Genomic DNA, 53,510 nt, shown 5'->3' with positions numbered 1-53,510 from the left:
CACACACACACACACACACACACACACACACACACACACACACACACGCACGCATGTATGCAGTATGCATGCATACATACACTAACATAAAACACAAGTACTTGTTGATTGAATAATCGAGAACAATCAAAACCGTTTTTTAAATTTTTTCTTCTTTGGGTTAGGATCAGGGTCGTTTTAATTAATAAATATATATATTTATATATATATATATGTTGATAAATAATGTTATAATAATCTAATAATTAATATTTTATTATTATATATACAAGTAACGTATCGTCGATAGATTGCATTGTATAATTGTTGTCGCTGAATTCGGTTAACAGAAGTTAAGTGTTCATACATACATATATATTATATAATATTATATAATGGCACTGCTATTTGAGAAGTAACGTAATAATCTTTGTTTCAATGTTGTGATAATGGAGCCAATATTTTATTAAAAATGAATTAAAAGTTTTATAATTATTTTTACTCTATTTATTTTTACTCTTTTTTTTATTTTATAATTCGCCATACAGCTTTTTATTTCCATTAAAGCTCAATGTAATTAGTGTTAACTATTTTTAAATTTATCTCTTTTTCTCGCTCTTTATTATCTCACTATATTCTTAAAGTATTTAAAACATATTTACTCGTCAACTTTAATAAATATCTTTAATGATTTTCAATGTCATCATTATGTATGAGGTAGCGTGTAGGTATACTTTAAAATACTGTAACTTATAATGTAAGTCAAATAATTATATTCAATGAATTTTTTTATCAAAACCGTCATCGTTTAATGTTTAGGTCTTCATTTCTAATCTATTTAATATCTATTTATAAACATATAGGTATTGATGTGTTAATGTATTTTTTTTTTAAATTATTTATTTATTAATATTATTACATCTATTGTATGATTATTTCTCTAAAATAATTATCGTCTACGTTTTAATGTGTTAACAAAATATTGTAAGTAGTTACTAGTAACTTGTATTGTACTAATACGTATGTATGATTTGTTTTCATGTAATATTAAGTATCCTCTAAAAATCATTATTATTAAGATTGTTAAACCTATAAGAAGTTAAATCAATCAAATTTATGATGTTTTGTTGCATTTTATCATTAAAATTTTTAATTTTAATATTATGTACTTTAAAATAACGTATTAATTTAAGTAGGGCTTGTTAATCAAATGCTGAGTTACTCGTTTAAACAATTTTAATACATCATGTACCTAATATATTCTAGTTATATTTATAACAAGTAGAAAAAAATATTTAAAAAATATTAAATAATATATTATCTGTACGAGTATATTATCCAATTTTTCAATCATTATTAAAAAGTTATATTGGTTTTTATTAATAGTGTAGATTGTGAACAAATGTTGTTATTTTCCAAAAACTGCATACCATTGTAAAATTTAATTATTTTTCAAAATTTAATTACACCGCTAAATTGGTACGTAATACATATACATATTAATTTATAGTAGGTACATGGTATCAAAATATATTATTTTTAAGTCTACCTATTACTTTCAAAGTTTATTACAAGACTTAAAAAAATAATTGTGTACATTATATCAATAATATATTTAGGTAGGTATTTTAAGAACCGCGCGTGAACAACCTTTTAACGCTATTGAATGTATACTTATATTATTATGGTAAATGTTTATTTGCGTTTGGCAGGTATTTTATAATTGAATTCAATTTTAATTATTGTTAAAAATATGTTGAATGGAATTACACGTTCAATGTTAGATACATATGACGTGTTTTTGAAACGTTGTGTATTCATGTGGTGTACAAGATTAATAATTATTGTTTAACATTTTCGTATATACTAACGTGTACCAAAATTTTCTTGTTTATCATTGTTTTTAATAGCAAATCCCTTTTAAATAATTTATAATGTATTAAAAAAATTTTTATTGTGTTATTACAGTTTTTTTTTTTTTTTTTTTGTTATTATTTTTAAACCAATCTCAATTCTCAAATGAATGTATGTAAAGCACTAAAGCTTGAGTAAATTTAAAAGTGTACTACTATTATGCCAAATTATATGCAGTTTTTTTTATTTATTGTAATACGGTTGACACTGCATCATCCAAGTAAAAAGGATCATAATTCTTGAAAGTCTCGACTCTGATTATACTAGTTTTCAATCACCCATGCATGAGTGAGTACATATTTATCTAAGTTCAGACGCGTGTGACTTTTCACTTATAAAAGCATTACAATATTCGTACAATATAAATATATCTCATATTAGCATTATCTATTTAAAATGAAACCACCCGGATATGCGTCGACAAACTTTTTATGATTTATAAATGATATATCGAAATACGTGTACTATACACATTTATGTTGAGCTTCACGATAGATTACCATACTGCACCTTCGCATTTGTAGTAAATAATTATATAACACATTGAAAAAATTGTAATTTTCCTACTATAGTAACATTATATGGTGTGTATAATAGCTTCCTTCGTTTGTGTAGCAAGTCAAACACCGTGGTAATAGTTCGAGGACATGTATAGTTATTAGACCAGGAAAGATAATAAAAAAAATTGTTTGCATGTATATAAGATAATATATATTGTCTTTACTAGCTTTTTCGAATTAAACTCTTTTTAGTAAAATTCGACAACCTACCGGACGAAATTAAATTATTACTGTTATCGTATAATTTTAAACGACAAACATTCGATTAAACTACAAAACAATACAATATATTCAATATTGGGTACCTATATTATATACCCGAGTTCACGCAACGTGATAAATAACATGCCGTTTTACCAGTCGATCAGATTCTCGCGGAGAGGGTTGTACTCAAAGAAAAGTAATACAATTTCTAAAGAGCGATTTCTTTTAAACGTATTTATTTTAAACGCTGTATTTTACCAGCTATTTCTGAATTGCTGCAGTGCGCAAGATATAAATGTGTCCCAAGACAAGTGACAATCTATTATCGGTGGTCATGCTAGTGATAAACCGTGATGTAAAAAAATTAAGTTCAATTCGAATCGGCATCATAATATTACATTATATTATTATTGTACTGAAAAGTGAAAAAATAATTTATCATTTTGTTTTTAGACGACGGTCATCGCCTACTACGTCGTCTGCAAAAGCATTCAAGTAAGTAGATTACCTAACCTATGTTACCTACTTAAATCGTATACAGTTGCCAATTTCAATAGTATATATTACTCCCAAGGTAGACAAGTTAATGAAATGAATGAACTAAAGTTAGGTTAAATGAACAAAAAACTGTTAAGTTAGAATTTAATAGTTAACAAATCATAAATTTAACTCGCAAAGTTAAAGTTAATGTAGAAAAAACATTAACAACTTAGTTTAAAAAAAGTTAATTTACTTTTTTAGTTAGTACGTAGTTTACACAAAGAGTATTTTGCGTCTACTTATGTAATAATACTTTATCAAGAAACAGAACAAAAATTTAGTATTATCTATAACCTATTGGCTATTAATATTATAGTATTAGATTATTTGTATTTAAAATCACATACACTCATACTAGTTTAAAAAACCAACAAAATTGAAACCAAGTGTTATAAAAATATTTTTAATTTCAACTTGATACAGATTATATTTAAATCAACTGAAAAACTCTAAATTATTTCAATAGTCAATTAAACTAATTAATTTCTTAAATCAAATAAAAAAATTAATTAACTAGTTAATACCCATCTTTACATATTAGCTTATACGCATATTTATCCATGATATATACCTTATCTACCTAATATTGTATGTTTATAGAATAATCTAGCCTTTGACTTATTTTCATATCCACGCATCCCGGAGCCCGGAGGAACACTATAGCCTTATTTACAATGCGATATCGCGTATTATCCGTGTATGTGTAGGTAATAATATATAGTATGTAGATCCTTTTTCGCGGTGAAATCGACCTATATACATTGCCGGTGAAGTATATTATAATATTTGATGGTAAAAGGGTGTAAGCTGTCCAAGCATTTAAATTCAAAACGCATTCCTATTCATAATATCAAAAATGTGTACATACCACATACATATACATATACAATTTAGTCAACATTTTCCTCGTATGCGGAATACCTACAACAGCCATCAATACCTAAATGCAAATAAAACAAGCAACCAAAAGTATATTGACTATTTTTATTTATTTTTTTTTTTTAACTAATATTAGTTTGATAGTTAAATAGTTGATAAAAAAATCATTTGTATAAAAAAAAAAGATATATGTTAAGGTATAGAATATTTATACAATAAAGTTTTAAATGAATACCTTTTGCTCTAAATCAACTATATCCGTGCTTGTCACCTATATTAGAAATATATAATATTATAATGGATGGCTTTTATATTAATTTAATTTACGTTAACGGCTAAAACTTTATGACAGATATTCTAAATAGAAAATACACCTAAAATCACAAAACTTACTCTGCGTTTTTGCCGTCGAGTGCCTATCTGATTAATTTACAAGAAAAACAAAAACCACTTGAGTACATTAATATGTATGAATATGTTATACGTATAGGTTAACCTAACTTACTCATTACATAGACAGATTCAGAAATAAATTACAGTAGATCTCATTAATTTCTCTGCACGCGTTATTATTGTTTAATAATACACACAAATGTCCAATCAGAGAGCCGAAAAAAAAAGATCTGCTATTTTTACACTTTAACTATCGATTATACTGCATGTATATAATTATCGATTGGTTAAATTTTGTCTATTAATTATTATATTATTACTCACGCATTTAATATAATTGCATCATATAAATATACCTATAACCTATGCGAGAAACTGTTGGAAGTCATTGGAAAAGATGACAACGTGATATAAATCAATAGGTTTCGTAACGGTAAAATATCAGATCGAAAAACGATATAAACAGAATATTTATTAATAGGATGTTAATTCAATTTAAAAAATTGACTTGCAATTTATTTTTTATACGCTCATAAATCCAAGGTTGTATGCGATGTGCCATTTTCAATTTACCAATTCATTGCTTCAGAATGTTTACTCCTTAAAATCAAGTTTTGTATACTTTATTTTTATGATTTTTGTGTCGACTCATTAAACTATTTTCCAGCTAAAGGTTAACTTTCCTTTTATGATAACGTTTGGAGTTGTGGGCTCTTTGTCCCATTACGTGTTCAATTTGAAGATTGGTAGGATTTATAGAATTTATAGTAATAGCATTTTTTTCTTCTAAAAAATCAACCGTAACCGCTGTAATAAAATAGAATATTATATGATATATATCTTTCTCTCTCTAAATCCATTATACTTAGGTATTCCAATTTTTGGTATTGAAAATATTCTTGGTGAGTACTGAAAGAAAATAAAATGATAAGCTATTTTATTATATAATAATCGCTATTGGATATGTCGTGCTATGTACTTATATTAAACTTCAACAAATGGTTATTCTTATTATGATGCCATGTTTAACAACTGTAGATAAAAACTTTTAAAATTAAACATGTTCATATAATTAGTTTAAGAAATAAAATCAATGAAGAAAAAAATATTAATAAATTAGTTTAAAAAAAAAAGTACATATATTGCATTATATATTATCAAGAAAATAATGAATATTAAAAATTTGTTTTAAAATATAACTAAGAAAATATATGATTACAAAACTTTAAAATCATAATACCAATATTCATTTTTTGAAAGTAGAATACACCTCCATAATAATATTACCCATTTAGGTAATCATTTTTACTTTGCAATTAATACGCGTGTATTCTACCCGCATATCGACCACTATAAAATAGTTCACTTCCTCTTATACATAATAATACAACAAAGATAATAATAATTATAAAATATGATAATAAAGTAGGTACCTATAATAAAATGTTGTTTATGTATTAGCAGCGTTGCATTCACACATTAGCTATTGCGTGACTGCGTGAGATGTGTTTTTTAAATAACGGTATAGCTAAATTGTAAGTCTTAGTCTTAAGTCTCAACAAAATTACTTTAGCGGTAACTATTATGAATTCTTTATAGATTCTAATGTCCCGTATGATCGATAATGAAAATTATACCACAGAATGGAATACAATAGCTGATTTTTCAAAATTAAAAATTAACTATTTGCTTCTAATAATTTACTAACAGTTTTTCAACCTGTCTCGATATTCTTAAAAACTTTGTTTCAAGTTGATTTATGTCTAAATTCTGAATACATAGTGCATGTTGATATTATTTACATCTACCGCAAGGTTGGATTAAAAGTTTAAGTAACACTTTATTTTTCAGTATCAATCAAAATTTCACTCAAAATGAATATTTTTACATTAATTAATATTAAAATTGTGTCGGTAAAATTTTATATCACATATTTTTTTTAATTTAATTAAAAAAACTAGAGCCTTAATATTACTCCTTGAGCTATAGCCCCATTAGCACTAAGTGTTGATACGGAATAGATATATCTATAATTATATTACTTCATGACATGCTAGTATACTACTTTACACTACATTTAATTATACATATATTTTACAGGCTTTGGGTACTATACAGTCACGACTGCCTTGTACAGTTGTAATACTTCGTTTTACATTTATAAACATGGAAATTTTGGGCGCTACGGAATAATATACCATTTATGTATTCATTGTGTTTCCACCCGTAATCCCTAATGGTTTATTTGCAGTGTTGTATTCAAATATATTTATTCTAAGTGAGCTATTATGCGTGTGCCATTGATGCTGATTTAAAACATAAATTATCATCATACTGTATATTATTATACTCATGTAGGTATTACTCACGAGTGTACGGCACAAAACCAAACAGTAAACGGTTTTAGATTTTGAACGCAATTTGTTTATTATTATAAATAACATTCAGTACAAATATACAATTTATTTACCTGCATACTATAGAATATAGATTGTTTAAATAATAAATAAGTGTTCAACTTTGGCTTATTTACATGTTGTTTAAATTATGTATTTTTACATAGAGTTTGGATCATTTACTTATATATTATATATTTGTATGATATGCATCCTATAAACTCAAAACTAAGCATAAAAATATAATTTTAAAAAAGTGTGTGGTTCAAAATCACACTTTCTATATTACATAATATAGTTATAGGTACAGGAAATTATAGAATGTCGATAGTTTAAAGTCACTCAAGTTTGGTTGATAGTTCATGATTAAATAGTATGTATCATTATTATTCAAAATGTATATATATACATATATTTTAACTTTAAACTTTATAACTATAATTTTAAACTTTTTTAAATAATGTAATATTTGTGTTGTTTTGTTAATTTAAAAGTATAACAACTTTTGATAAATTAAAATAGTTTATTTGTGATTAAAAGATATGCATTTATACAATAAATATTAATGGTATAATTTTTTGATACAATTTATTATTAAGTAATATTATTTGCGTATAATATTGTAATTTATTGGAATAAAATTAAATCCTATAAAGTTTAAAATAATTTCATTATTTATTAAGTGATTATGATCTGTACTCGTTCGAAGTATGTATAACTTTTATAATCGCTTAAATTAAAATTTTTGTTAATTTTCTTAGATATATTAATATATTATTTATGATATTTAATTTTAATTGATATTAGGTATAAAATATTTAAAATATATCAATAACAACGGTAACATATAGTTTATTTACAATCACCAAAAAAATTATTTGTTTATTAAATATCTATTAGTTTTTGTAAATCGTGTTATAAATTGTTGTATATTTTGTGTCATATTAATATTAAATTTGGATTTATTCAGTCTATCAATAAAGCTAAAAAATTATACTTTAAAAATTGCATTGATCTGCCATACACAGTGGTTCAGCTGATGATATCTATAGCTCTGGAGTAGTCCGTGTTTTTTTATATTTGTACTCTCCGTCTTTCCCTGTGAAGGCCATCCCATTTTGTTACAATAAAAATGCTTCATCTGTTGTATGAATTAATTTTATTTTACCTACTCCAGTTTTAACTGTAAAAAGTGCGTTGGTGGTTCAAGCAATTTTATTTTAAGTTGACTGGCACAACGTCCATTTTCAACTAACATAATAATATTTAATATAAAATCAACATTTTACTCATAGTTTCCAACCGTAATTAAGTTATATCTATTTCCGCTAAAACTATGTTTTCAGTTTAAAACCATGTTAAAATGATAAAAGTTTAGTAGGACTTTCGAACTTAAATTTTTATTTACTCACGCAATTGTTTTTGTTTAACGTCGCTATAAAGCTCTAATGTATGATGACGTACTCAAACAATAAATATGTAGGTATATAGTAATGTTGTTCACTATTTGAAGACTGAAGTAAAATACTAATGACCAATACGTAAAACTAAACAAAACAAAACTTTAAAGATGACCTCCTAAAGTACATTCTGATGCATAGTTTAAATTGCATTATTTACGATAATATAGATTTCCGTTGCAGAAGCAGCGTGGCACACATTAAACGGGAACGGTTATGGGTGAAAGTTATGGGGTATGTAATCTCAAATTTATTGAGGTTCCGCAATCCAAAATATGAAAATCAATTATAGTCATCACTCCATTGTTGTGTTATGTAAGCACTAGACACCAATAATAATAATAATACATCGCAGTATATTGTGTATGATTTATAGGTCTTTATAGAATTTTCCATGTACAACGATTTATTAAGTCGGTACTTACAACTTATTATTATTGTAATATATGCTATGCGACTCGGACAATTCAATAAAGTAAAGCTACTTATTATAATATATTAAACACTACAAGAATTGAATGACCAAAAAAAACATATGTACTTACTTCGTATTATAGTCGTATAATAACGAACTTTTGAGATAGGCACACAGTCATTCTTTTTATCGAGCAAATTTTAAATTTTAAGCGAAGTGATGAATGTAGCAGATTTACAATATGTGTGTACATAATAAATGTAAAAAAAAAATGTATTTTAAATTTAAAATGTTTACATAAATTATTATGTTTTATAAGACAATGACATTTTCAAAATATTTATATTGATGTTAATCTAAATACACTATACCAAGAACGGCGAACTCATCATCTCGTTTTAAAATAAGCTGGTATTGGCTCAAAAATTCCAAAGTTAATAACAATAAAAAAAATAATACACTATTATAATAATATTATATTTAATATTCTATAAATACGATGCTTACAGAATTAAAAAATAAATAAACAAAATCAACATTCCCTATTACTAATCATAAAATAAATTATTATTTTGATAACAATATCGAAAAACAGTAATAGGCTGACAGAACACTTTTGTGCAGTATCGTTTTTTGTATGCATTTATTTATCATTGAATTAAAATTTAACACACATTACAGTATCTTACTCAATGATAAGATTCTAAGATTCGCTGTGTACTCGACACCTGCTGTATAACAGAGCCGTTACCTACTTTTTCATTTTTTTAAAATATATAGGTAGGTACCGACTACTCAAAATACTTACATTGGAAAGAATTCAAACTTTATTTTATCGCTATACATATTACATGGGTAGTAACTTTAATACTATGGTTAGTATAATACGTATAAGCATCCGGTCCGTAATCAACTACCATCTCAATCATTTCCAGGTGAAACCTTTGCATCCTTTTCATATACACACACCACTAACCTTCTAACCTTAATTCTTAAGGCTAAGTCATGTTAGATTAAAAACGTTTTTAAGGTTAAATAAAAGTCGTGAGGGGTCACTTTTACATTAAATTCCATTATATTTCCTATACGTTAAATATATGCAAAAAATGGACACATATTAAACGTGTTATAAAAGCTCAATATGACTTCAATGAGGTCTCAAGACTATAGTTTTGTATGATAATATACATATACACAATTTTACCACTTATTATTCATTGTTTTCCATGGTCAAGGCATATGCAATCATAAACAATGATGACGAGTGATTCGAGTGCGGTATTAGAAACGTTGACGCCTATATTATAAAGTTGTAGAAGTTATCAAGCACAGCGTTATATTACCTTTTATTTTTATGTTTATATTATATATATAATATATATATTGTATCTAATAAAACTTCTTTTTGAATTATACACGACGATTGCACTAGATAGAAATAAACGCAAAAACGAGAAACCTAATTAAATTCTAGGTAGGTACGTAAATCTAATGTACAATATACATAAATATTTTTTTTTTTTATGCAAACGTCTTACTGTTGTAAATATTTTTAACGTTATGACGAACCCTAAGCCCTAAGGGGTACTTCATAGTTTATATTCCCACGGGCATTCCTTTTTTTAAATCACTGCCACAGCCTTAGTCAGTGAACGCATTTGAGTGATCTTATTTTTCTTTCTACTCATTTTATTATAAAATTTGTTACAAAGATGAATATTATTTTTCCTTTTATTTCATCATTTCATTTTAAAATTTGTAACGAACTTACCATAATACCAGTACAAATATATATATATATATTTATTCTTTATTTTTATTTTTTTTTTTTGGCTAAATTTATTTACCTATATAATAGCTTAATTAAATTACAGACAAAAACACATACAAAAGTGATAAATCAACTTCAAAACATATACCTACCTTCTATTCTATACACTCCATGTCTACCTATACAAAATATTTTGCCCTAATGAGTTTGTTGTAAGTATTTAAATTAAAAAGCATAAATTTATATGAATATATTAATAATCGGTGTAAAAAAAAAAAAAAATAATTTTTAGAAACTAACGTCAAAATGTGATGAGAAAAAGTTTTTATTTGTAGTCATTATACTTGTTCATATTAATATTACACAATATTTTATGTTTAATATAATAAAAATTGTGTAAGATTAAATTAAAATTGCCAAGTAACTTATTGATAACTATTTTCTATTATATATTATTAGCTATTAGTAAAATAATTAGTTATGGGTAGATACAAAAATATTTTTAGAAGAAAAGCTGCAAAATAATATATACATTTTTTGATTTGGCTATTTTAATTTATAATATCTTTATTTTATACAGTTAGATAAATACTTTAAATACCTATAATAAAAAATGTATAAAAGCATTTCATATAGACATTATATAACTCTTTATAGCTATACTTATTGTTATTATTTTCATTTTATATTTGAAAGAAGAAATGGAATTTCCTGAATGCACACTCGTTTCTTGTTAAAATATTATACATAATATTATAAAATGTTACAGCCCCTGCCATTTCGCGTCTGTCGCATCCACCTCATTGGCTCATTCAATATAATATCGATTTATTATATTGTAAAACAATTTTATCGACTATAAACAAACCCTTTAAACATCAATCACCCGATGATAGGTATGTATATATTTATGCAAGCTATACATGCCTGTATGCACTCGTAAACAATAGTATAAATGGATTATAGTCTATAGGTATCTACACACATCGATAAAAAACAACATAAATAACTTATATATATATATATATATATGGGTCTCATAAATACATGTTACACGTAAAGAGACAATTAAATAAATTTAAAAGAATTGGATCCAATAATTCAATTACATGTTAAATAAAATTGATTTATACTTTAATATCAATAAGTGTTAAAGTATAATATGTGTGAGGTATATGACTTTGTATTAATTATATATACCTATCTAAATAATAAAAGGTTAGATTAATAAGTTTAATATAGAAAAATACTTAGGTACAAATTATAATATTAAAACATAATTCGGTATTAATCGTGTGTAAAAAAATAAATGTTTGTCCGTTCGTATTTTATGGACTCTTCACAACCATTGAATAATAATTTATCTTTACATTTATTTAAATTTAGCAATCGTTATACATAGACAAGGCGACAAGCAAAATAGACTAGAAATATCTGTGTATTCTATGTATGTTGACATTTCATACTTTCTGTGTCCGAGTTGGATTTTTTTTTCTTTTCATTAACGTATATAAATGATAAATTTAAGTTGGATGCTTTGAATAATTTAATTCACCGTCTAAATTGTCAGTCATTGTCTCTGTAAAATCAGTTGATTCAAAGTAGGTACCTTGGCAAAATATTTGCCAATACAATTTTTCAGAAATGCATGCATTTCAAGTAACATCATTTGGAGCCAACAAAATCGTCCACGGCCAATACATGTCAACTTTTAAAATTTAAAGATAAATCTATCATTATAATCACTTTTATCGATTCCTGACGCTAAATACAAATCTTTAAATCTCCTTTAAAAGTGACGAAGATGCACAAATATACGAGTATCAGCGATTTGATGAAATTCAAGTCACCAAACGCAATATTATTACAAGTTTAAAATTTTTTTTAATTAACTTAACTCCTTGGTAAAATTGTTTAAAATAGTCTAACACATTTCAGTACAAGAAAATATTTTTTTTAAATAATAACAAAATAATAAAAATTTGATCAGAATAAAAAGTTATTATACAATTATATATCAAAATCAACATTTTATATACTTTAATCATTCATAAAAAATGTATGTGACATAGCGCTGAACTTTTTTTTTATTTTCAATACATAAATTTAGAGTTAAATTATATCAAATTTTTAAACCTCAGGTGATTAAAATACACTACAAAATAATTTATACATTTTCATAATTGAATGCTTAAAAAAAATGCGGCTGGAATGCTGGATTCTTATTTTCTTCAAGTTCAGCTTACAAGAAAACTTGTATTACATTTTCAAAGTTTTATATTTATAAAATCACAAATAAACATTTTATCCTATCACACATTTATCAAAATAAAACTAAAAAGTAGAAAAATTTAAACGTTTAAAAAGCAAAAATATTCATAAATTTATATTATGTCTATAAAATAATTTTATACTTTTATTTTATAGTAATTCATACTGAAACCATAAAATCTAAAAAATGCATAAAGACAATTATTTTGTTAAAATTTAAAAACTTTATTTGTAGGCACTTAAACTTTTATTTATTTCATATTATTATGAATTTTACAATACGCAATAAAACTTTTGATTTATTTTTAAATATTATCTATTCATAGGTACTATGAATCTATTTTTAAACTTTTACGGTATTCACAGAAATAAATTTTAAATTTTGAGCTATATAATTAATAACTATTGTGATATAAATTTATATTATTATAATAATTAAATACAAAATTATTAGTATTATATTAATAATAAATGCAATGCATTCAAAAAAAAAATGTTATCAACCTATTCATAGGCGCAAATAGTGTTTGAAGTTTGGGGCTAAAGTCAAAATCCATCTCGAACACCTGAAAACATTTTTTATTACAATATTGACTGACAAACGATAAGACTATAGTCATTAATATTTGGAGGGAGGCTATACAGAATTTAGGGGGGCTTAGCCCCCTAGCCCTCTTGCTATTTATGCCTATGAACCTATTACAATTCTAAAAGAAAAATTAATTATTTTAATAGCTATAACAAAAAATATTATTACTTGATGGCATAAGCTAATAGATCGTTCCCACTAAGAATCCTTTTTCGCAGACAAAAATATATCATTAAGTTCAAGTTTAACAAACCTATAATAGTGACCCACTCTATACCTTAAGTATAACAGAACAGTACTCATTTACCCACATTTTTTTTTTAATTATATTATTTTTTAGCTTATATTTTAAATTTTTGGATTTCTTACAATATTTTATCTAAGTAGTTAATTATAATAGAAGTATACATAACATTTTTTAACCCCTTGTTGGTAAAAATGTTAAAGTCTTTAGTGAATTATACCCAAATGAGATTTTAGTTTAACATATTGTTTAACTAACTCGCACTGACCATGTATTTTAATTATTAACAATGAATCTTTTAGGATAAAATAATGGTTTTTAAATGTTATTAAAAAAATTCATGCACTCATTTTTAAATCTTTGAATGATGATTTCACACTAAAATTAAAAATAATTAAAAAATAAAATCTATCAAAACATATTTTATACTTTATATTATAATAATATGTATATTATCATAAGAATGTTTCATTGGGTACATTGTATGTTTAAATTATTCAAAAAAAAAAAAAATTCAAGTGTACCCTTTAAAACCTACCTTTTCACTGCTTTTATTAGATTTAAAATTTCCATTTTTAAAAATAAATATAAGGATAAAAAACTGTTTGTAACACATTGGTAACTGTCGAAAAACTAAATTTTATCCAATTGAATAATAACATATAACACATTAAAATAATTACTTAGTGAATAATGAAAAGCTTTATACATGGAATTTCTAACAATAGAACTTGTTTTACTCTATATTATACAAAATGTTATATTTTATTAAAATAAAATAAAATCATTGCAACATTTTTAAATAAAATAATATTCCAAATTTCAATGTTTTTTTAAAAATTATATTGAATAGATACTAATAGATATATAATATTAACTATAAAAAATATAAATATTAAATAACTTTTTTTCATTTTTATTCTTTTTTTGTATTCTTTAAATCCTTAATCTTTTCTTTGTAATTCCCTTTTAAGATGTACATAGGTAATTGAATAATATGCAATATTGTCACTTATTACTGACTACTGTTCATCAGTGCCGAATCAAGAGAGGAGAATCGAGAAAGTTTTTTGAAACTAAATTTTCAAAAATCAAATTACGAAAAAAAAAACTTTTATTGGGAAAAATTGCAGAAAATGAGTTTTATAATACTAGAGAAAGATTTTTTTTTAATAATAATTAAAAATATTATTGACAATAGCTTAATAGGACTACGTCAAGGATTTAAATCAATAAAAAATATCGCTGAGATTTTTCATTTTTAAATCTAACAATAATTTATTTTATTCTGACCTATGAAAAACTTGAAAAGATCCGGAGTCGATTTATGCAATAAATATGAAAATGATATTGACACATTTGAATTCATTTAGAAAATTAGAGCTTTAAAAAGCATATTTACAACGTACCTAAATGAAATTTTAAAAAAGCAAATTTTTTGAAATATTGAATTTTATTTTTTTAAATAAACTTCAAGATACTATGATGCATATCCAAATATCAGTTGCTTACCAAATGTATCTCATAATACCAGTTACTTTTGTTTCATATAAATAAAAGCTTAACAAATTAAAATTAATTAGTGCATACCTACGATTTACTACAGAGCAAATACCTATACTGTTTAATCACTTATCTATTACATCTATAGAAAATACAAATGCAAGACAATTAAATTATAAAAATATTATAATCAATGATTTTGTTAAAAAAAAGGCTAGAAAAATTTCCAATTTTTCTGAAATAAAACTTTAAGTATTACTTAATTTCAATAAAGAGTTTTTTAATTAATGTTTATGTTTTTATATTTTTCAATGGTTTAAGCATAATATTGACATGTTCTATACTATTCATATGTATATATGTATAAAGATGATAAATGACATTTTTATTAGCCTCGAGTGTTAAATTTCCTAGGTATTACGGCACTGGGCAGTGGGCACTGTCAGTACTGTCTTAATGATACCTAAGTATAATATATATATATATATATATTCAGATGCTAAGTTAACGGACTTAATATTTTCTCTGTGGTACCATCGCTATAGAAAATGTCAATTCAGTCCATTTAAATAATATTATTTATATGTTACCATACAGTTAGCGTTATTAAGAGCACAAGTGAATCTGTGATTGGACCGTTACTGTTAATCGTTATCTCTTAAATATTAGTGCATTTTTCGCCGCAGTGGCGTTATATGGATCGCACTAGTTGAACATTAGCGTAGATACTAAAAATCCAATATAATTTTAATTTAGCCTGAAAAATGTATAAATTCCAGACAAAATTTGTGGTGTGCACTAAGTTATGCGTAAAAAAGAAATTTTCATATTTTTAACGCCACTGTTATCAAGTTTATGCCTCCCAAACATAAATATTAGGTAATATTATCTATATGCACACATTAATCTTTTTTTCTAAAGCAGGGCTGACGCGGCTACGTCGCACACCGTATTGTGCTTTACAAAGAAATTTTCGTTATCACTTATCGCCTCGACGATTCATGTATTTGAGCTTTTCAGTGATCAGTTACTGATTTTACAATTATTTGCCGACAGCCATTGATCGTTTGAAAATCGGATTCCCGAAGCCTCCCAGTCTATCAGTAAATTGTCGCCACCATCAAAGTATGATTTACAATCGATTTATTATCAAAACATCAGATCACGTTTATGCATAGAGCGGTGTGCAACAAGTCCTATTGCAGTAGTAGTTAAATACTAACCACTATTCACTAGGTAAGTGAAAATATTTTTGTGCTATTATAGTACGATAGTAATATGATATAAAACAATTATAATATAGTCGAGTAGTAAGTACTATAAAAAAATATATAAAATAAAAAATAACATGTATACATTCAATTCTTGATTATCTGTTAACCAGAATTGTTTTAAGAAATATATACAAATTATATAAGAGCATACACGATAACAATTATATATATAATGTTCCTATGTAAAAGAAATCATTTAAATTCAACAAATTGGCTTAATTGGTTTAATAAAACATGTAAAAATCTTATTTTTTCATGTTTTTGAATTATCTGTGAAATTTGATTGTTTGAGATTGTTGCGTCACCCAATTACACAGAATCAGGATTTTAATGATACGTATTTAAATGATATAACAGTAAATATCCTGTATTTTCAACAGATGAAAACTTGTCGTTTCTCCTCACTTTAACAAGAAACAACTAGACCATCAATTTACCATCAGTTACTTTAGAACGAGGACAAGTAATTTCCATCAGTCTTAAATGAGAAGTAGTACTATGTTCTCACTAAACAGACTATAGGTATTTGATTTTCATCAAATATTTTTTTAAATCATAATAAGCCTCTGTAATCTCAAATGTTGTACTAAATGTGTCTACATTTTTCAATTATTTTTGTGCAAAAAAAAATAAATATTTTTTGTAAATATTATCAATTTTTCCAGTACAGTTTTATCAACATGAATTATTTTACTGACTATTTCAATCACTTTTCTAGTTTCCAACAAAATCGGTACATAGATATTTATCAATAGAATTTAGAGTAACAAGCTTAATTCATTATTTTTAAATTTTAAATGATCTATCTCAAAGTTTTAAACTCATTACACATTTAACTGTCAATAAATCACATTTTGATAATATAAAAAAAGTTATAGTAAAGTTTTTTAAGTTTTCGTTTACTATAGAAATAATAAAATAAAATATTGTTTTATAAATTTTAGATTTTAAGCTTAACTTAATTAAAAGCCATCAAATTTTCTTTCAATTAAATGAAGTTTAACATTTTAGCATTAAGACAAGAAGTAGTATGAATTAATAAATTCATTCTGGAAATTTTATTGTTTATTGATATTATTCAGCATTGGTTTAAATTTTAAGTAATTACATTATATAACATATACTTTTAAACTTTATCGATTTGATTTTTCATCAAATTAAGAATTGTTTTAAAATATTTTTTTAATTAATACTATGTAAGTCCTTTTAAAATCTAGAATTTAAAGACTTTATTAAAAATAACTACTTTTTCTCGATTAACTTAAAATATTTAAAATTGTATAAAGTAAATTGAAATTTGTTTTTTTTTATTACTGATTTTATAGTCTTTGATTGTGTATTAATCATATTAATTTCATCTATAATTTAGGTTGACATTTTAGTTAAATTGACTAGTTTTAATCTATTTTTTTCCAAGTTTAGTAATCAATTTAGATATATTCCAGTTTCCAAAACTTGCATCTAATTATTGGTCAGCCAAAATATTTTTATTTTTAATACAAAATCTGAATCAAAAAAAAAAAAAAAACTTCTTGAAAACATTTTAAATGCTTTATTTGTATGTTCACAATAAAAGTCTATTGCATCTAACCTTGTCCCTCTTCAAGTAATTATAGGTTCAGGTAGTAAGTTTACCTCAGGAGTTTTGTTTTCAAAAATTTGTACTCAATATGAAGCTTTTAAAAAATATTTTTAACATTAAAAATTAGTTTGTCTACTTTTGATTACTTGTTACACACTTCTGCAATTCTGTAATAACTATGAGCTAAACACATAATGTGAACCATTTTTGAGTAAAAAAAAATTTATTGCGAATGCCATTTTAACCATAAAAAGTATTGCTTCACTTAACAAAAAGGAATACATTGTCAAGCTGAACTCCGTTGAGCCATAGTAAAGTCATTAACTTATCAAATAATTTTGCTATTGTTGAGTGATTAACTTTTTCCAATACCTTGAATGTTAACAATACATTTCTTCAGGTTAATCAATTTCTAGTGTACCAATTATTACATTAGCTACATACCTTTCATTGTTGTTATCAGTAGTTAGTGAATACCTATATTTTATTCTCTTGAACAGAAAAACCTTATTTTATCCGTTATTTGTTTTTAACAATTGTTTATATAATATTTTTTAATTGTTAATTTGTCAGATACATCTTTTTGCATATATTTTTCTAAACAATTCTAAAATAAGTGTTTTTTTATTTATAAACTGATATACTTGTAGATTACAAAATTTTACATAAACTTGAATTGAATTTCATTAGTTTTGGGTTAGAGTTTGTAATTAATTGTTGTGCATTATTTGTTTTTTGTTTTTAAATGTGCTGTGTTTGAATATTTCTAATGATTTTTGTCATTCTTTAGGTGTTTTATGATACTAAAATATTTTTCACTTGTTACTTTCATGTTACAGATTTTACAAAATTAAATTAAATAATCCGTTGGAAACAAATTTAACTATAAAACTATGCAAACCATAAGCTTTTGTTGATTATTTTTTTTTTTTTTTTTGGCATATTGGTATTGTTTATACAAAAATTAAACACATAATAAAACATAATACAAATATGGCATAAATTTTAAAATTATATAGTTATTGAGCTATGTACTATTCATTATACTAGAATACAAAAATAAACGTCATATATAATTTGATTTAGCTTTATTGTAATCTAATCTACTCACTGACCATTAAGATTAAAATTAGTCTATTGTTTTTATGGAAATTTCACAGTTTATATAATAATTGTTGACCTTGATTCATGAAAAATATTCACCAAAGTGCTTGATTTTAGTTAAACTATCTAAACATGCAATAAAACTTTTAATATATTCTTATAATCAAAAATATGTCCTTTAAACCTAGAAATGTCAAAAAATGCAAAATTTTGATTATTTGATCATAAATATTGTGAAATATATTATGTACTTATTAAGCGTATGATAAAGTTAACCAGAAAAATATGCAAATGCATCAAAATCCTTGCCCTACTTATAAGTTTGCAAGTTAATACTGTGTACTATAGAACGGTGCAAATAAATTTATAGTATAAAAAGCTTAAAATTAGTCTAAAAATTTTATTTTTTGTAAGAAAAGTATCATACACAGAGATGAAGTTCCAAGACCCTATAATTATTTTTTTGTAAAAAAAGGTATAAGTCTATAAAATAATAAACAAAATTGTTAATATTTGCTTAAATATTAAATTTGATCAAAATAAAAACTTCAGATATTTGTGTTTGTGTATTTTCAATATTTTTAAAATGCTGTAATATTAATTTCTAAACAACTTGTTTTATAACCATTTGTTATTCAAATTTTAACAAAATTACAAAAATTTGCAAATTATTTTATATTTACAAATCTATAAAGCTTTAATTTTTTTATAAATAAGGCTTGAAAAATTAATGTTAAGTTTTTTATTAATTATCTTGCAGCAACTTATAATCACCAAGTATGTTTATATATTATGTACATTTTTTTTTTTTTTTTTTTATATAGATATTTTCAGATCAAATTACAAAAATATCTGTTGTTAGACAGTTTAAGTGTACTTCATAGTAAACTAGGTATGTACTATAATTATTTTTAAATTTCATAATATATATAATCTGTTAATTTTACTAATTAAAATAAAAATCTTTCTAGTGATCAATATTTTAACTGAACAATATGGAACATTTAAATTCAAAGTAAGTATATTTAATAAAAGTATTATATCTAAAAATATTTCTATGAATTTTTCATTTTTGCAATTTATATCTGCTTGTTCATAATATAAATACAATTTTATGAACTCTAATATATCAATTTATCAGTGAAACAAAATAAAAATATTTTCCCCTCTCTTATAGCTTAAAAAGTTATCATTTCTACTTAAAAAAAAAAAGCTTAAAATAAAATTAACATTATACAATATATTAATAAAATACCACCACTTCATTTAGATTGATTTTCTATATTTAACTCTTTTCTATTGTCTGCTTTCTTTTTCATTTGGAAGTATGATATCTATTGTTAGGCTTTTATTAATCATTTAATGTTTTCTAGTCTTTATTTTCTTTTATGAGTTTTTTGTTCTATTATCAATTTTAATCAGTTATAATACTTTTTAATGTTTTATGTTACCTTTCTATGATTCTCGTCTTTTAACTATATTTTTCCATAAAAACCTTTAGGCTCATATTTTTCTCTTTACTTCATTATTAGTATATAGTTGTTACTCTAGCTATCCAACTTATCTCTAACATTCTCTTATAATTCCATAGGTCAAACACTTCTATTCGTTTTTATTCTTCTATTGTTACTATTGTCAAGGTTTTATGCCAATATAAGATTATATTCCATTTATGTGTTATTTATATAATCTTCTAATAATAAATATTTTTGCAAGTATAGTATTTAAAACTAATTAAGAAATATCAATTCATTTACTTCATATGATTTAGAAAATTAAAATAACAGTTATAAAACTTAAACAATTATCATATATTATCTTTGTTTTTTTCAGTTTCTTTGTCTACTGTCTATGTATTTGTATAATTTATATTGTGCATTACCAAGCTAGAAATTTACTAGGTTTTTTACTTATTAAAGTAACTTTAAATATTAACATATTACTTTAAAAGAGTTTCTAAATGTTAAAATGTTTTTATTATACATATCATTTTCAATATAAATGAAATCCTCCTTTTAATAAAAATTATATTTAATGGTAAATTTTTATTTTTGTTTAGAAATGTCAATATTAATAAATGTAATAAAATATTAAAAGTATCACTTGAAAGATGTGATAATCAATTATTTCATAACCAACAAGATATCAAAGAAGAAATTTTTGAATTTGAAGACTCAGATATTACTATTGAAGAAGATGATTTTCTGTAAGTATCTCATTAATAAGATCTTGAATTATAATCATTTTTATAATGTGTATACTATATTGTTTAGCTATCATAGAGTTGGTAAAATAATTTAAATCATAAACATTTTACTGATTTTTTCTAAAAGCTATTTTTATAAATATGTAGAATATATTACTTAAACTTGTTAAATAATAGGTGTAGTTCTACCTCACTTTTTGAATAACTTTGACCGAGATGTATTACAGTAAAATCTGTTCTGAGCGGAATTACACGGAACCAATAAAAATTTCCGTTTTAAACAGGTTTCCATGTAACTGAATAAAAAGAAAAATTCCATACTACAGAGTTACAATATTCTGCATGATTAAATTAAGATTTAAGGTTATAACATTTTCCGGCTAATAATAAGAATTAATATGTTGAAAATTAATAAATATCATAGGCTATATACGATTAATTTTAATTTTTAGTAAATAATTATATAATATGTATTGATTAGATTTTTCAAAATAATGATAAATTTCAATTCCAAAATTTGTAAAACATAATATTTAGTAGGTATTAATCAAATAATATTATATTAAAATAAAGTAAGCAGATTAAAATACAATTAAAAATTCCGAAATTCGTGTAAAGTTTTGTTTAGTTTTTTCTTTAACAATTAACAACTTTCTTCTATAACTTTCATTTTTTCATTTAAACTCAAACAAATCTTTAAAGACATTGTGAGAACAAGACGAGACGAAAGACAGGAAAACTACGACTATACGGTGTGACAATAATGAACACTAATGATATAGATTCAAGATAAAATGAAGTTATCTATCGACACATATTAATATTGCTGACCTTAATAATTGTTTAATAACAAAATAAATGTGGGTATCAAAAATATTTTTATTCAGTTTATGATATGTTTTTCCGTTTGTCAAAGGTGTATATTATGATTTATGAGACTAAAAAAGCTTTCTATTTTACGTTAGACAGGTTCCGTTTTATCAAAGGTTTAATCCTATGTTAAATTATAGATATCTGCCAGGATTATAATAAATTTCCGCACAGAATAGGATTCCGTCTCAACAAGGGTCCGTATAAGACAGGTCTTACTGTATCTATCTATGATATTTTTGATTTAAATGTAATAACTTCTTGAGCAAATTAGTTTAATAAGTATATCTCTACCTAGGAAAAAATATTAACAGATATAAATAATACAGATTTTCAATACGGTCAAGTGAGTGGTTCCATAGAATTTATTTTTAAATATAGTTTAAAAATCAGATCTGACATCATGGTTATTCCTTTTAATTTTTATTCAATTTTTTAAGAATAGAAGTTAGGTAAAATAAAATCATGCCTAAAATTTTGCTGGAAGACTATTATTTCATTAGAAAAAACCTAATTCAAATCCATTTATTGGTATTTAAGTAAAAGAGTAACAAAACAAAAAGCAAATGTCATTTATGAATAGTAGAGATTATTTTATTATTCTATATGAATGTTTTGGTGCAGTCCTTGAAAGCATCTTAAAAAAAATTAAAAATACAAATAAATATAAATTTTATTATAAAATCATACATTATTTGATTGGATCAGAATTTAAAATAAACTGTGTCATTTAAATTATATTTTTTAGCAAAAATATCAAACAGGAAAACAATGATGTAATGATTAAACCTATTCAGCAAATAGAACAACAAAATGTTCATGCAAATAATGAGGAAGGATTTATTCTCTCAAAGTAAGTTGATATTTAAAACAAAATATTTCATATTTTGTTATTATTATAGTGTTAATACCTAATAAATCATTGATCACTTACAAATAAAAAAACTTGATAGAGGATTAACATAGTTTCCCTTCCTCCCATGTTAGTTATTCATAAGGAAAAATGCAAAATGAAAGAAAAATGTTTACATAGATATTAAATTACCTATGAAAAAATATTAAGACTACAAACGCTTTTTCTCCGGTAAATTTGTACATCTATTACATGTGAATTAAGAATTAAGTTAGTCTTATGTGAATGATGTTGTAAACGTTTTATAATTAATACTCACTGTTGCTGCAGATTAAGGACGTACCTCGTTTAGTACCTATGTATCTTTTAATTTTTAATTGATCAAATAGAAACTTAAGATTTTTTAAAATATTGGGGAGGGGTTATAGTCCTTTCAGCCTTTCTCTTTGATAAGCCACTGTGTTGTATACATATATTTTTTGACTTTACAACATTTTCGTATCTGTGAGCATTTAAAATTGTAAGTATTTAAAATATTATATTTAGTAAAGAAATGCTTAAACATTTTTTAAATGTTATATGATAAATACATCAGACATTTTAAGTGAAAATTTTAGTTACTTTATCATCTTATGGATTAAACTGATTTATTATTATAGCTGGTTAATCTTACTATTTTTCTATAACCATTAGATTTCTAAAATTCTAAATATTACCTCAGTGTTAAATTTGTGTTATACTATGTTACATGAATTGTATGGTGCAATTCCTGAAGATACTTAAAAATTTGATGTATACATGACTAAAAAATAGGCATCTCATTGTAAAATTCAAAATTTTATAAATTTTCTGCTATTTTTAGAATAAAATATTTATTATATATATAATAGTTTCAAAACCTAATACATTTTTGATAATAATTATAGTAGTTAAATATGTAATTGAATCATTAAATGTGATATAAACATTTGTAAATTTAAGAATTCGAAATATAAAATTTTTTCTTTGAAAAATATTAAAGAAATCACATAAATAAATCCCTACATAAGATTGTTTCATTCCAAATAATAATAAAATTTACTGCTTTAATTTTTCATAATATTCTTGTTAAATATTTATCAATGTTGATAGAATGTTGTGTAGTTATTGCATTGTTTGATAGTCTTCAGACTTATCTAAATTTATTGATCTATTTTATAACAACTATGTAATAAATACTTATATTTTTTGTTTTAGTTCATTTAATTCTAAAGAAAATGATGACTCTGCTATCTGTAATGATGTAAAATATGAAGTTGACTGCATTGATAATATGGTATATAGTAGCATTATTGAAATTGAACCTGTAAATTTGCAGTTAATGTTAAATGATAGCGAGTCTGAAGAAAAAAAATCTTACAAATGTCAACTCTGTAAAGAATCATTTTCAACAAGAAGAGATTTAAATAAACACCAGAAAATTCCTAAGAAAATTCTTAACATGTATTACAAATCTAAAAATTCTCAAAAATTTAATGAAGAATCAAACTTAAAAAGCCATAATAAAACACCTGACCAGAAAATGACTTTTAACTGTGATTACTGCAATAAGGTTTTTACTGTTAAATCAAATTTAACGGTACATATAAGGACACATACTGGAGTAAAACCATACATATGCAATCTATGTCAAAGACCTTTTGCTCAAAAACAAAATTTAATGTGTCATATGAGAACACATACTGGGTATAAACCTCATACGTGTCGCATTTGTAAAATGACATTTGGTCACAAGTCATTATTAAATTACCATGAATGGACGCACACTGGTGTTAAACCATTTAAATGTGAAATTTGTGCTATAGAATTTTCACGAAAATCGAGTTTAGTTTTTCACCAAAAACACAGTCATACAGGAGAAAAACTTTTTAAATGTCATGATTGTGATGAAACTTTTTATCGAAAAACTTTTTTGAAGAATCATATGCGAGTCCATAATACTGTACAATTAGAAGAATGCCATATTTGCGAGAAAAAGTATTCTCACAAATCAAGTTTAAAAAGACATTTATTGACCCATGCAGGGGAAAAGATGTTTGAATGTGAAATGTGTAAAAAGTCCTTTTATCGGAAATTTAGTTTACTTGCTCACATAAAAGTTCATATGACAGAAAGACCTTATGAATGCCATCTCTGCAGATCAAAATTTCCTACAGCATCAGAACTAGAAAGTCATGAAAAATCTCACACTATTGATGAACCATTTCAATGTCAACTTTGCGATTCAAGTTTTACACTACAATCACTTTTAGATATGCATATGAGATCTCATGCTGGAGATAGACCATATCAGTGTCCTCATTGTTTAGTGACATACGCACAAAAGAAAAGTTACTCTTACCACTTAAAAACTCACAGAGATCATAAATTGTATAGATGTGATATATGTAATGCAACATTTTTTCAAAAAAATAAGTTAATTGATCATATGAGATTACATACTGGTACAAAACCTTATAAATGTCCTGTTTGTAACAATAGATTTACACAAAAAGATGTTTTACACTCACATATGAGAACTCACAGTGTTGAAGATAAATATAAATGCGATATATGTGGAGTTTTTTTTACACAAAAATCAAATTTGATTAAACACATTAAAGAACATCCTGCCTTCAAATCAAATTTTAATTGTAGATTTTGTAAAACAAAATTTGTACAAAAATCTACTTTCATGTGTCACATGAAAATTCACTCTGAAAATAATTCATATAAATGTAGTATTTGTGGTATTTCATTTCTATTAAAAACAGACATGAAAAAGCACGAAAAGACACATAATAAGATTGAAAAGGCATTACGGAAATGTAATATTTGTAATCAATTTTTTCCTTCAAAATTAGCACGTATAAATCATGAAAGAAAATATCACACGGATGAAGTTTATCAATGTTTTATTTGTTATAAATTGTTTTTTCATAAAACTCAATTAACGCGTCATATTAAATTGCACATGAGCAATATGTCAGCTGAATGTCTACGATGTAAAGAACCGTTACTAAAAGTACCTATTTCAGTTAAGGAACTAAGAGCCATAACTGGAAATAAAAAAAATGTATGTAACGTATGTTCTATCATCTTCTAATCTACTTGAGACACAATTTGGTGAAGTTTATTGATCACAGTACTCGACTGTTTGGAGACCATATTCTGCCATCATGATTAGCATATGAATATTTCTTATGGATACCGTATTCTTTATGTCTAGTTAGCTACTCACTGGCTACTCACTGGTTACATTCACTGGCAATGATTAATTTTTTAAATTGGCAAAAATTATATAAATTATATTAATGTACATTTTTTATATATTCTTATCTATTTATTTTTTTTTTTTAATTCTTGTATTTCTATAATTTAGTTTGTTCAATTAAAATTTTTCAAATTAAATTAATTAATTTATAAATGGCTTATATCCATGTTACTAAACGTGTTTATAATTAATTTAATCTATTAATTGTTTTTAAATTTTAATTAAACAGCAATATAAAAGATAAAAAATTTGCTATAAGTACAAAATTAATATTATTCATGATCAACATTAAAAACTATTCTTGATTAATTTTGCTTTTGTATTAAAAATAAATAGTATTTAACCATCAGAATATTTTTAAAATTTTATTAATTAATATTAATAATCAAGGCTGAGATTTTAATGTATTGAGAAATGTACAAAAAGTTTAATAGGTTAACTGCCACGGCATATTTTAATGCTTATGACATGTTGCTAAGTGTACCAATTATAATTCACAGCTGAACATTTTTATCATGCTAAATGTACCATTTAATGTACACTTCAGACATTAGCATTAGCAATAGTATGCATCATAATGGATACACATAAATGTGATTTTCTCGTAAGAAATATTTGTATGATCTCCTATATTTTAATGAAAATAGCAAAACAAATTTATAATTTTCAACTGTTAAATCAGCATTTTCATTAATGATGTAATAGTAAAATTCTGTGCTTTAGCGTAATGTACAATCATAATAATAAATGGTATGCATTACTTGGCAATATTACAGTACCATGCATGGTACACATGGATGTAAAAAACTGCAAAATTTAAACAATCACTATTCTCAGCTAAAATACATTTTCCACTTTTAAATTTGCATTTTAAAACAAAATTAATTACATTGCATAAAAATCCCTCTTCTATAAATAATGATGATCCAAATTTTATTATTTTTAATGTCACGAATTCATGATATTTATTATCTTTATTTTAATTTTAGTTAATTAAGCATTGTAAACCTTAGCCTAGTAAATTAAAATGACTTTACTACTGACAATATTAGTTTTATAATGTTAAAATAATATATATCCTGGGATAGCAGTATTTTTAAATAAAAGCGTAAAAATGAAAGCTGGAATAAAAAAATCAAAACAATGATTAAGTACATTAAAAAGAATATTACAAAAAGAACAAAAGATAAGATTGTTCAAATGAACTAGCAGAGAAGTTTAAATATGAAAAAAGAGAACCCTGAATATTGTGTATTGATTAAATATTACTCAAAGATCAACACCATCCAATTTTTGAAAATGATCAAAAAATTATTATTATTGCTACCAGTTAGAAGTTATCAAGGCCTAAGGTATTAAAGCCAGCAAATAATTTTGCTTAGAAGGGAACAATTTTCCTGTGTATCATCAAATAAGCCAATTAGCTCAATGATCAATTGCCCAAAGACTGCTTTTAGATACACTATTTGCCAACTAAATGACAATTTTTCTATTGAAATGTATAGTTGAAATACTTTTTTAGTATTCTTAGCTAGATGGAAAATGTATTTAAAATGGTACATCTATCATTTTTAGAGGTTTCTCTAGAGTTTTAATGAGTGATTTGAGAAACGATGCCGATTCTATATTTGAAGCCATAATATATCAAACATTGCCGTGTGCTTAAAATAATTTCTGCGAAATGTATAAGTAAATTTCATGGCGATTTTAGAATGTTGTGTAACTTTTTTTCTTCAGAATCACAGACTATAATATATTTATTAAAAAGTACAGTATACCAAGTTTTAACTATGAAATCGTTTAGAAGGATTCCAACTGATAACTAACTAATTGTTGTATAACTCAATAAATTATAAAAATTATCTAATCTTACTACTATTTGACTCGAGAGCATTCAGACTTTTTCACATGTCAGACATTAATTTCTTATAATCCAGCAAAGGTGGTACTTGTTAGATTTTACTCTGACTTCTTAGAGATAACCCATAGTAGTTAATATAAAATATCATTGTATAGGATCTGATATTTTGACATGGTCTTGTAAAACTTAAGCATTTTATTGAGTGTTTTAACAGTGCCCACAGTTAGTACCATTGTCGCTTTAAATTTTTTTATTTAATCTCCTTCTGACTATAAACCATTGAAAAGTGCAGCAAGAAAAATTTTCAAGTCACTTACTAGTTCCAAATGCATTGCTTTAATTGCCTTACAAACAAAGACTGCAATATTATAACTTTTAAAGATTTTCAATTGAGAGGTTGGCGACGTTGGCGTGTGTACTATACCACACTAACATGGGTATCTAGGTTGTTCAATTGAATAGATTTGAAGAAGTTACTTAAGCATTAGGTACTTTACACATTGTCACATTGACGATCAATGAGATGTTGGTTTTGTCTTAAAACAAGTTACAGACAATTGCACAATTTTTCTTACACAACTTCTCCCACTTAATGGCCAATATCTTTATTTCATTATTGACAGTAATGTTTAATGGGTAAATATGAAAAAAAAGTGGCAAATAACTTTGTGACATGACATAATTATTTCAAAAAGTAAAATGAAATGTTTCTTGTCTATAAAAATCTTTGCATGTCTGAGTCTTCTTCCTACTCTTAATAATCTATATTTGTTAATAAAGGTTGCTAAATATTATATCTTACTTGTTTTGGGAAATTGTTTGTGTTCTGTGCAATAAATTATTTCATTAGAAAAATGCTTTGATTGTACTTTTTTACTTATACAGTTAGGTACACTGTGTCCATTCTTGTTCATTGAACTCAGTCGTTGTTCAATGTTCTAATAATCTAATGTTCAAAGAAGCATAACAAGATTTATCCGAGGCTTCGACACCATTTCTGTCTATGTGAATGCGCAAAACATCACCTTCACCTTTAGATCTTAAATCATAAGATACAATGGAACTACTATCAAAATATTTGGGACCACTGTCTTCTAAGATTGTGTTCGATCTAGTGGTGTATTTAGGTTTTTTTTAACTATATATCTAAATCTACACTTTTACCTTCCTTTTTATTCTATAAAAATTATTTATAAAAGATATTGAAATATGCAATTATCTTAAATAAGTACAAAAAAGATACATTATTTATGAAGATTAAACTGTACGTAATATCTTTTTATGCAATTTACAAATTTAATTATACTTAAAATATTTTTACTTCTACTTTTTTCCTCAGAAAATTTATCAATTTAAAATTAAATCATTATTCAATGTTAAAAATAAATTCGCTTAGATATTCATTACTGTTGAACTATTCCAACCATTTTTTTTAATATATCCATATACTGGCCCATATCGGGCTTCACGTACTGTATGTGTACAATAATATGCAAGTATAACTATTTAACTTGTAATTCTAAATTAAATAAATTGTATAATATACACTTTATATAAAAATTATTTTTTTACTTAAAAAAATTGGTAAAATTTGATTTTAACAAATGAAAAATAATTTTTATAATTTTGAAAAAAAAAAGGATGATACAATTTTTAAAAATATACATGAATATCAAAAATTGTGGCTAACAGCATGTGGCATTTGTGAAGAGAATATTAATCAAAATCAAAGACTAGCTTTGTTATTTTCATTTTGAAGAAACATAATAAAAATAATTAAATATATTTTGAAGATGCTTGAAATCTAATTCAATATCAAGCTAGTATTAAAGTAAATAAAAATTTTTTTTTAATCTGGGTATGTTAATATTTTAAATTAAAAATTAAACGATAATATTATTTAACAGTAGGTAACACATATTTTCTTGAGATCGATTTGTAAATTATTGTCAAGTTAGAATTCTATGGAGATAGAACTTGTTGATCAAGTCACTACAATATCAGTTAATGAATATGATAATTAATTTACCATATAGAAGTATCCAGATTTGAATTTTTCATCAATGAAAACTTCTGTCTTCTTATGTACCTACTTATTTGATAAATAAAAGTCTTATTACAGAAGAACATGATTGACTTATGATAATTAAATAAAAAAATTATATTAATATTTAGTGTACTTATTGTTTTATTAACAATATTATATAAATAAATTTTCCATTTTTAGGTATATTCTAACAGTTTTACAAAATAAATATATAAATGGCATAAATTAAATAATAAATAAAAAATTTTAATTTTACAGTTGTGTTTTATGCATTTTTAATTCATGTATTTGTGCTACTCTGAGCATCTGTATTATAATAACAATTAAATATTTATCTCTGTTTCGACTGTTTCAGTGTTAGTTTATAAATGGTGTGGCTATTATTAAATACTAAAATATTTTTAATTATAAGATCAAGTTTTATGCTTATATTTCAATTTCATATTTTAGAATACAACAAATGATTCAATTAAAGAAACATTGAGTCAAAGTTTGACTATCATACCTATAAATGCAAAATAACCTCTGTCTCTTCAGAAATAAAGCAGACATTACTAAACATACTACTGGCTTTATATTACTTACGCAATATGACGAATGCATCACTTGGGTATTTAAAATTACCTATTAACTATCACTGATTTATTGATTAATTTATGAAATACGAAATTTATGAATTAAAAAAAATACTAATAAAATGAAACATAAGCAATTATTATTTAAATTGAGCTAAAGAGTAAAGATAGGTACAACTTATATAGACATTACATTTTTTCTCTAAATATTCGAAAAAATACGTTTCCTACGATACGTATAGTGTTTATACAGCATCACGTTTGCCATCAATGTTTTTTTAACGATTTAAAATAATCTGAATATATTTATATAATGTTTTCTAAATTTTTTTTGAAAAATGTTTCGTTTTTATCAATTCCAACAGCAAGATACTCTATGTCATCTTTTAGTTGTAAGAGTGGTTTGGTATGTAAGACACCGAATCTAATGCTAAAAATATCCAAACAACCCGTTCAGTTGAAAAATCATATTTGGTAATCTATTTAAATTAAAAGGATAGTTTGATTAATAATATTAACTATTATACAATATGGTACTTGTGGTGAGACCGTACAATGAGAGTTACTGTCAGATAACGATTTGAGATACAGATAATTATGAAAGATTCTTCTACTGGCATTACAGCGTTAGTTATACTTCAAACATTATTATATTATAATTTTTCATGAGATTTCACATCACGCCAAATACTATTTTAACTCGATATAGTGGCCAAACACATTACCTATCAAATGTAGTACGAGACATGAGTCACAATCATAAGTTTTTCTCCTTACAAATGAAATATTTCACGAAAGTTAATACATAGTTTTATGTCATTACAATAATAATATATCCATTACAATCATAAATATTATTGCAATATAATTTTACAGTCAAACGAGTAGGCGTGAGTTTTCGTTGTTACTGACTATGATAGGCGGTATGACTGCACGGCGTTGGTGGTTGGCGCAGACGACTGACACGAAACGGAGGTTTGCAGACGCAGCTCGGGCGTACCGCCAAGCAATTGGCATGACGGCAGCCACCGGGCTAGGTTTAATTGGCATATTTTTGTCTCATTGCATGGAGTTGGATCCATGGACGCACCTCTGGCGTCTGTTCATTATCAGCGATCAGATAATCGACGAAATCGCCGATCAAGAAGTGTCTATTATTCTGAGCTCAATGGACAAATGCTGTCTTCTGAGCACAGAACATTCCATTTACAAGCGCGTGGCCGGTGTGACGTCCCGGCTGTTGGAAGCCAACTCAAATGTTAGCGAAATCCGAAAACGTAAGTGGAGTTTGGTGGTGTTGGACAACCCTAAGCTCAACGCATTCGTCATGCCCAATGGGTTCGTTTTCGTATCTACCGGGCTGGCGACCATGGTCAACGATGATCAGCTTTCCATAATAATCGGACATGAGCTGGCGCACTGCATGCTCCGACACATGAACAATTATAACAGCGTCATTTTGGCGGTTCGCGTGTTGTGCTTGTTACCGATAGCCGCAGTCCTTTCGACCACATTGCCGTTAAGTCAGGCGCTATTGGCGGTCATGATGTGCCAATTCGTTTTACACGTGGGCGTCAAGCTGACAAAGCAGAGATCCCATGAGACTGAGGCCGACCGCGTTGGCTTCGAGCTAGCCGCGAACGCGTGCGTGGACGTCACCCAGGGCTACCAGTTCTGGGAATCCATATCTGTTTTAAACGGGCCGCCTAAGCAGTTCTGGTGGATGCAAACGCATCCGACGGACAAGAGCCGGGCACAGCACTTGTATAACTTGATACCTGTAGCCAAGAAACTCCAAAAACTGGCCGGTTGCTAATTAATTGAAACCTTAAAATGTTTGTGCAAATTGTATTAAATTGTATTAAATTGCATTTGCCCTTTATAAAAAATATGATACACGGTAATTAGAGAATACGTTACACATCAAGCTTTCGCCGCTCGAAATATATGTTTTTACGAGTATGTATAAAATGAGCAATGCTGCATTTTGCTATTATGTAATTTCTTAGACCCTCCGCACACGGTAAAACTATTTTGTAATGAGAATCTTTATGAGCAGCGTGAGCGATTTTTGTGTAATTTGTAAGTAATTTATGTATTTACTCCGCATAAAAGTTCGATAACATTTTAGTTTTAAGTGAATTCGAGTTAGGAGAGAACGTTCATTTTATAAAAGTTCTTTAGAAATTAAACTTAAACAATATGTTAAATAATTCTAATGAAGATGATACATATTTCTGATATTTTAATGATTATAATAACAAAATTAAGAAACAAATACGTAATATGATTATTTAAATAATTACAATAGCGTGAAACTAGACTAGCTTTTGTCATAATACCTAGTTTTAAAATTTTACAGAAAAGTCGGTAGTTATACACTCAAGTAGTCAAGTGAATTTGATGATGTTCTCCCAGATATATGCAAAGTGGTCGACCAACTGATCATAATGAATGAATTATCACAATGACACAATGTAAAATAATATTTAAATTCTTTATTTTTTTTAGGTTTTCAGGTGTAAAATATTAATTTTACCGAGCGCGGAAGACGTTATTAAAATATTATATTTTGTAATCAATTATTAACTAATAAAGTTTATTACCTACATTAGTTATTTATAATGTTAAAATATTTACCGAACAATTATACCAGTAAAATTGATAAATTTCTATTAAAGGTTAATTCATGCTTTATAGTACTTAAACCCATTCAATTTTGTAACAATTATTGTCGCAATATTATGTAAAGAAGTTAAGACAAGTATAAAATAAAACAATAGTCTTTGATCAAAGATTTTTGTTACCATAATATTAAATAAAATTAATAATCCTTGATCATGATCATAATATTTAATTAATAATTTCGTCTATAGATCATTATAATTTTATAAAAAATCTCAATTTGTATTATAAACATTATCTATTGACAAAAAAATATAAAATCACAAATTAAGGAATTACTCGATTTTTAGAATAGTAAAAAAAATTTTCATGTAAAATTGTTTTAGTTAATTTATTTTACCAGTAAAATTTTTTCGCGATACATTTAAAAGTTTACAACTGATATGTTGTATTATATTATAAATATTTTATTAACAAAATTGTTAGTTAATAGTTATACTTAGTATAACTAAGTGTCTTGTCTAATATTATTCATATTAATAAAATCCTCTATATTCTTCCATTTGGTATACATTTTTATTGATACAGTTTACTAGAGATAGGCTATATTTTAATAATTACAATATACGTAAATTACATAACAAATTAATAAAAAATTTATATTTATATGTGTATATGTTTTTTTAATATAATAATTCTATTTCCTTAAGGCCGTTTTTTCTAATCTATAAATGTCGTATCGAAATATACAGTCACATAAAATTTGGAAGACTTTATGTATAACATAACGTGTATTTTTAAGAAAAACAACATGTGGTTTACATGGTTGTACCAAAATAGTATAAACTAAATTTTTGCACTAATGCGAAAAAACTGCATGCATTTCTATCTATGTTCAAATTAAACATTTAATTTCACATCACATATTATATGGTACGTTATACACACTGATGATTATATCATTATGAACCGCTTGCTAAAATGATAAATTACATTATCATTTGCCGCATGGAAACTAGGTAGGATTAAGAAATTGGTAGGGATAACTATTTGCACACGATGTACTGTTGGTCAACATAACTAACATAATTGATACAAAAAATACGGCAATTTTACAACCCTGGTGGCCTGAAGGTACCTAGTCCCACCTAAACATTCTGACCAATCGGACCATTGTCTAGTCACGACGGGTCACGGCTTCACGGTCGGTCTTTAATGTAATTGTGCATTGACAATTATATAGGAACCTCATAATATAGTCGTGTATAAACCAGATTGCAGTCGAATATGCTGCAAACGAGTTGCTGATTGTTATTTTATTTCATATTGCCGTTTGCTGTCGGATATTATACTATACTATTGCGATTTTCATAGGAAAAGAATAATTATCACGGATTTTGAATTGTAACGTGTAAGTATTACCTATATTTATTTTATACGCTGACAGAAAACACGCAATATTATACCGATACGTGTAAAACAATATGGCGAACAATAAATAATAGATCGTTACCTACTTATTTATACTTACTAATAAATAAATTATTCAATAAGATGTAAGTTATTACAATATCTCATCAATTGATCGTAAATAATTGACGCAAATAATTTATCAAAAAAACAATATTATTTTCCAGCATAAAGTTTTACATTTAGATCACACATATAAAATACATAGGTAGATATTATGAGAGGAAAAATAAAACCCCCTAAATACCTATATAATCGAAATTCGGTACTGTTTTTCAATAGTTATCTAAGATTTATTTGCCACAAATAATGCCATAAAAGGGTGGAATAATTGTTTCACATCACTTGTAATATAGTATGAACCTTCCAATTTTGCATTTTAAAAATAAATTTGAAAATAAAAGAAACATAAACAGATTTAAAGTTAAATAGAATGTATGAAGTCTCTGAGGAAAAAAATTTGCTAAGGTATAGCAGCTAAAATAAAAAAAAATAATCATATATTAATTATAGTAATAATACAAATATTCATTGTTCATTGCATAAAAATTTTAATTGCAAGTTTAACTATTAGTTTTTTATAATTATATACCTATCTAAACGTATTTTTATTTTATTTTTATAAAATTTAAATTTAAATTTGTGAATTAAACAGAAAACATTTAATTTGAGATCAATTGTCGAGTGGTAAATTGTCATTGTGATCAATTATTTCATATTTGTGGCCAATTTTTGTGCGGTAAATTATTTACAATCAATTGACATGGTAGGTATATCTAAAATTTTAGCTAGTATACGTATTATGTGAATAGGTAGGTAGTAGGTACCTAACCTAACCCATGTGTATCTAATACGATTAGAACCCGATTGAGCACGATTAACCATTTTCTTCACTATCGCATTGAGTACAGTTGTAATTAAGCAATAGGGACCCAAAAACACACGATTGAGCACGAAAATGATGTAACGTTGCCACTTTGTACCATAAAATATTAAACAAAATACATTATTGAACATAAATATTTACGAATAAGGTTTTTATCACATTAAGACAGAATTTGCTATGTCGGTTAATTAAGTATACCTCTCATATATAAAAAAAATAAAAATTTAAATTTCTTTCCCCAATTACTTATTTTTAACGTTCAATAAGTAATTAAGTAGGTTTTCAGCAGGGAGTCAAAACGGGTTAAGATATTTTGGGTTATGGGTTTCGAGTTTGAAATCGGTGAACATTTTTAGCGGGTTTCGGGATCAACACCGAGTAAATTTTTTTGCGAGTTTTGGGTTTAGGATCAACACCGTGTAAAAGTTTTTTGCGGGTTTTTGGTTTCGGGTATAAAAATCAGTTAAGTTTTTGTAACAAGGCCAAAATTAAAATCATTAATAATGAATAATATTTTTCATTTTTTCACAGTTTTAGCAAAATAAGTTCATTAATAATTATAGTTAAAGTAATGTATTAGAAACATTGAAACGAATATGCCATATCGAAGTTTTTTTATAGTTTATTTTATAATTAACTTATTACTTATTAGTTATTAGCCATTAGTAGTTAATTTCTCATTAATCATTAGTTAATTTCGCATTAATCATTTTATTTCACTTATTAGTTATTTATACTTAATCATGTAACAATAGTCAATAATATCTTTATTTCTAATTTCTTCAAATTTCGGTTACGTGTTCAAATTTTAAAACTATGCAAAATCTTATTCGGGTCTCAGGATACGGGTTTCGGGTTTGAAACCGGGGAACATTTTTAGCGGGTTACGGATTTTGTGTTAAAAACCTGGCAAAAATTTTTCCGGGTTACAGGTTTTGGGTATGAAACCGTGTAAACAATTTTCCGGGTTACCGGTTTTACAACCCGGGTTCAAAACCGTTTTGACTCCCTGGTTTTCAGCATTTTTAAATTCAGAGTACTCCTAATAAGCCCATTAGGGTCTAATTTTTTAAATGTTTAGTTATTTTCTACTTTCGTAGGTGTTTTTTGACTAATATATTAATTATTTATTAGTGATCTAAAAATCATGCGTTCTAGTGAAAATCTGACTACATTGTATACATAATTTATTTATTTTTTCGTGCTTAATCGGGTCGTCAAAAAGTTCGGCTGATTATAACAGAGCTCAATCTGGTTATTTTACTTATCTACCCGCGTACTGATAGGGATAATTATTAAGAATAAAAATATGAATTTGCATACTTAAATAATTGTGTCATGCGTTTAGAAACCTAGTTTTTATTAATATAAAATAATAGGGCATCGCCCACTTGCAACAAAATAACAAAAGTATATTTTTTCTGACAGTTTATTTGCGTCAAATTTACCTGGTATAATTATAATAAAGTAATATAATTTTTTCTCAAATAATATTATCAACAATACATAATTTAATCAATCATAATAAATAAATTATAATAAAATATAAATAAATATATTATAAATATCATACATAACATATTATAAACATCCTAATATTTATTGTAATTAAATGCATTTAAATGCAATTATTTTTATACATTCATAAAAACGTGTTTGTATTTTTTTTTTTTTATGATTTTAAAGTCTTTTTTTAATCTTGTTTAACTTGTGCATTTTTTGGAGGGTCGTATAAATTTTTAATAATCTTATTGATTTTAATATAAACATCTGTTTGAACTGTTTTAATAAAAAATTCTAAAAATTTAAAAATGTTATGATGTGATTTAAAAAAATTATTCATTAAAGTGAGAATGGAAAGATTCTCAGTTATAGGTGGTTCTAGTTAAATCAGCTGCACACTCTTGGTATTTTGGATCACCAGCAATTGCATACATAAAATATTAAACACAACTTTATTTGGATCTAGAAAAGTTAAGCTAAATGTAAATTTTAACCACTTGTTATCCTTGTAAACTGAAGTTAACCCTAATTTTTGAATTTTTTTTATTAAGTCAAGTAAAAAAGACAGCCTATAATTTCGGATAATGGCCATACTGATTTCACAGTCAGATGTATAGCTAATTCAAAATCAACAGAGACATATTTTGATTTAAACATTAAATTGAAATTTTACATTGCCCTATTTTTGACACATGATAAAGCAAGTTTATATGTTTCTGTCAATTTATTATTTAAAATACAAAATAATAAAGGTATATAATATTCGTTGATAAATCTATGAATTACAAATAATTGAGTAAAATATTTTGAACAGTACGAAAAAGTTCAGTATATATAAATTGTTTCTGATTTACATAAAAATTTTAAAGTTTTGTAGCAAGTAAATATAATTATATTAGATGATTCTATTATTAATTAATAGAAAATCTTCGTTTTTAGAGCTAGTGAAATGTATATATTTTAATGCTTCATAAACATCAGACACAGATTTAGGATTTGAAGAAAAATATTTTTTACGAGCACGGTAAATACTTTTTCGTACAGCAGATACATCAGATATAATACAATCTAAATTAGTTATATAGTATTCATTTCAGTTAAAATAATTTTCCTAGGACGAATACTTTTATGTCTTCAACAGCCATATGCTTGCATGCTACATTCATATTTTGTCTTGCATATTTAGTTGTAAATTTATTGATTATATATTAGGTAAATTATAGGTAATTTTATAATTACAATTTACACATTTTATTAATATATAAATAAATGTTTGCAATATACCTCGTTTTTTTAATAATATTTCCATCTTGAATTTATATTTTTGCTGAGCATATTTTATTTTAACAACGCTATCGTTTAACATTTTTAGAAGATGTATAATATGCTAAAATATACTTATGGCCATTTTCTACAACCATTTTTTCCTCTTGTGCTTGTTATGAACTCTATTCTTATAATTTATAATTCAAATAATCAAATATTATTTAATATAACGTAATTATATTTATCCAGACAATAATATTATTTAGACATGTAGTGCAACAAAACAAATGTCTGATAAAATCATATTGCGATCGTTCTTTTAAAGAATGACGATACCTATACCCGATAACGGAATATCTACATCGTAGGTGCGACATAATAAAACTGACATAAAACTTTTTTATATCTTTCTATGCATAAATATACAAAGCTTTAAAATCTATAGACTTATAAAAATAACTGTATCATACGTTACAGACACGATGTTTTTTAAATAGGTATACGAATTAACCAATTTGTAAATGTAAAAGATAAATTTGACGTAAATGGGCTGTACCCAAAAAAAATTAATTTTTCTTGGTACAAATTGGTAACCCCCAAATAATATGTGTATTATCGTCAGTTAGAAATTCCAGCAATGAGATAGTTTAACTCTACATTCCGATAGATAGCAGTAATTAAAAGTAATAGCTGAATATTTTTTATTCATAGAGTTGTAAATTCAATCAATGTAATTTGTTAGTGATTTCTAAGCTAATTATCGATTTATTTATTATTAAACATCATATAACCATTGCTTAAGTTACTACTTTTTGATTAAGTGTGTGAATGACGTTCAAATTTCGAAAATATTATGCACATACGCGCTACAAATGTGAAATTCAAATTATTTCATGGTATTAATAGGAGATATGCTTAGGAGACGAATCTATAACCCCCAACTCAATTTTTGGTTTCATGTTTAAGCCTAAAATATATAACATACAAAATCAGGATGCTAAATGTTGCTTTTGCTTATCTGAATTATACATTATCAATAATGAATATCTATTACTGATAATAACTGAATGCTGAAATTAATAGTAACAATCATGCGTTTTAAAATAAATTCCAGACGTTGTTATCATGTCTTCTTCATCGTCAACGTCTAGCGATTCAAGTTGTTCGTCAACGTTATCTAGTAGTGAGCGATTAATGGAAATATGGAAGACGTGTCCCGTAGATTTGATCCAGGACAATGAGGTTTTTGAAATTATATTGAAAAGGGGCATCAGGGATGGAATGTGTGCGCACAATTCATTGGCATCTGCATTAAGCTACTCGGACGTACCAGCCAAGTCAGTAGAAGTTGCAAAAGTAATGAATTTCACGAACACTGCACTTAGGTCATCATCAAGTGCCATAGAGGTGGCCAATATGGCAACCGATTTGGCAATGACGTCCACTAATTTGACCATGTTCGAGGCAGTGGTGAACATTGCGTTGGACGCCGCCGATACAACATTGGCTGCGGTCAGGATGGCACGGATTACATCGCAATTCATCAAACAATCGTTTAATGGCCAAGAATCAGACATATAGTTGTAGAGTTGCACATTGTCATTGTCTACTTTAAAATGCTATTACTCTATCTGTATACTGCAACTATAGTTATATTATACATATATTTCGAGTTAATTAAATTGATAAAATGTATACTTAAAATAACAAATGTAAATTATTTTCTATGTTTACTATAATACAATGACATATTATACAATTTACCTTTAAATTTTGGAAGAGTTTCAAATAAATAATAACCGAACGATAAATTTTTAAGCTGGGCCGATTTTCAATTACCCGACTTTTACAAGTCTTAAATTCCATTAAAAGAAACTGCATCACAACCTGATTTAGACACGTGAATTACTGATTTTCCAATTAATAATTCAAACTCTAAAAAAAATCAAGAATAACTATATTATTTTTGATTATTTGCAGTCATATATATCAAAAACGTTTATGATTTTAATGAAAATGTTAAAATACCTATGTATGATATTTTATATCAATATATCATATTATAAATTGCTAATTTTAATATTACTCGATAGGATTTCATCGTTTCACTAAACATTTTTTTATATTAAATAAATTACCCGAGTATAGATAGTTTTAATACAACCTATCGATTCCTACATTAATTTAAAACTCTAAGTTTAACGGTACAAAGAAAATTCGGAGAAAACATAAATTTTCCAAACAAAAATTAATAGTTATCTTAAAATAGATATACAATTATTAAGATATTTTTAGTTTAATTCAATAAGGTAAAAATATTAAGCATATAACTAAAAAAAAAAAATAATCGATATTTATTATATTTATATTTTATAACTGTATATTTATTAGGTATCACATTTTTATTTTAATATTTTAATAATCTTTAACTAGTTCATTTTTATATAAATGATTATCATTTTAAACTGTTAAACCAAGTCATGACTTATCTACTATTAAAGTTTGGTTAGTCTATTAATCTATGAATATTCATTGTGTCCTTAAGTATAAAAATGTAAACATGCGTTTAATATTATATTACATAGTTACCTGCAGACAATTATTTTTTCACATTAGCATATTATTTAAAAAACAAAATTTTAGAAAATAAACATAACTATAATATAGTCAATAAATAAAGTTGAAGAATAATTAAAACGATCGTTTTTTCCTGCTATTAGAAAGCCATTTATGCATGGTTAAAATATCTTATTTTTCTAATAACATTTAAACCACTGCTGAGAACCCAAAACTTATAAAAATAACAACTTTATGTAAGAAATATATTGTATGCTAAAGTTAACTTTTAATGATATTCACTTTACATTATTAACTAGTCCTCCAATGGTATCTATAAATAGTTGAGATTATTCTTTCTTGGCATCTTTATAAATAATTATGATGTGTCTACTCCGATAATGCAAAATGAATGGAACCCAAAAAAATGAGATATGTTTTAATTTAATAAAAAGTTAAAAGATTAACAGGATATTTATAGTATTATTTATAGTATTTAGTCTCTGTATTTTTGTTTAACTTTTCGTACTGTATCGTATTTTAATTATACAAGTTATAAATGCCAATATTTTTTTTAACTCCATATTTTTACATTTTTCTATCTCCTAAAATTACATTTCGAGTCATAAGCTTACTATTTTTCAATATCTATCATTTTGACCTTTCTATGGCCATTTTCTGATATGTTGCATATTCTTTCGAATAGTATATTAATAAAAATTTATAATTTGAATGTTTCTCATTTTGTAGGATTTTTATTTAATCCTAAAATTATTACACCCTTTTGTAATGTGTAGTTACAACATTTTTTTATAAACATTTTAACTTGGAATTTTGATAAAATTCGACAAAATTTCAATAATATACAGATATTTCTTTTTTTTATCTAAAATTTGAAAATATTATGTAAAACTCTAAGTTGACAATCCCAATATTAACATTTGATAACTGGCTGGAAAATGATTTACAAATTGTGAATACTAATCTGAAAATATTTAAAAATTATAAGCGTATTTTTAGAATCGATAAGACTAAGTCAAAGGTCAGGCAAAAAAATTAAATATTAATTTTCAAATTCTCATAACTAATTTATATTTAATTAAAAAAGTTTTAGCATGTAATGACATTAAGTCTATAATTCTATACCTCAAAAAGGGGACTGCATGATATTTCTTGCTATATCATATTTTGACATTAATGTGTTTTATGACTGGGTGTCAAAAAAAAAAAAAATTGCAACGATTTTTGGAATGTTGCAACAATAATTTTCATAACAACGTATTATTTCGCGAGTTGAAAAAAAAAGAAACATGTTCCCAAGTACACATTTAAACATTTCTTTATTGAATATTTACTAACACAAAATTATACTTCGTACTTTTCCTATTATAAATTATTACCTACAATTACTTATTGGTATAACTAAATAAACTCTAGAATAGGTTTTAAGATCAGTAATATGACATGCCATATAATATGTAAATGATATTATGTTTTCTCCTAAAGGGAGGTACTAAAGGTTTTTTTAACTGGGAAAAGATGAACAACTTTTTTTGTAAATGAAGTGGGCAATTATTTGCGGATTCTAAATATAAATTAGAAATTATTTGCAATAAATTTATAAATTCGCCAGTCTATTAATATAATGTTTATATTACATTAATACCGTTTGCTAAAAAGATGATATAGTATCTATAATCAGTCACGACTTATGTTATAACTTAAAAGAGTGCTTACATATTATATCTGTTTATAAGAACATTTTTAATACAATAGGTACACGTTGGGTTATTTTGTACCGGCCCGATGGATATAATATGACACCGGCCCACTGTGCAAATGCACAGTAACACAGTAGCCCTGCCCGCTACTGGCAATTAGGTAGTAATCAAAGATACATGGTGTGTAGTCAGGGCCTGCAGGAATGAAATAAAAAATTACTATATTTACAAGCTCATACCTGCTTTTTATCAACCACCTATACACTACGTTATGTACATTGTTTGACCACTTGTATCACAACCTTACTTTCCATTTGGTATCGCTTATTATATTTTATGTATACCTTGTAACAACTATATCCTGCGAACACGAGTTACGGGTAATTAATTAACTCCGTTGTGTCGCGTTTGCAGTCGAATATTATACTACAATATTATACGATTTTACGTCAATTAAGATAATTACCATCAAGGATTTCATTAAATTTTAACTAGTAAGTACAACCCATATTTATTTTATTGATACATTAAACGACTTATCTGATCATTGCAATGAACAGATAGGTACGTGCATTTAAAATATAAAATACGAACGATATGTATCATATTATTTAGATGGTTGATGGATAGTACTTATAGATATGCGTAAAATCAAATGGTTTAAAATGTTAACTAACATAGATACAAATTGAGATACTTAACTCCTCCCCCCCCCCCCCAAAAAAAACAATTATTTAACTCCCTGAAAAATGTATAATATCTTCAAATAAGATGACCGATAGGTATGTGATGTTTAAGTACAGAATACATTTAATTTAAATTAAATTTATTCCGTACTTTAAGGACTAAAGGTTTATGAAAAATCATGTATTGTAATGAAAAATAAAATGATAAAGCTAGCCATTAGGTTAATTGTTAATATAGTATAATAAAGACAACAATAATAAGTCTTTATAAGCTGAAGACATATCTTATCATCGGAAAAATCACAATATTTTATATTTATAAGTCCAATGGGATTACGATTCCCAACTCTCCCACACCCAGAGGTAAACAGTAAACACTAATAAGTAGGGCTTGGAAGTAGGTGCATTTAACATATTTTTTTAGAGCTTATTAGACGATGCTCTCCTGGCCACAAATATGTTTCATATAAACATGTAAATCTAAACAACTAATTTTGATTTTGCATTTTTTGGCTTGTTTTACTTTTTAAGTCATTCCTTGTCATTTTTGTCATGTATTAGTCATATTTGTATTATTTTTAGGCCATTTTTTAATGTTTTTAAGGTCATCAACTTCCGAGACTTACTAATAAGTGTTCTTTTCTGAGTTAAAAGTGTAACTTTTAATTTTATTGCTAGTTTCGAATAAGTAAACATCACGTGTTTGATATTTTAAACTTTACTAAACTTAAACCAACTAAATTAACTAATCCTAATAACCTTAAATTAAAAACTTATTCGAATGGTATTGATTTTAATTTATTACCTCACTTAGCCTTTCCTAAAACGTTTTCTAACGACGTGTTGTCGTGTTATTATTTTTATTATTATTATTATTATTTTGTATTTATATAATTTAATTTCATCAACCTTTTTAAAATTATACAATTCTCGGTTTTATTAACATGTCTATCATACGTAGGTACAATTATTATTTATTATAGATAATATATATTATATATATTTTTATTTCGTATTCGTTTTTCATTTTATCTATACTTAATCAGTGGTCAACGACATCTTTGCTGACCACAAAAATAGTTATCGTACATATTCAAGTGCACTGTGCACATAAATATTATGTATTATTTTATACAAATATTGTAAATAAAGTAATGAGACTGATATCGTAGCTTGTTATATGACAACACTAATGACATTCCGTTTGAAAAGGTTTGTAGATAAACATTTAATGTACCTTAAGTACGAGTTTAAACTTCGTAGTGTCGCGTGTTGGTCTGTGACAATTATTTTCGTAAACCAATTTTTTTTAGTACGTTCTGAAAATGAGTGACAACAATTTTGATTTTTGAGCAACGGTGTGCTATCCGATTTTGTTTCAAACTTGGACACAGTGCAACAGAAACTTTCAAGGGCTCAGGTTTTTAGATGGTTTAAGGCATTTTCTGAAGGCAGAGAGGCGATTGAAGATGAACCTCGCAGTGGAAGACCTTCAACTGCAAAAACTGATGAAAACGTCATCAGAGTTCGAGATCTTGTCCGATCCGATCATCGGTTGACCGTCAGAATGATCGGAGAACAGTTAGGATTGACTCAAACATCAAAAACACCTGGGTGCTGCATCATGACAATGCGCCTTGTCACACAGCCATTTCAATCAACCAGTTTTTGGCAACCAAAAATATTCCTGTGGCCCCTCAATCCCCTTATTCACCCGACTTGAGCCCTTGTGACTTTTTTCTCTTTCCACGAATAAAGATTCACCTTAAAAGACGACATTTTGGGACACTAAAAAATATTCAATCATCTGTGACCAATGAACTGAAAGCTATTCCAGTAACTGAGTTCCAGAACTGCTATAAACAATGGAAACATTGACTCCAGCGCTGTATGGATTCTCAGGGTAACTACTTTGTAGGAGACAATGTAAAGTAGTCATTTTAGTTTAATAAAAAAATTTTAAAAAATCAGTCTCATTACTTTATTTACAAACCTCGTAGGTACATAAATATTAAATTACAACGAAAAACATATTATTAATGATTAAATTAAAATGTGAAAAATTTTGTTAAATAAATAATTCTGAAATATTTATATGGATGTTTGTAATTGTAAATTATAGATAGAATGGGTGCAAAAATAAAGCTCTCCGTAAGCTAATGATCTGTATTATGTTTATAATTTTAAACTGTATCTACTAACCTAGGTTGTTAAACCATTCATATAACTATATAATAACTAATATTATATTATATAATAATCTTTCATTTCAGAATAAATTGCAGACATTGTTATGATGTCGTTTCTTTCTTCATCAAGTGATGACTTAAGTCAGTCACCAAGGAAGTACTATTTAGATAGGCAACACGAGACAATTGACACCAATAACCATGAGAATCATGATAGTTCCAAGGATAGTAGAGACGGGTTGTTGTTGGACATGTGGCGCACGTGCCCGGTGGCCATTATCCGATCCAATCCAGTAATGCGCATTATTTATGATAGGGGCTTCGTATCTGGATTTTTCAGGCACAACTCGGAGCAGTCTACAGTGACGTCAGTGGTTACACCACCAACAGAATCAACGAAAGCTACGGCAGAAGTAATATCTTCGAGCGCCAAGTTTGCATCACCGTCAGATGCGGAAGTGGTAACCAACTTAGTAACCGATTTGACGGACGGGTCCGCCTTGGACAACGCTATTGAATCCGCCTTGGACAACGCAGTAGAGATCGCGGAAGCCTCGAAGACGGTTGCCTTCATGGCCCAAACTATATTTCATCATAATAATAAACAACCGTAATCTAGACGGTTCTAACATAGATTTATGTATAATTAGTATATACATTATAATTATACATATATGATATATATATTATTTGTATACTGCAATTTTGAGTTGTACCGCAACCTTGATTATATTATATTATATTAAAATGCATACGTTTTAAGTTCATTTAATAAAAAAATTATACCTATTTAATACATATATATATATATATATATGAGCTGATCGGAAACAGGCGATAATACACTAATATAAAACAAGATCTTATTCATTTAAATTTATGATAATAAACAATATTTTTAAAGTTGAATATAAAATAAAATAGGTAACAATAAATTATAAAAACCACACCAATATGTCACGCCATCGAAAATATAATCCTCTACAACTTTTATAAATGATTTTACCCTAAGATTAAAACATTAAAAACGATTTTACGTGATTGCGTTGTGTAATTAATTGTGTGTCGCGCATTGGTCTAAAAGAAAAACAAAATAAATATTACGCTGAAATTTTTGAAATGTTAGTACCTATTTAAAGTTACTACAATTAGATATTTCTATTGATAAACGTATTATAGTATTACTATATTAGATTTATTTTTGAGTATCTAATTGACTGTACTGTGTGGTCAAGTTCCACAGTGGTGCTGAAATAAAACAATACTACAAAATACTTAGTGATTATTAACATTTTAAAATATAATGACAGATAAAACATATACCATTTTTAATTCTAAAAATATCAATCGATAGTAAAGTTATCAATTAACTACTAAAAAATAAAAATGTATTTTGCTTATAAAGATTTACCATTTACTCGTATATCATAATGATATCGATTACCAATATGTTAGATTTCAATTTCATGAAAAAATTAATCTGGCACTCATCACAATATACTTTATCAAATTTAAAGTATCTATTAATTTCACTAAAAAGATGGAATTATTGTTCAAAAATAATATTATTAGTGGTATTTTAATTATCTACTTATTTTTTGAAGATGGTAAATATTTTTATGATATTATTTTATTTATAATATATTCTTATTCACGTAACAAAATAATTGAATAGCAAATTATTTTTAATAATATTTCTGCTTAAAATGAAGAATATAATCTAAAAAATGTTAACGATAATTTATACAGTATAAGTGCGATAGATCTGAACCTTTGATTGTACATCATTTCTGTGATGTTATTCTTTAATTTACCTTTAAGGATGCTATACAATATTATACATTTTTCTTAGAAATTTAATTAATTTATTCAAGTAACTATTAAACTTAAATAGGTAACATCTTTGTGATAATATTTTTGTGTTAATAGTAAAATAATATTAAAATCATATATAATTGAATTTTTACCATCATTTATATCAATAAATTTATGCAGATTAAAGAATTTAATTTAATTATTAAGATATTAATAAATGTGTAAAAATAAAGAACACCTTAATGTATGTGTTTTTTTTTTTTTTTGATATGTTTGTTACTGTTACTAGTCACAATTTAATTATGTAGTATTTTTGCATCTATACAGCTAGTCTATGAATACTAATAAGTAATAAGTCAATTGATTGCTTTAGCGTATTAACAATTACAAATAAGTATACAACTACCATGCATCACTAAATAACAAATATAATATATACCTATTTAATATTGAAACATTCGAAAGCTTTAATAAAAATTCTTAACTTCTGTAATATGAAATACGATATACATTATACATTATTAGTATACATTATTAGTTTAATGTTGGTTAGATTTTACTTAGTTGTTTCAGATAATATTTAATAAAAATCATTTGAACAGTTTAAATATGCAAAACTTAATAATTTAATATTTTTTTTATTTATAAATTAATAGACATGATATTCAAAATATATCATCTAATACTTTACACTTGACTTTCTGAATCACCTGATCTTACGCCATGCAACTATATATTTTAGGAATATGTTAAAGACACTGTAAATTTACTTCTATTTTCATCAAATAGTTGCTAAAAATTAGAGCAGTAATTTACAATGAAATGAATTAGAGTTCTGATTAGTTATTATTTGTGTAATTAAAGAAAATTACATAGAATTATTAGTATTATCACAAATTTGAAATATTATTATTTTATTAGTTTTATTAAATGTAGCACATGTTACACTAAACCTAACAAATTAAAAAATATAACCATTTGAAATCAAATGAATCATTTTGAATAATCCTGTATAATAAGCATTATTTTATTTTATTTTTAATTTAATATTTAAAAGCTAAGCTGGAATGATATAATGGATCGTAAAATAAAATTATTATAATTGTTCATTTGCTAACTAGTAATTTTATTAAATTTAAAATATTTTTTGAATTTAAAAGTCAAGTATCATATTTTTTGAAGTATATATGATCTAGTCTTATAAATTGATTTAAATAATTTTAGAAATATAAAATAATTATTCTCAGACATAATTTAAAAATGTTTTGAAGAAATATGAATCAGTGATGTAGGTAATAAAATGCTTGTAAGTATAGATACATACAATAAACCACAATCAAACATGTTGCTTTGCATTGCAAATTGCAGTATTGAATCATTAGCATATATAGTACACACATTGCCATTTATTCAAGTTAAATTTCAAACTTTTTTTGTTAAAATAGTTTAAAATATTATAGCATGAATGATAAATATGTTAATTTAAATTAAAAAATAAAATACTCTTTCTTATCATCCAGAGAAAGAAGTGAGTCAAAAATAATTATCATTTGAAGTTTAAAATTAATTATACCTAAAATTTAATATTTTCTTCTAAAATGTATCTTTATGATAATCAAAACTAAATCCATTTTTCAAGTAAGTATAAGTTTCATTTTTTTTTATATATTTTAATAGTATAATTTTGCATACCTTAAAAATATTCCTTTATACCAGATGAGAAAATATAGAAGATACTTTACTTTTCTATTATTAATAATTAAGTATCCGATCACATCATCAATTATAAATGAACTAATTTACTCACAAAGCAATACAGTTTTAAAACTATTTAACACAGTTAAAAGATTTAGTTTCAAATTTGTCGATTCTATTTCTTTAAATTCAGTATCAATTACACTAATAACATTACTTTAACTTACTGTTACATTTTATTTTTTTATCTTACACGTTATCTTTAACATTGTTGATTTATCTAAAATTTTCTTTTATTTTGAATAATAATTTATCAGCATTTATTCATGTCTACATTGATATCACCTCGTCTAAAAGCTTTTCTTCTTCCTCTGGTTTTTTTTTTTAACTAATAATTTAAAAAAAGTTTTCTGATGTGTGATTATCAGACATCAGTTGAAAAAAATTTGACAGCCATATTATGATAAGAAACTCCTATACTTTTACTATACATATAAATATTTATTAGATATTAAAATTGTTATAAATAAAGGTTAATAATCTAAAAAATTCATTTGCTGATCTTTTATTTATGTTTAAAGCTATAAATTTTTATTAAATAACTTATAATGAAATAGTATACATTTAATATAATATACTTTATAGTTACTACATTTTAAAATAGGTAGATATAATACCCAAGTAACAAACTAGCATTTAATTAATGTTACATAAATATTTATTTTTAAACATACAAATATATAATTATATAACATTAATTAAGTATTATTTATTGATTAAGGATACATTTTTTAACATTTACCAATATTAATTAATTATTGAATGAACCAAATTTATTTGTTTACTTAATATTGTAATCTAATATTAAGATAAGATTTTTTTACCAATATTTATTACATGTATTTAACAAATATTTAATCAATATATTAATATATATAACATACATTTATTAATTAATATTACTCAACCGTTTTAGTTTTCAAATTATTACTGCTTAGTGATCAATTGTTCAGATTAATTGCCTTTTGTAAAATACTCCTTTAGTAAAAGTAGAAAAATAGGTACTTTCTTAATATATAAAATATTTTAATGTCTGAAAGTAAAATATAATAAAAACATCCACACACTTTCATATATGAGATAGAAAACCAAATAAGAAAACATAAAATGCAAAGGTTAATTAAAATTGTTAAAAATGATATTTATTTACTTCTAAAAATTTTTAACATAATAATTTAATAACATGAAATTAATTCAATTTTTATTTTATTGTTGAGTATTATCAGTTCTAAATGTAAATTTTAAGTTAAAAAATGATGTTTCTTCAGCCTCTGAAATTAGTTTTTTTTTTAATTTACAGTAATTATGTAAGTATTTATAATAAGATATTAAATAATCAGTAAATTTCTTGTTTATTGGGTACCCTAAATTTCAGATTTGTTTTTTTCTTTAATGAAATGTACTTGTAACATTTAAAACAATGACGTTAACAAAAATGTGTGCAGATAATTTAGTTCAAAGTAGCTATATGACGATCAAAGTAGTAGTGTATTTTTCAAACCAAAGATTAGGTCAATCTAAACTAACTTGTAGGAAGCAGGTATTTATCATACTTAAAAAGTGTAAAATTTAAGTTAATATTGATTAAAATAATAATATAGTTTTAGTATAGTTATAGCATATTAGTTAAGTACAATAATATAATACCTTCAATTTTTATTTGGAGAGGGAGACCATCCATTTTTCTTTTTCAACAGATTTGTTTGAATTTTCTTATTTTTCTCATGTGTTGAGTCAATGCCATTTCCATCAGAATCTTAAAAAATATATAAACATACTATGTATATTTTATACATAAATATAATCTATAACATTAACAACTAGCTTACTGCATATAATATAATATGTATTTAATTGTAGCTAATAATTGTAAAAAAATACTTAATAGGTAAATATTAAAATACTTACATATTCAGACCATAAGTTAATAATATATTATAATAACAAAATTACTAAAATAGTTTACTTAATTAAAATTAATTTAAATTATGTTATCCGAGTTATATACAGGACATTCCACAAACTTTTTTGAAGAGAATATGTTTATTTTAATTCGTTTCTTATTAATGTCATCATCAAATAAGTCTGATGTCAATTCAGCTTTTTTAGCTTTGAATCTTGCTTCTGCTAAAGTTTCTAGCAATAAAATGTAGACCAAGTGTCAATATAGAACTATTTATTTGATTCGCTATTACATTTTTTATTTATAAATAAAAATATTAATTATGAATTAAAAATGAAAAAATTTTAACTCACTTATATCAGAACAAAGCATTCTTATTTTAAAATAAGTTAATTCTTTATTATTTAGTTTATATTTATATATTTGTATTATATTGACATTTTAAACTAAAAAATATACAATTATGTATACTTAATAATTTACATGAAATTGTATAATACTGTTTTTAATTTACATGAAATTATATTATATTGTTTATAATTTGTAATATATTGTTTTATAACTTGTATTATATTGACATTTTAATTTATAATATATACAATTATGTTTTTAATAATTTACATGAAATTGTTTTTAATTTGTATTATATTGTTTTTTAATATGTAATTCATTGACATTTTAAATTATAAAATATACAATTATATATTTTTAATAATTTACATGAAATTGTATTATATTGTTTTTAATTTACATGAAACTGTATAATATTGTTTTTAATTTAAATTAAATTATGTTATATTGTTTTCATTTTGTATTATATGGTTTTTTCATATGTATTTCATTGAAATTTTAAATTATAAAATATACAATTATATATTTTTAATAATTTACGTGAAATTATATTATATTGTTTTTAATTTGAATTATATTGTTTTATCATATGTATTTCATTGACATTATAAATTATAAAATATACAATTATATATTTTTAATAATTTACATGAAATTGTATTATATTGTTTTTAATTTACATGAAATTGTATAATATAGTTTTTAATTTAAATTATATTATATTAAATGGATTAAATTTGTATTATATAGTTTTTAATATGTTTTTCTTTGACATTTTAAATTATAAACTATACAATTATATATTTTAAATAATTTACATGAAATTATGTTATATTGTTTTCAATTTGTATTATATTGTTTTTTCATATGTATTTCATTGACATTTTAAATTATAAAATATACAATTATGTATTTTTAATAATTTACATGAAATTGTATAATATTGTTTTCAATTTGTATTATATTGTTTTTTCATATGTATTTCATTGAAATTTTAAATTATAAAATATACAATTATATATTTTTAATAATTTACATGAAATTGTTTTATATTGTTTTTAATTTGAATTATATTGTTTTATCATATGTATTTCATTGACATTTTAAATTATAAAATATACAATTATATATTTTAATTTTACAAGAAATTGTATTATATTGTTTTAATTTAAATTATATTATATTAAATTGTTTTAAATTTGTATTATATGGTTTATTCTATGTACATTCATTTATTTAAATTATAAATATACAATTCTATTTTATAATTACATGAAATCCTATATTATATTGTTTCAATTAGAATGAAATTATATTATATGTTTTTAATTTGTATTACATTGTTTTAATATGTTTATCTTTGTTATTTTAATTATAAACTATACAATTATATATTTTAAATAATTTACATGAAATAGTGTATTTAATTGTTTTAATTTAAATTAAATTGTATTAAATTGTTTTAAATTTGTATTATATGGTTTATTCATATTAATTCATTGACATTTAATTATAAAATATACAATTATAATTTTAATAATTTACATGAAACGTATAATATTGTTTTAATTTAGAATTAAATTATATTATATTGTTTTAATTTGTATTATATGTTTTATTCATATGTATTTCATTGAAATTTTAAATTATAAAATATACAATTCTATATTTTATTTATGTAAGTATATGTATATATTGTTTAATTTGTATATTGTTTTTAATATGTTTTCTTTGTATTATTTAAATTATAAACATACAGATATATTATTAATATTTTACAAATTGTATTATATTGTTTTAATTTAAATTATATATATTAAATTGTTTTAAATTTGTATTATATGGTTTATTCATATGTAATTCATTGACATTTTAAATTATAAAATATACATTATATATATTTAATAATTACATGAAATTATAATATAGTTTTTAATTTAAATTATATTATATTAAATTGTTTTCATTTTGTATTATATGGTTTTTCATATGTGTTTTCTTT

The 53,510-nt window shown here is 24.7% G+C and overlaps 4 protein-coding genes and 1 long non-coding RNA gene across 6 annotated transcripts; all 5 read left to right on the top strand.

The window, feature by feature from the left end:
• The first annotated feature begins 14,612 nt into the window (after positions 1 to 14,612).
• Positions 14,613 to 26,336, top strand: LOC112599778 (zinc finger protein 605-like). Its single transcript, XM_025346840.1, has 4 exons — positions 14,613 to 14,755; positions 21,159 to 21,284; positions 22,903 to 23,007; positions 24,244 to 26,336. Exons 1-4 carry the CDS (start codon positions 14,613 to 14,615, stop codon positions 26,129 to 26,131), a joined length of 2,262 nt encoding a protein of 753 aa, XP_025202625.1. The 3' UTR covers positions 26,132 to 26,336.
• Positions 15,846 to 20,086, top strand: LOC112599640. 2 transcript variants are annotated; one of them, XR_003114952.1, is made up of 4 exons: positions 15,846 to 15,997; positions 16,175 to 16,354; positions 19,903 to 19,970; positions 20,050 to 20,086. It is a non-coding gene; the product is annotated as an uncharacterized LOC112599640 (long non-coding RNA). The 2 variants fall into 2 exon arrangements; XR_003114951.1 differs by lacking the exon at positions 15,846 to 15,997 and having other exon boundaries at positions 16,113 to 16,354.
• Positions 26,337 to 30,860: 4,524 nt separating the features above from the next.
• Positions 30,861 to 32,997, top strand: LOC112599639 (metalloendopeptidase OMA1, mitochondrial-like). Its single transcript, XM_025346627.1, has one exon. It carries the CDS (start codon positions 31,696 to 31,698, stop codon positions 32,596 to 32,598), a length of 903 nt encoding a protein of 300 aa, XP_025202412.1. The 5' UTR covers positions 30,861 to 31,695; the 3' UTR covers positions 32,599 to 32,997.
• Positions 32,998 to 34,179: 1,182 nt separating this feature from the next.
• LOC112599724 lies at positions 34,180 to 40,210 on the top strand. The gene is made up of 2 exons (XM_025346764.1): positions 34,180 to 34,818; positions 39,647 to 40,210. Exon 2 carries the CDS (start codon positions 39,658 to 39,660, stop codon positions 40,111 to 40,113), a length of 456 nt encoding a protein of 151 aa, XP_025202549.1. The 5' UTR covers positions 34,180 to 34,818; positions 39,647 to 39,657; the 3' UTR covers positions 40,114 to 40,210.
• Positions 40,211 to 43,222: 3,012 nt separating this feature from the next.
• Positions 43,223 to 46,298, top strand: LOC112599715. The gene is made up of 2 exons (XM_025346745.1): positions 43,223 to 43,303; positions 45,769 to 46,298. Exon 2 carries the CDS (start codon positions 45,789 to 45,791, stop codon positions 46,296 to 46,298), a length of 510 nt encoding a protein of 169 aa, XP_025202530.1. The 5' UTR covers positions 43,223 to 43,303; positions 45,769 to 45,788.
• The last annotated feature ends 7,212 nt before the right edge of the window (positions 46,299 to 53,510 follow it).

The sequence above is a fragment of the Melanaphis sacchari genome, unplaced genomic scaffold (genome assembly GCF_002803265.2).
Source record: "Melanaphis sacchari strain LSU unplaced genomic scaffold, SCAv2.0 Contig54_pilon_pilon, whole genome shotgun sequence".
NCBI classification, from domain to species: Eukaryota; Metazoa; Arthropoda; class Insecta; order Hemiptera; family Aphididae; genus Melanaphis; species Melanaphis sacchari.
Note: the sequence above shows the minus strand (reverse complement) of the source record. Positions and strands in the feature narration are given on the sequence as shown.

Coding starts and splice junctions, on each gene's coding strand:
- LOC112599715 (XM_025346745.1), top strand. CDS start 45,789: ATGATGTCGTTTCTTTCTTCATCAAGTGATGACTTAAGTCAGTCACCA.
- LOC112599639 (XM_025346627.1), top strand. CDS start 31,696: ATGATAGGCGGTATGACTGCACGGCGTTGGTGGTTGGCGCAGACGACT.
- LOC112599778 (XM_025346840.1), top strand. CDS start 14,613: ATGCAATATTGTCACTTATTACTGACTACTGTTCATCAGTGCCGAATC. Junction 14,756..21,158: donor GGAAAAATTGCAGAAAATGA/GTTTTATAATAC, acceptor TATTAATAAATG/TAATAAAATATTAAAAGTAT. Junction 21,285..22,902: donor ATTGAAGAAGATGATTTTCT/GTAAGTATCTCA, acceptor TATATTTTTTAG/CAAAAATATCAAACAGGAAA.
- LOC112599724 (XM_025346764.1), top strand. CDS start 39,658: ATGTCTTCTTCATCGTCAACGTCTAGCGATTCAAGTTGTTCGTCAACG.